The following is a 66,481-nucleotide window of genomic DNA, read 5'->3' as shown; positions in this document are numbered from 1 at the left end:
AAATTAATTAACAGTATATATACAATTCTACTCATGAACATAGAAACTCAATTAAATCCATACAAACAGTGTAGTTATCATCTAGATGACTTTATTCAGGTATAATACTGGATCCTGACTCCTGTCCCTGTTTGCTGTTTCCTGGTTTCTGGTTTGTGTTTTCCAAGCTTTTTTTAACATTAAAACCATGTTTTCTTGTACCAAGCCTGTGATCTCTGCATCTTGGGGTTCGTCACCACCACTTCATGACAGAATACTCCAGCCAAATACGAACCCTGCGGAGATTTCTATGGCGGAGAGGCTTGAAGGAATGCTGGCAACGATGGTCGAATGGAAGAGATTTTATGACTCCTTTCAAGCTCCCTCCCATCCATCCCTGTCGTCTGTGGCCCTCTTTGGGGACGTCTTGGATCTGTCCTTTGAGGGGGGGGGGGGGGGGGGGCTATGAGTAGCTGTGTAGCTGGGGAGGCACAGCTACTTCTAAATCCAGTGGATCTGCCTCAGTCGCCATCATCCACCCCGGTGGGACTACAGACGCCGCCATCCACCCCGGGGGGCCTGTGGACGCCATCAACCCCGGTGAGCCCTCCCACGCCGGCAGACGACCTTCCTGCTCCAAGGCTAGCCCCCCTTCCTGCTCCAAAGCTAGCACCCCTTCCTGCTCCAAAGCTAGCACCCTTTCCTGCACCACGGCTAGCAACCCTTCCTGCACCACGGCTAGCACCAGTTGCTGCACCACGGCTAGCACCACGGCTAGCACCACCTGCTACTCTGACCCCGCCCACGCCGGCAGAAGAGCCGCCTGCTGCTCTGACTCCGCCCACGCTGGCAGCTGAGCCGCCTGCTGCTCTGACTCTGCCCACGCCGGCAGAAGAGCCGCCTGCTGCTCTGACTCCGCCCTCCTCGTCGCTGACTACGCCCACGCCGACGACATCGTCTTACTCGTTGCCAGCGGGCCGCCTCACAGCTTCGCCAGCGGGCCGCCCCACAGCTTCGCCAGCATCTCTAGCATCGTGGCCTCCGCAAGCTCCAGCTGGCATGAAGCACAGTCGGCCTGATGGCCGACCGTGCTTCATGCGGTCCTCTCGTCAGCCACGGACGTGGCCATTCCACGGACGTGGCCATTCCATGGGCGACCGCCTCGCCAATTGCGGCGGCGTTCAACTCGCCGCCGCCACCTGACTCTTCCCTGCTGGTTGCGGGGACACTAGGCCTGGTGCCCCACCGCCTCGTCCTCCCTCCGCCCTCCCTTGACTTTGGACTCTTTTGGTTTTCTAGAATGTCTGGTATCCGTTATTGGAAGGGGGGCTACTGTCAGGCTTGTCACTGACAGTTTTGGTTATGTTTTAGTTTTACCTCTGTTTGTGTTATTTCCTGTCAGCGCTCTTATTTTTGTTCAGTTTCCTGCTTCTTTTTTTTTTAACATTAAAACCATGTTTTCTTGTACCAAGCCTGTCATCTCTGCATCTAGGGGTTCGTCACCACCACTTCATGACATTAATTATATAGCCCACAAGTGTCTCAAAGGGCTGCACAAGTGAATAATGTATGAATTTGCCTCTGGATTTCATTATTATTTATATAAATTGTTTTAAGTAGACTGTCGATTTTACAGTAAAAACTTTACATGTACAAAATTTTACTGTAAAATATGGTGTTTAAAAAAAAAAAAAATTACAACATTTTACGGTAAATGGAAAAAACAGTACCACAGTTTTTTTTTTGGGGGGGGGGGGGGGGGAGTTACGGAAAAAGTTGTCAGCTTAGTTGCCAGAATTTTTGTGTTAAATGGTTTTTACAACATTATGTTGTTCATGGCAACTTAGCTGCCAGTTTTTCTACCGTCTAATCACCTGTCGCCTTTATTAGCAGCAGCCGGACTGAGACAAGGGGTTGGAGTTGGAGTGGGAGCCAGAGAGAGAGTGACGGACTGAGATAAAAGACAATTTGCTGGAAAGCAAAAGCCTAGCACGACTTATGAAAATAAAACAGTGTTGTACCCTAATTCATACATTATTCACTTGTGCAGCTCTTTGAGACACTCGTGATTTAGGGCTATATAAGTAAACATTGATTGATTGATTGATATATTTACAGTAATACACCGTTAAAAACAACAACCGTAGATTTTACAGTCAAAAACCGGCAGCTCAGTCAACATAATTTTTAACGCAAAAAACTAATAGTTTTTTCCAATTTACAGTAAATGCTGTAAAGAACAGCGTAACATTTATTGTAATTGTTATTCATTTGATGGGTAGTTTGCTGTAAAGTTAAGTATTTTTATTTAGACCAAAACATGTTTGGGAAAGTATGTTAATATACTGTAATATTTGTTGCAATATTGGATACTATTAAAGTTTGAAAGGTATGCAATTTCAAGCAGTACATATATTTTTTCTGTCAAAATGAAAACAATTAATTACATTTAGTGAGAAAATATGAAGTACTTTATTGACACATATCATTTCTAGGTGTTTGCGGGCCAGATAAAATGATGTTGAGGGCCAGATCTGGCCCCCAGGCCTTGAGTTTGACACATGTGATGTAAACAAAACATAAAGCAAATACTTTAACTTAGTTCAAACTGTCATGTACATACATGGCGTTAGCTATACCAACCATTGTCCATGTTGTTTTCTTTTGGTTTCCTGAATGTGATAGAAAAAAAAGAATTTTAAGGATGTCAACAAAAATTAAATGTGCACAACATGGTCACTATACTTCTTAAAATCGACCATCCATTGAAGAGAGAACATTTCAGAAATAAAATAGATTTATGAATGAGGGTTGATTAATTTTGAGCGCAACTGTACGTGTTACTGTACTTACTATTTATCAACACCGCCGGCTGAGCTTTTATTTTTAAAATGTTAACCGGAAACGACAAACCGGAAGTTATAAACCAGCCTCGCCGAAAGTAATTCGCGTCAGCGTTTTCGCAAACCGGAAAGACCAGGTTTTGTAGAAAAACCAAAATAAATTAAGAAAAATAAATTAAGAAATTAAAGAAAAAAATACAACTTCATCTGTTTTAATGTGGCAATCTAAGCAAAACAATTCCCCTGTGCGCCAAACACTTATATATGCTGTATCTCGGAATATATACTTTTCTCACATCCTTACTATCTTCTTCCTAATGTATGCAATGTTTGTTTTCTCTTTCTGCGATGTATACGAATAAACGATGTTCGATTTTTGCACAAATAAAGTCTAATTACTTTAATATGTTTATCAACGTGCATTACGATTACTTTTCCTGTTATAATGATAGTATATATGATAGTATATATCTGTATCATGAATCAATTTAAGTGGACCCCGACTTAAACAAGTTGAAAAACTTATTCGGGTGTTACCATTTAGTGGTCAATTGTACGGAATATGTACTTCACTGTGCAACCTACTAATAAAAGTCTCAAACAATCAATCAATCAAAACCCATTCTTCTGGTTTTACGATCGCTTGATCTTGCTATAGTGTGAATATAAAGTTTTTTTTTTTTTTTTTTTTTAGTTTTCTATTTATTTATTTAAGAACAAACATACATTTATAATGCACACAAAAGTCAAAGGCAATTTCAACATCAGCGAAACGTGTCAAGGAAAAAAAAACCCAAAAGCAAATACAGATAGAGAGTATTAAATAATAATAAATAATAATAATCAAAAAATATGGAAAAAAAGGGCTACCAAAATCACTTTAAATGTTTTTTTATATTTTTTTAAACAAATATATCAATTCAAAGGCTTTTGTACTCCTAATCATCGTCCAAGATTTGATTGATAATTGTAAACCATTAAGCCAATTAGAAAATGTAGGCATTACTTTCAATAATAATAATCAAAAAATATGAGAAAAAAAAAAGACAAAAAGGGCTACCTAAATCACTTTAAATGTTTTTTATTAATAAATATATCAATTCAAGGGCTTTTGTACTCTTAATCATCCTCCAAGATTTGATTGATAATTGTAAACCATTAAGCCAATTAGAAAATGTAGGCCTTACTTTCAATAATCTAATTTTGCCTGCAGTTTGTCGACAACACTCATTTTAAATAAATCAATTAATGAATTAATACAAATAATAACGTTTCTCAAACACACATTAGATAACAATATAATGCAATTATTAGTTATACATTTTTACAGTAAAAATATTTATCGCTTTTTTTGTAATTTGTAATTTTTTTAAATTTTGTATACACCTTTATTTATAATATGCAACATTTACATACAAGCAAATAAATAATAATAATCAAAACAAGTACAAAAACAGCGCCAGGGGGTTGTATACTTAAAACTTACTAACTCCTTGTGGCTTGTGCAGCTCTCTGAGACACTCGTGATTTAGGGCTATATAAGTAAACATTGATTGATTGTTTGATTGAATAAAGCAACTAAAATAGAATGCAAAATATATACATTGACGTCCCACTGGGGTGAGTTTTCCTTGCCCGTATGTGGGCTCTGTACCGAAGATGTCGTTGTGGCTTGTACAGCCCTTTGAGACACTTAATTGTGATTTAGGGCTATATAAATAAACATTGATTGATTGATTGATTGATATATGTGAAAAGCCACAGGCTCACATACATTTTGTAAATAGTCAAGTTTTGGAGCACAGCATCATAGTTTTCACAGCTTTTTGGTTGTTAGATGAAAGAAAGCGTTTTAAAGTAAATTTCAAATTCTTTTTTTAAAGGCACGAAAAAACAGGTCGGGTATTGAGAAACTTACATTTATGAATATAAAATGTAGCCAATAGCATAGAGAGGTTGCAAAGGTAAAATTCCTTTTCAAATGTTTTTCTCATACTGTGTAAATCCAAATAGCACATCTTTAAAACAAAGCACACAATTGTCATGAATAATAATAGCCCAGGAATATTTATCGCTTTTTTTTTAAATGTTTTATTTTGTAGAAACCTTTATTTATAATATGCAACATTTACATACAAGCAAATAAATAATAATAATCAAAACAAGTACAAAAACAGTACAAAACAGCGCCAGGGGGTTGTAAACTTAATAAAGCAATTCAAATAGAATGCAAAATATATAAATGTGAAAAGCCATAGGCTCACATGAATTCCGTAAATAGTCAAATTTTAGAGCACAGTATCATAGTTTTCACAGCTTTTTAAAGTAAAGTTCTATTTTTTTTTAAAAGGCACAAAAAACAGGTCGGGTATTACGAAACTTACATTTATGAATATAAAACTTAGCCAATAGCATAAAGAGGTTGCAAAGGTAACATGATCATACTGTGTAAATCCAAATAGCACATATTTAAAACAAAACACACATTTGTCATGAATATTAATAGTCCAGGAATATTTATCGCTTTTTAAAAAAAATGTTTTATTTTGTAGAAATCTTTATTTATAATATGCAACATTAACATACAAGCAAATAAATAATAATAATCAAAACAAGTACAAAAACAGTACAAAACAGCACCAGGGGGTTGTAAACTTAATAAAGCAATTAAAATAGAATGCAAAATATATATATATTTTTTGTGAAAAGCCATAGGCTCACATAAATTCCGTAAATAATCAAATTTTGGAGCACAGCATCATAGTTTTTTTTTTTTTTTTTTATAGTTTTTTGGTTGTTAAAGGTAGAAAGCGTTTTAAAGTAAAGTTCTAATTATTTTTTAAAGGCACAAAAAACAGGTTGGGTATTGACAAACTTACATTTATGAATATAAAACATAGCCAATAGTATAAATATGTTGCAAAGGTCAAATTTATTTTCAATTTTTTTTTCTCAAATAACACATCTTTAAAACAAAGCACACATTTGTCATGAATATTAATAGTCCAGGAATATTTATCGCTTATTTTTCCCCAACGATTACGTCCAGTCCAGACGTATGACGTCAGCTGACGTCATACGGCAACTCCAAAAAACCCCCAAGTACATTTCTACAAGGCGTACACTCCTGTATTCTAATAAACATTTTTTTTCTTTCCATGCATTATTTCACTTTGAGTAACCGGGCCGCCGCTGCCAAGGGAATACATTTCCATGGACACCACGTATCGGATCGAAATCGACGCCTTTCTCAGCTAAGGCAACATTCTTGCATCTGTTAGCAAAAAAAAAAAAAAAAAAAAAAAAAACTTGCTAGCTAAAGGAGGCTAGCGTCGAGCGTTAGCATGTTAGCCTAGCGTGCTAACCAGTGGCAACTGACTAAAAGGTAAACAACACACACTTTTAAGGTCGTGTTCCTGTATGTGTGTGCTCTTGTAACGTTACCGGGCTTTCTACGCATGTTTTTACACGGGATTAAATGGAGCTTCGACGCTGCTCTGAAGTGTTGAGGGCAGCAACAGCGTCAAGGAAAAACAATACAAATCCCGAACCCATCACTAGCAAGGCCGGCTCACTAGCTAGCGCTGCTCAACCTTTACCTAATTACTGCTTTTTGGCGGTTATAAACATCTCCGTCAACTTTGACTAGTATTCATAGGAGCCTGACGCTCCAATTGTGATTTTTATCCCGATAATATCTCCTAATGTATGTTACAGGTGTTACCGTGATGGGAGTTTTCCCACATGCTACATCTACTTGACTATTACTGTCCTATGTTGGTTTCATTGCATAGAGCAGCGTTTTTCAGCCTTTTCTGAGCCAAGACACATTTTCTTCATTGAAAAAATACTGATGCACACCACCAGCAGAAATCATTAAAAACATGAAACTCAGCAGCCGATATTGACAGTAAAAAAGTCGTTGTCTTTAAATCATAACCAAGCATGCATTTTTGATTGATTGATTGAGACTTTTATTAGTAGATTGCACAGTACAGTACATATTCCGTACAATTGACCACTAAATGGTAACACCCAAATAAGTTTTTTCAACTTGTTTAAGTCGGGGTCCACTTAAATTGATTCATGATACAGATATATACTATCATCATAATATAGTCATCACACAAGATAATCATCAGAGTATATACACTACCGTTCAAAAGTTTGGGGTCACATTGAAATGTCCTTATTTTTGAAGGAAAAGCACTGTACTTTTCAATGAAGATAACTTTAAACTAGTCTTAACTTTAAAGAAATACACTCTATACATTACTAATGTGGTAAATGACTATTCTAGCTGCAAATGTCTGGTTTTTGGTGCAATATATACATAGGTGTATAGAGGCCCATTTCCAGCAACTATCACTCCAGTGTTCTAATGGTACAATGTGTTTGCTCATTGGCTCAGAAGGCTAATTGATGATTAGAAAACCCTTGTGCAATCATGTTCACACATCTGAAAACAGTTTAGCTTGTTACAGAAGCTACAAAACTGACCTTCCTTTGAGCAGATTGAGTTTCTGGAGCATCACATTTGTGGGGTCAATTAAACGCTCAAAATGGCCAGAAAAAGAGAACTTTCATCTGAAACTCGACAGTCTATTCTTGTTCTTAGAAATGAAGGCTATTCCACAAAATTGTTTGGGTGACCCCAAACTTTTGAACGGTAGTGTACATTGAATTATTTACATTATTTACAATCCGGGGTGTGGGATGAGGAGGGAGGGGGGGTTAGGTTTGGTTGATATCAACACTTCAGTCATCAACAATTGCATCATCAGAGAAATGGACATTGAAACAGTGTAGGACTGACTTGGTAGGATATGTACAGCAAGTAGTGGACACAGAGAGAGAGATCAGAAAGCATAAGAAAAAGTATCTACAATTGATTATATCAAATTATAACCCCTCTGCACGGTGGAAGAGGGGTTAGTGCATCTGCCTCACAATACGAAGGTCCTGAGTAGTCCTGAGTTCAATCCCGAGCTCAGGATCTTTCTGTGTGGAGTTTGCATGTTCTCCCCGTGACTGCGTGGGTTCCCTCCGGGTACTCCGGCTTCCTCCCACCTCCAAAGACATGCACCTGGGGATAGGTTGATTGGCAACACTAAATTGGCCCTAGTGTGATAATGTGAATGTTGTTTGTCTATCTGTGTTGGCCCTGTGATGAGGTCGCGACTTGTCCAGGGTGTACCCCGCCTTCCGCCCAAATGCAGCTGAGATAGGCTCGAGCGACCCCAAAAAGGGACAAGCGGTAGAAATTGGATGGATGGATGGCATTTGATTATTTACAATCCGGGGAGGGTGTTAGTTTAGGGTTGCAGTTGCTTGGAGGTGTTCTTTTAGTGCAGTTTTGAAGGAGGATAGAGATGCCCTTTCTTTTACACCTGTTGGGAGTGCATTCCATATTGATGTGGCATAGAAAGAGAATGAGTTAAGACCTTTGTTAGATCGGAATCTGGGTTTAACGTGGTTAGTGGAGCTCCCCCTGGTGTTGTGGTAATGGCGGTCATTTACGTTAAGGAAGTAGTTTGACATGTACTTCAGTATCAGGGAGGTGTAGTGGATTTTATAGACTAGGCTCAGTGCAAGTTGTTTTACTCTGTCCTCCACCCTGAGCCAGCCCACTTTGGAGAAGTGGGTAGGAGTGAGGTGTGATCTGGGGTGGAGGTCTAGAAGTAATCTGACTAGCTTGTTCTGGGATGTTTGGAGTCTAGATTTGAGGGTTTTGGAGGTGCTAGGGTACCAGGAGGTGCAAGCGTAATCGAAAAAGGGTTGAACGAGAGTTCCCGCTAGAATCCTCATGGTGCTTTTGTTGACCAGAGAGGAGATTCTATAGAGAAATCTCGTTCGTTGGTTGACCTTTTTGATTACCTTGGTTGCCATTTTATTACAGGAAAGATTAGCCTCTAGAATGGAACCTAGGTAGGTGACCTCATATTTCCTGGTGATAACAATGTCACCCAGTGAAGTCATTGACTTTCTTAAGGTTGATGTGGGACCCAAATAGGATGGATTCCGTTTTACCCAAGTGTATGGATAGCTTGTTGTCAGCGAGCCAGGTGCAAGTTCTACAGAGTTCAGCACTGAGGATTTTCTCCACCTGTGACTTGTCCTTGTCGGATACCAGCAGGGCAGAGTCATCCGCAAACAAGACCAATTCACAGTCGAATGCTGATGACATGTCGTTTAGGTATACTAGGAACAGTAAAGGCCCCAATATACTGCCTTGGGGGACTCCACAGCTTACTGAGAGGGGGGGACACGATGCCGTTCACCTCTACCACCTGTTCCCTCCCCTCCAAGTAAGATTGCATCCAGCTCAATGAGGTTTTAATATAGCTCTTGTCTCAAAGTAGGTGTACTGTCACCACCTGTCACATCACACTGTTATTTATTTTGAGTTTTTTTTTGTGTTTTCCTGTGTGTAGTGTTTTAGTTCTTGTCTCGCGCTCCTATTTTGGTGTTGATTGTCATGTCATGTTCGGATGTACTTTAGTGGACGCTGTCTTTGCTCCACAGTAAGTCTTTGCTGTCGTCCAGCATTCTGTTTTTGCTCACTTTGCATCCAGTTCAGTTTTAGTTTAGTTTTGCATAGCCATCCCTCAGCTTCAAGGCTTTTTGTAGAGATGTCAGATAATGGCTTTTTTGCAGATATTCCGATATTGTTCAACTCTTAATTACCGATTCCGATATCAACCGATACCGATATGTACAGTCGGGGAATAAACACATTATTATGCCTAATGTTGTTGTGATGCCCCGCTGGATGCATTAAACAATGTAACAAGGTTTTCCAAAATAAATCAACTCAAGTTATGGAAAAAAATGCCAACATGGCACTGCCATATTTATTATTAAAGTCACAAAGTGCATTATTTTTTTGAACATGCCTCAAAACAGCAGCTTGGAATTTGCGACATGCTCTCCCTGAGAGAGCACGAGGAGGTTGAGGTGGGCAGGGTTGAGGTGGGGGAGGGGGTAGGGAGTAGCGGGGGGTGTATATTGTAGCATCCCGAAATAGTTAGTGCTGCAAGGTGTTCTGGGTATTTGTCCTGTTGTGTTCATGTTGTGTTGCGGTGTGGATGTTCTCCCGAAATGTGTTTGTCATTCTTGTTTGGTGTGGGTTCACAGTGTGGTGCATATTTGTAACAGTGTTAAAGTTGTTTATACAGTCACCCTCAGTGTGACCTGTATGGCTGTTGACCAAGTATGTCTTGCAGTCACTTACGTGTGTCTGTAGAAGCCGCATACAACATATGACTGGGCCGGCACGCTGTTTGTATGGAGAAAAAGCGGACGCTTGAGGCAGTGCCATCACGGCACGCCCTCAATATTGTTGTCCGGTTGAAAATCGGGAGGAATTCGGGAGAATGGTTGCCCTGGGAGATTTTCAGGAGGGGCACTGAAATTGAAACTGAGAGTTGGCAAGTAGGGTCTTTGCGCCACAGTAAGTCTTTGCTGTCGTCCAGCATTCTGTTTTTGTTCACTTTGCAGCCAGTTCATTTTCAGTTTAGTTTTGCATAGCTATCCCTAAGCTTCAAGGCCTTTTGTAGAGATGTCCGATAATGGCTTTTTTGTCAATATCCGATATTCCGATATTGTCCAACTCTTAATTACCGATTCCGATATCAACTGATACCGATATATACAGTCGTAGAATTAACACATTATTATGCCTAATTTTGTTGTGATGCCCCGCTGGATGCATTAAACAATGTAACAAGGTTTTCCAAAATAAATCAACCCAACTTATGGAAAAAAATGCCAACATGGCACTGCCATATTTATTATTGAAGTCACAAAGTGCATTATTTTTTTTAACATGCCTCAAAACAGCAGCTTGGAATTTGGGACATGCTCTCCCTGAGAGAGCATGAGGAGGTTGCGGGGTGGGGGGCGGGGATAGCGGGGTGTATATTGTAGCGTCCCGGAATAGTTAGTGCCGCAAGGGGTTCTGGGTATTTGTACTGTTGTGTTTATGTTGTTTTACAGTGTGGATGTTTTCCCGAAATGTGTTTGTCATTCTTGTTTGGTGTGGCTTCACAGTGTGGCGCATATTTGTAACAGTGTTAAAGTTGTTTATACGCTCACCCTCAGTGTGACCTATATGGCTGTTGACCAAGTATGCGGTGCATTCACTTGTGAGTGTAAAAAGCCGTAGGTGTTATGTGATTGGGCCGGCACGCAAAGGCAGTGCCTTTAAGGTTTATTGGCGATCTGTACTTCTCCCTACGTCCGTGTACCACTCCGTACAGTCATACATTTTACTTTTTGAAACAGATACCGATAATTTTAAAACCGATACCGATAATTTCGGTATTTCTAAAGCATTTATTGGCCGATAATATCGGCAGTCCGATATTATCGGACATCCCTAGCCTTTTGTTTATTTTTGGTTTAAACGTTAGATACCTTTTGACCTGCACACTACCTCCCGCTGTCGTCTGCATATTGTGATCGCGACACACCATGTTCCCGACGTCTACAATGCAATTAGCTACCTGCTGCCACCTACTGATATGGAAGAATATTACACAGTTACTCTGTCGAGCTCCAGACAGCACAGACACTCAACAACGGCACATTTGCGGATTATAATTACTGATTTGCAAAAAGTATATTGAACCCAAATAGGTGAAATTGCATAATGTCCCACGGCACACCAGACTGTATCTCACAGTACACTAGTGTGCCACAGCACAGTGGTTGAAAAACACTGTCCTAATGTATGTTACAGGTGTTACCGTGATGGGAGTTTTCCCGCATGCTACATCTACATGACTCTTGCAGTCCTATGTTGGGTTTATTGCATAGAACGTACACAAACGCTATGCGGTAACGAGATGAGTTAATTCCTGAAGGAATTGCGTGTGAATGCTCCAATGCTGAAGTTGAACTGAAATCCTGGATTTTTTTTTTTTTTAGAATTGTTGAAGTAGAGCAGTGCTTTTCAACCTTTTCTGAGCTAAGGCACATTTTTTTCATTGAAAAAAATCCCACCAGCAGAAAACATTCAAAAATTAAACTCAGCAGCCTATATTGACAGTAAAAAGTCGTTCTCAAAATTGTTGGATATGAATTCAAACCATGACTAAGCATGCATCACTATAGCTCTTGTCTCAAAGTAGGTGTACTGTCACCACCTGTCACATCACGACATGACTTATTTGGAGTTTTTTTTGGTGTTTTCCTGTGTGTAGTGTTTTAGTTCTTGTCTTGCGCTCCTATTTTGGTGTTGATTGTCATGTCATGTACGGATGTACTTTGTGGACGCCGTCTGCTCCACACGCTGTAAGTCTTTGCTGTCGTCCAGCATTCTGTTTTTGTTTACTTTGCAGCCTGTTCAGTTTCAGTTTAGTTTTGCATAGCCATCCCTAAGCTTCAATGCCTTTTGTTTATTTTTGGTTTAAGCATTAGATACCTTTTTACCTGCACGCTGCCTCCCGCTGTCGTCTGCATATTGTGATCGCGACAAACCATGTTCCCGACATCTACAAAGCAATTAGTTACCTGCTGCCACCTACTGATATGGAAGAATATTACACAGTTACTCTGTCGAGCTCCAGACAGCACAGACACTCAACAACGGCACATTTGCGAATTATAATTACTGGTTTGCAAAAAGTATTTTTAACCCAAATAGGTGAAATTACATAATCTCTCACAGCACACCAGACTGCATCTCACGGTACACTGGTGTGCCGCGGCACAGTGGTTGAAAAACACTGTCCTAATGTATGTTACAGGTGTTACCGTAATGGGAGTTTTCCCGCATGCTACATCTACATGACTCTTATGTTCTATGTTGGTTTGATTGCATAGAACCTACACAAACACTATGTGGTAACTAGATGAGTCAATTCCTGAAGGAATTGTGTGTGAATTGTTGAAGTAGAGCATTGTTTTTCAACCACTGTGCCCCGGCACACTAGTGTACCGTGAGATACAGTCTGGTGTGCCGTGGGAGATTGTCATTTCACCTAATTGGGTTAAAAATATTTTTTGCAAACCAGTAATTATAATGTGCCGTTGTTGAGTGTCTGTGCTGTCTAGCGCTCGGCAGAGTAATTGTGTAATACTCTTCCATATCAGTAGGTGGCAGCAGGTAGCTAATTGCTTTGTAAATGTCGGGAACAACGACGATGGTTTGTTGTGATCACAATATGCAGACGACAGCTGGAGGCAGCGTGCAGGTCAAAAGGTAATGCTTAAACCAAAAATAAACAAAAGCCATTGAAGCTTAGGGATGGCTATGCAGCACAAAACTAAAACTGAACTGCCTGCAAAGTAAACAAAAACAGAATGCTGGACAACAGCAAAGACTTACAGCATGTGGCGCAGAGACGGCGTCCACAAAGTACATTCAAATTTTACATGACAATCAACAATGTCCACACAAAGAAGGATAAAAACAACTTTAATAGTCTTGATTGCTAAAAACAAAGCAGGTGTGGGGAATAGCGGTCAAGGAAGACATGAAACTGCTACAGGAAAATACCAACAAAACAGGAAAAGCCACCAAAATAGGAGTGCAAGGCAAGAACTAAAACACTACACACAGGAAAACACCAATAAACTCAAAATAAGTCACGGCGTGATGTGACAGGTGGTGACAGTACACCTACTTTGAGACAAGAGCTTAAGTGATGCACGGTTGGTGATGGTTTAAAGTCATACCCAGCAATTGTGACAACGACTTTTTACTGTCAATATCGGCTGCTGAATTTAATTTGTTTATGTTTTCTGCTGGTGATGTGCCTCCGGAGTTTTTCAATGAAAAAAATGTGTCTTGGCTCAAAAAAGGTTGAAAAACACTGAAGTAGAGCACACAATGCCTGAACAGGCTGAATATTTTGAAGTTGGAACGGTTTGAATCAAATGAAAAATGTGGAAATTGTGGAACTTTGAAGAATGTCACATTGATTTGAATGGGGATTTCCCAAAAATGTGGACATTTTGGGAAAAGCAGGAATTTAAAAAAAAAACTTGAATGAGTTGAAATGGTTGGTGTTGAAATTTTTCAAATCAGTCGAGAAATGTTGAAGTATTAACATGTTGAATCGAGAAATGTTATTACAGAATTTCGGGAAAACCGGGAATTTTTCCAGTCCAAAAAACGACATAGTTTTTTGTCCTGATTAAGAGGAATTGTTTGACGGTGGAACGGTTGAAGTGGGTTGAAAAATGTGGGAGGAGTAGTCACCAGAAAAAAGGGTGGAAATAAGGCTTTGGAAACCAGGAATTCTGGAAAATCCTGGATTTTTTTGGAACTTGGAAAAAGGGTAGTTTGAATTTCCAGAATGGTGGAATATGTTGAAGGTGGAATCGTTTGAATAGGTTGAAAAATGTGGAAATGGTGGAAGTTTGAAAAATGGCCAATTCATATTGAATGGGAAAAATGTCCTGAAAAACCTGGAATTCTGGGAAATCTGGGAATTTTTTGAATTTGTTAAGGGAAAGGCCGCGATTCCCGAATAGGCCGAACAGTTAGAAGTTAGAATGGTTTGAATCGAATGAAAAATGTGGAAGGTAGAGCGTGCCAAAATCTGAAAAAGAAGAAGATTAGATAGATGATTTTTGTTAGAGAAAACCATATCTGAACTCTTTGGAGCATTCACACAATTAGCAAATTATATTATTTAATTGTTTTGCTGTAAAAAAGTGGTGATACCACTGACACCGCCTTGTTTCGACAAGGGCTTATTTTAGTGCCCTGCCTCGAGCATGACACTCATCTGGTTCAATGCATGACTATTTTATTTACTAAATAGAAATGTTCTTGTGTAAATAGCTTTCTAGTTGATAATCCTCTGTGTACAAACACTCAAATTGTATTATTTGTACACGTTTTTTTCCCTCCAAACCTGTAATTGACACGATATGTGCCCACAACATGTGTCTTGGTCAAATAAAACAGCTGCTTTGTTGTTATTGGTAATAACTAAATCATAAAAAAGAGTCTACCTGTCTACCTTCACTAGCGGTGTTTGGCTTGATAATCACGGCGGACAAGCTACACAGGCTTTGCTGCGGAGATTTCCCCTCGGAGTAAACGGAGCCAAGCGCTTGGTTTGACGTCATTTTCCACTCGCTTCCCGCCGTGCGTTTAAGAGCGCACTGCTGTTTAGATGGAGACAGGTGTGGACAATATTGGAGACAGACGCACTTGTCCCCACACTAAAAGTACACAGTGAAGGAGAAAACTATTTCATATTGCAGGCGATGTGTCGTGAACGTTGTCACAACTTGTTTATAAAGTCTTTAGTTTGTTTACTGGGATGTTTAATCCTCCTTTATTTAACTGCTAACTGTATCAGTGTTGGCAGCACGGTGGAACAGGGGTTAGTGCATGTGCCTCACAATACGAAGGTCCTGAGTAGTCCTGGGTTCGATCCTGCGTTCGGGATCTTTCTGTGTGGGGTTTGCATGTTCTCCCCGTGACTGCGTGGGTCCCCTCCGGGTACTCCGGCTTCCTCCCACCTCCAAAGACATGCACCTGGGGATAGGTTGATTGGCAACACTAAATTGGCCCTAGTGTGTGAATGTGAGTGTGAATGTTTTCTGTCTATCTGTGTTGGCCCTGTGATGAGGTGGCGACTTGTCCAGGGTGTACACCGCCTTCCGCCCGAATGCAGCTGAGATAGGCTCCAGCACCCCCCGCGACCCCAAAAGGGACAAGCGGTAGACAATGGATGGATGGATGTATCAGTGTTCAAATAACATTAATACTAGCTCAAAAGTTTTTTTATCTCATCGAATTGGAACGCAGGCTGTGAAGATTGTGTATTCGATGTGAGAGCTATCACTCCTCTTTATTTTTGTTGGCCAAACTCTTGTACTGAACCAAGAGAAGAACACAACTTGTTTATTAGACTTCATCTTCATTAGCCAAACTGCTTTGTGTTTTATTTTAACATCCAAAAGTAAACACAAGGTTGTTTTTTTTTTACATGTGTTTTTTCATGTCACAAAGGTATTACTTCAAAAAACATTAATGTGGCACATAATTTTGTTAATGTTTATTGTGTATAGTTAATTCCTATACGGCAAATTTCTGCTCAAACTCTTAATGGATCTGTCCCGATACAGCATCTACATGTACATATAAATGTACGTAACTTTAAAAAAATAAAAAAACCTCCCTCTATCTAAATGTAAAAATGGAGATAAAGGCATCATGAAATGACAAAAAGCTGACAAGTTTATATTAATAATGAATACAAAAAACAGTTAATATATATTTATAATGTATGCATGCATGCTTTGGAGCTCCTGCCTCGAAAGAAAAGAATGTTTGCCTTAGTGCCCTAAAATATGAGCCTTCCTTTAAAACCTCTTAAGGCCCAAGCTGTTTGTTTACATGCTTTTTTTTATTTCTCTTTGCTATTTGGGCTTATTGGACCTTAATTAGAATAAAAACCAAGAATCATCTTTTGATATGATGTACTTAGTCCATAAGTAACAAACGTGTACTTCATGTTTAGTGACATGCTAATTCTTATTTTTACACTTTTTTTTTCCAAATTCCATTGTATGTTATACTCTTCTGACACCACCAGATGGCAGTATACGTGTCCACATAAGCGGCCATAAGACCCCAATTCAGTAGCGTACACAATTTTGGAAATAAGAGCTAAAAGGTGCTGTCCACGCATGTGGCCACTAAGCCTTTAGAGGTTTAATTAAGGCAACACTTGCCTTAACCCTAAAAAGTTAAAATTTGAGGCCCGAGCCACCCTTTACTCTGATTAGGCAAAGGGGCCAACAAGTGCTAAACACCTCTGGGAACTCCTTCAAGACTGTTGGAAAACCATTTCAGGTGACTACCTCTTGAAGCTCATCGAGAGAATGCCAAGAGTGTGCAAAGCATTAATCAGAGCAAAGGGTGGCTATTTTGAAGGAACTAGAATATAAAACATGTTTTCAGTTACTTGACTTTTTTTGTTAAGTACATAACTCCACATGTGTTCATTCATAGTTTTGATGCCTTCAGTGACAATCTACAATGTAAATAGTCATGAAAATAAAGAAAACACATTGAATGAGAAGGCGTGTCCAAACTTTTGGCCTGTACTGTACGTAAACCCAAATATTGTGGAAAGTAGTTTATTGCATATTGTTTTAATGTGCGGCAACTCGAGACAATAATATGTTGATACAGTTTAAAAGTAATTTCCTTCCCATAATTCCATCAGTTTTATGCATTTAAGTTAAAAAAATCGAATCCAAAATCGAATTGTGATTGCAATTTTTGGTAGAAAAATCTAAATGAGGTTTTTTCCTCAAAAATAGTGCTGTAATTGACTAGCGACCAGTCCAGGATTTATGCACCCTGCCTCTTACCCAAATCAGCCTGGATCAAGCTCACATGTGACGGATGAATAGTTGGAGTTATAAGGTGCCCTCAAATTTTAAACACTAACATTTTCCATTTGTGTTGATTCATCAGGTAACCATGCAGGAATGAAAAGTGTCCGACCGCTGTGACCCTGCTATCGTTTCGGACCCCATCACTTTTGGCATCCTCCAAATAGCCTGCAAGGTGACCTGTCAGGATTTTCTGTCAGGTTCTATGGAAACCTGAACCATGTGAGGGTCGCTGAGTCGTGTCCGCGGGAATCCCAAGACTGTTGCAGAAACGACCCCGCTGTGCGGGGTTAAAGACTGACCCTGTCTTGTCCCTAAAAAAGTGTGCCTCCGTGGCCCCTTATCCCCAGCCACACATTCCTGTTCTCCTTTTCCTAAAAGGAGGCACGCCATGATGTTCCGAGACCAGGTGGGTGTCCTCACAGACTGGTTTAAGGACTGGAATGAGTGCGAACAGACGGTGGCACTGTTGTCCCTCCTGAAGAGAGTGTCGCGCACCCAGGCGCGCTTCTTACACATATGCCTTGAACACTGGCTGGCAGACTGCACAGAGATCCACATCCTGGAAGCTGAGGCCAACAATGCAGGTCGGTAAACGTAGGCTGGAGCCAATAACACATTTTCCTGGACTATATATTGTCCCACAAATTATTGCCAATAAACGGTATTATTGTAAGCATTTATTTGAGACCAATTCAAGCACAATTTCAAACATAATCATGGCTAAATGAAGTAAAAATGCTAATCTACAGTAGTACCGGCATCTAGGTGAGACCAAACCATTTAGAGCACGCTGTTCAATATTGTGGCCGCTGATTGACTCACCTTTATTTATTCAAAAGGTATTACCGGTAAACAGTTTTTTATACCCTAGCTATGACATTATTTGATTTATAATTCAGGACTCCTACTCTGCGGAAATTCATTTAACGCAGTCATCTCCGGAACCAATTAACGGCAATAAATAAATAATAAACAACGTTTCACTGTATTATCAGGTTTAAGCACCAAACCATATATTAAACAGAACAAGAAGCAAGGAATCAGGCCGAGACAGAGTTCAATTTTGCTCATGGGGAGAACGCATGGACCTGCACACTCCGTTAGTCTCACCCTACGCTCTGAGGAACAACCCACGCGCCCCCCTTTTTATTCAGGAGTTCCCTAGTTACATCGCTGAGGCTGCTTCTAAAGGGAGGGGTCACACATTATGCAAGCAGCTCAATAGGCACAATATGTGATTATTGAGAACGGAAATGTGCTGGGGGCCTTGTGATTGCGCCCTGCCTCTGCTTTGTCTGCCTGCTGTTGCCTTATCTTCGTTGAGGTGCTTGAGGTTCGTCCTTGGCTGTTAGCAGGCTGAAAGACAGACACATCTGCGGCGAGGCAACTTCTAACTTGCAGTACAAGTTGTGTGCCTTTGCACGAAAAGAAAAAGTACAGCTTGAGCACAATAGATAATAACTAGAGCAACGGCCTTTAAGCAGAAGAGTTGTGTGATAACTTATATATTATTATTCTAATAATAATAATAATGTAAGTAACCCTTTCAAACACAATACACTTTTATTTTGAAGTAATATATTTACCATTGCAATTGGAAGGTCAATAACTTAATTATTTTAAATAGGTAAACAAACAATACAAAATAAAATTGACTCTTAATTTCTGGTAGAACTCAGTTGTACTTCAATATTGAACAAATACATTTTGCAGACTGGCTAGTTTTTCCGTGTTGACGGGTTCATTTTGCTCATTCGGTTTAAATAATCCCACAACGGAATATTTGGGTTTGCAATAGTCTTATTTTATTTTTTTCTAGTTTTTGTTACTTTGTGGTGCTTCTCACTAGCGAGTAGCCACTATCAAGGCTCTGTTGTTGTCAGAAGCTAGCAATCCCGCCTCCACTCGCAGAGACAAAGATTGAGGATGACTGATAAGAGAATTCACTCCCTTCAAACGATTGAACTGTTGAACAAGAACGCTCAGCTGGTGAGAGCGATGCACAAAGTGAAACCGCTTAGACCCTGTTTGAAAGCGGGAGACGGAAGAAAATAAACTCTGACATGGCAACTTATCGATGCAGGCAAACTTTATTGAGTTCATTTTCATTTATCTTTGGATTAGTTGATTAATCAGCCCAGGCCTAGATAATCGTGTATTCCACCTAGAACCTTGTACATTCCAGGATGCTGCTCCAGCTCCCATTTCATTCCCAAATAATTTCTTCTGTTTGCTGTTCACCCTCAGCCATTGTCAACCAGTGGCACCAGGAGCCGAAGGAAAAAGTGGTGTCTCTGCTCCTCTCCCATCTGCCTTTGCTGCAGCCGCGCAACAGCGAGGCCAAATGTGAGTACATGAAGCTGCTGCAGGAGGTGTTGAGTCACACCATTGAGAGTAGCTCGTTTGTGGAGGAGAGCAGACAGCTACTCTCCTACGCGCTCATCCACCCCGCCACCACGCTGGAAGACCGCACGTCTTTAGCCATGTGGCTAAACCACCTAGAGGAGCACCTATCCAGTGGGTACATGCCCTCAACGCGGGCGCCCCCCAGCCCCTACCACCCACGCAAAGGCTCGGATGAGTGGCCCAACTCTGCCGAGGCCTTGGAGCCCGGGCACCCCTGGCACGACAAGTCTCCCTCATCCAGCACGTCTCCTGCAGGCCAGAACGGGCACATGGCTTTTCCGGGCGGCTTGTCCTCTCCTGTCAACAGCAATAACACAGGTTGAATTTTCTTTGCTTATCATATTTAACATTAAAATGCAATAGTTTACAAACACATGCATGCCTTGTGTTTTACAGACCTCTCCACATTCCCAGGTCTTGGTGGGCAGATGCAGCCCAGCCCTCTGAAGAAGTCCATGGCCCTCATCCCTTCCAGTCCCCAGGCTTGTGGCTCCGAGTGGGGCAGCCAGGATGACACCGGGAGCCGGCAAAGCTTCCTCCCATCAGATCACGCGCCCTTGTCCCCTCAGAGCAGTGTGGCCTCCTCGGGCAGCGAGCAGACTGAAGAGCAGAGCTCCGCACGCAACACCTTCCAGGAGGAGGGCAGTGGCATGAAAGGTCAGAGTTCTCCACCTGAGCCATGTTTGACACTTTCTGCCGCGCACATTTGACATTTGGATCTTGTTTTGAAGCTGCAGGGATTTTAAACAACTTTCCCATTTGTTTCTCTTTTGTTCTAAGACGTTCCTGCGTGGTTGAAAAGTCTTCGTCTTCACAAATATGCATCGCTTTTCTCCCAAATGGCTTATGACGAGATGATGATTCTTACAGAGCATCACCTGGAATCACAGGTTTGCAAAATTTGTTACAGGATACACAAACATCAAAATTCTAACTGTTATCATCCTTACCGTCACTCTATGATGCAAATCTTGTGACTTAAAGTGGACCCCTGATGATTTTGATCTACCCTATTTTACTATTACTGTTTGACTATAGAGCGCAGTCGCACCCACTAAATTTTAGGGGAACATTTTTTTTTCCGTATATTGTTTGGATTTCAATGACCTCTGGCTCATTGAGTAAGCGTGGTGGTCAAGCAGCGTCTGTTCTCAATGGGAACTAGGCGCCATTTAGCCTCACTCGAAGAAAAATGCCCCTATACTTTCGTTGTTTTCGGCTGTACGACCTATTCCTATCGCGAAAAGAATAGACGTTTCTTCCAAATTCTTTGAGATCTAATCAAAAAGGGCGGAAAAGTGCAAGATTTTACAAAAGACGAGGACAAAAGCAGTACAAGGGAGCAGAGTCGAATAATGCACAAGTTTGCAGTGACCACCTCGTCAAAGGATTGTTTGATATATTTAAAATGTATTTTACTTGTTTAGTATTTACTGTTGAAGTATTTTCCTGATATTATTTGTATTTTATTTTGTAACAAACAGAAACCAGAAAGTCAGAGTCAATGATATTTTGTCAGGAAAGGTATTTCTACGTCTCCCCTCCTGTGTATTTTTTAGACAAATGTTCCAGAGTACATATGATAACACAACAGAAATCAAATAGGGTAGTGATTCAGTTAATGTTATTTTGTTAAATGGATATGCAGTCACGGGCATCGAGCTGTCGGGTGATAGTTTGTTTACATGCAAGACGCATGAAATGCAATGCAAGATTTTGTAAATGTTTATTTACCTTCATTGTTTTCAAACGGTGTCTGTAACATGTCAGTAAAACAGCTGATCAAACAAAACAAAAGTCATCGCCGTGGACCCAAGAGCTAGGGAAGCTCGCTCTCCAATCAGCTAAACAGACTAATTTAATAAGTCCACTGTGATGTTTTGGTGAAGTTACGAAACTGAAACAATACAATAAGAATGCCATTGTAAGTTATTTATACTAACATAGACACTCGTAAACGTGTAGCATATTAGCGAATGCTCACGACGCTAGCTTCATTACATTACGATAGCGTGTACAAATATGCATGAAAACACGCTGCAGACATCACACATGGTACAGTTTAGTAAGTGAGAATTGTTTTTTTTATTATAATGTAAAACGTACAAACGTTGCTTAGAGTGATGAATGAAGAATACGTACAAGTAGGAACGGTATGGACGGCTAGAAGACGGAACTACACTGTTACTTCCGGTCGAAAGCTCAGCAGGGTTTCCCCTTAATGTAATTAAATGTCAGGCACCTCCACGACATTTTTTATTACCGCCACACCTTGAAAATAGGTATAGAATACATTAAAGTAATATAATATATTGTAGCCCCCAGAGTCAGGTGCTATTTTTAACTTTTATTACCAATTTTATGATAACAAACGGCACATTACCCACAAGATTTACCTCCCGTGCAAACAATTTCGCCTCGTGAGTCCATTCTTCCCCGGACAAACAACAACAACCCTTCCTCATTCTCTGCCAATCCCCTTTCCGGCACGGACGGTGTGGTTGCAAACATGGGAAAAACTGACATCAAGTCCAGTGTTTCCCATAAACTGCCAAGATACCTGTGGCGGTGGGGGCGTGGCTATGGGCGTGGTCACCAGGACATCATCGAGTAATTTGCATAATTTACTACAATGATATGATTTTCTCTAAAAAGGCTCAAAAAATGTATACTTACTAATTAATAATAACAGTTTTGTTTTAAACGTCCATCCATCCATCCATTTTACAATATAATTACAACACTTTATGTACATATTTATATACAGATTTGAACAATAAGTTATTCACTGAAATATATTTTTTAGTTGTGGTTCTTACAAAAAAATATATCTTATAAAATATAAAAGCTAAAATGTCTCTTAAAGCTCTGCCCCTTTAATTAGTGCATACTAAATAATTTAACTTTAGCCTACTACTACAACCATATTATTTACCAGCAACATAAAGTGAAACAGAGGCAGAGGTGTCCTGCCACAGTCAGTAACAAATAAACAGAAAACAGTAGTGGTCAAATACAAATAAGGCAACAAGAGAAGTATCCTACACTTCTCTTTTGTAAAGTAAATCTGAACAGCCTATATGGGCATCTACATCAACTATATGAGTTGCCTGAGAAGCTGGACAGGACAAAAACAAAAACAAAAAAAATAAAATAAAATATATATATATATATTTTTTTAAAATTTGTGACGAATGTAATTCTTTCGTGTCGGGCCGCCACAAATAAATGAATGTGTGGGAAACACTGAAGTCCAAACCACAACAACATTAACATTAGCTGGTTGTTACAGTATGAATTTATATATGCATATATATATATATTACAGCCTATTATTTGCGCACTATTGAAAAATTATGTATTGTAAACTTGACCACCGAAAAAAGGCTTTATCACCGAAAACCACGCTCCCGAAACCGGATGTAAACAAAACGCACGCCATTGTTGTCAGCATGTCTGCAATGTGAACGTAATTTTTATATTTATTGCAGATATACCCGCGGACAGCCATCTACACAATGTGCAAATAATAAGAGGACAGCGGCGGCTTTTAAGAAGAGAAAGTACAACTCGAGCAACAGTGCCAAGCAAATGTCACGTCACGTTCGCTGCAGCTAGCTTCTTTAGTCAGGGACATCGAGGGACCGAAGTTAAGAGTCTCTAAACACAGGGACATTTGATAATAACACCAGAAAAAGATGCTAGATTTGTTGATAGTTGTTTTTAATTAAAAAAATAAATAAAAAAAGTAATTCAAAGTCTGGAAAAACACTCAACAAAATTGTACAAAAATCGAAAATATGGAAAAACGATAACAAATATATATTAATACTAATCAATTATTACAGATTTGTTTTTTAATGTATGTAAACAATTTTTGAGCATTTATAAAGAAAAATAGATACACATCATAGCAGATCAGCCTTCCCGGTAAGGTCTATTCAGGTGTACTGGAGAGGAGGCTACGCCGGATAGTCAAACCTCGGATTCAGGAGGAACAGTGTGGTTTTCGTCCTGGTCGTGGAACTGTGGACCAGCTCTAAACTCTCGGCAGGGTCCTTGAGGGTGCATGGGAGTTTGCCCAACCAGTCTACATGTGCTTTGTGGACTTGGAGAAGGCATTCGACCGTGTACCCCGGGAAGTCCTGTGGGGGAGTGCTCAGAGAGTATGGGGTAACGGACTGTCTAATTGTGGCGGTCCGCTCCCTGTATAACCCGTTTCCAGTGAGGGTTGGACTCCACCAAGGCTGCCCTTTGTCACTGATTCTGTTCATAACTTTTATGGACAGAATTTCTAGGCGCAGGGTACCTGGTTTGGTGGCTGCAGGCTTAGGTCTCTGCTTTTTGCAGATGATGTGGTCCTGATGGCTTCATCTGGCCAAGATCTTCAGCTCTCACTGGATCGGTTCGCAGCCGAATGTGAAGCGACTGGGATGGGAATCAGCACCTCCAAGTCCGAGTCCATGGTTCTCGCCCGGAAAAGGGTGGAGTGCCATCTCCGGGTTGGGGCGGAGATCTTGCCCCAAGTGGAGGAGTTCAAGTACCTCGAAATCTTGTTCACGAGTGAGGGAAGAGTAGATGGTGAGATCGACAGGCGGATCGGTGCGGCGTCTTCAGTAATGCGGACGCTGTAACGATCCGTTGTGGTGAAGAAGGAGCTGAGCCGGAAGGCAAAGCTATCAATTTACCGGCCGATCTGCGTTCCCATCTTCACCTATGGTCATGAGCTTTGGGTTATGACCCAAAGGACAAGATCACGGGTACAAGCGGCCGAAATGAGCTTCCTCTGCCGGGTGGCGGGGCTCTCCCTTAGAGATAGGGTGAGAAGCTCTGTCATCCGGGAGGAGCTCAAAGTAAAGCCGCTGCTCCTCCACATGGAGAGGAGCTAGATAAGGTGGTTCGGGCATCTGGTCAGGATGCCACCCGAACGCCTCCCTAGGGAAGTGTTTCGGGCACGGCCGACCGGTAGGAGGCCACGGGGAAGACCCAGGACACGTTGGGAAGACTATCTCTCCCGGCTGGCCTGGGAACGCCTCGGGATCCCCCGGGAGGAGCTAGGCGAAGTACTGTAGCTGGGGAGAGGGAAGTCTGGGCTTCCCTGCTTAAGCTGCTGCCCCCGCGACCCGACCTCGGATAAGCGGAAGTAGATTGATGGATAGATAGCAGATTATGCAAATTACTTGATGTCAGGGTGACCACGCCTATAGCCACGCCTTCACCGCCACAGGTATCTTTGCAGTTTAAGGCAATCCCTGCTCAGTCTAAACAGAGGGTCAATGCAGCACTACAGCAACCGCAACAAACTCGTCCAAAAGATGGCGCCATATCACAAACAATATTAACACACCTATTCAGTGTCTTTGCTTGTTTTTTTTGTTGTTTCTTAACTATTCGCATTATGGCCGTCAGTGAAGAAAAATACATAAATTAGCCGCACATTTTGTAAGGCTCTGAATTCAAAGTGTAAGGAAAAAGTAATGACTTACATTACGTAATTATGGTACATTCAAAACACGCCCTTGTTGTCTATATCAGGTGTCCCCAACCTTTTTTGAACAAGGAACCAGTTTAATATGCGCATTATTTTCACAGACCGGCCTTTCAACATGTGGCAGATAAATACAGCAAAAGTAAGTGCATGAAAAATACAACTTACCATTTTGTGGTATTAGTGGGAGCCCTGGTTTTCTTCCCTTTGCAAAAAACCTCTCCAAAGACTTAAGTTTTTTTAAGTTATTTTTTCTAGCTTGTCGGCTTATTTTTTGGCTGACATATCTGACGCGTTGTACGTGATACATCATCGTCGAGGACAAGAGCACAGATAAATAATACAACTAGATGTACACGCCATTTTTTCCAAGGGATTTCTATAGATTTCTATTTTAAAGGTTATGTGTTTATATTTTGTGCATTATTCATTATTCATTATTCCATACATAGATACAGTTATGTATGTTTTAGGTGCAATTTTCCATTCGTAAACACATCTGTTAATGCTAATTACTTGTGCAATAGGGCTAAGTGCAATAATAGCAGAACTTTTACTTACTAGACCAAGGGAGATGAGTATTTTCTTCCTTCAGCACACTTATTTTATACAACAATTTGCACTTGAGCACTTGTCCTTCCTCATTATGCACTTGAACTTCTGTATTATGGTGGCTTTATTCTTAATCTGTCCTGAGATGAGGTCATGCAGCAACCTGGGTCTCCATTTTTTTATTTTTTATTACTATATCCGAGTATCTTATTGTACTGCGTATGTCTGATGTTGGTGCTGTCTAACTTAAAGCCTATTATGATGTTTTTCTACATTTGTGGTCTACATAACATGCAATGGTGTTTTTGGTCAAGATTTTGCATAGATGATGTTTTACAGACTATCTTCAAACCGCTTTCTGATGCCGTTTTGTGGGTGGTCTTATTTACATGCCTGCATCTTCTCCCCAACAGCCATTTTGTAGTTTACAGCGTTTTGAAATCGAGTCTACTGTCAGATATAAGGTTAGAACTATACGCTACTTTTTATTAGAAATGGTAACAGTGAAGGGTGCATGTTTGGGATGTAACGCTATCAAAATCTCACAGTACGATATTATCACGGTATTAAAGCCACGGTACAATATTATTGCATTATATGCCCCCCCCAAAAAAGCTGGGTAAAAATGCCATAGTGTGTAAAATGAAGTGGCAGGAATGTTTAGGATAAAGACATAATTGAACACACACATAATGCTAAAATGTTGTAATCATATTTTTTTTTTACAACAAACAAGTATTTCTTTTTTTTTTTTCATTTTATTTTTATTGACATCCAGCATCAGACATTCATATCCATTACATCATATTCACATAAATCCAATATCTATTGTCTGCCCTAAATGTCAAAATATTTTTGTGTATATCCCACCCATACCACCCCCCCCCCAAAAAAAAGAAAGAAACAACAACAAAAACAAAGTAATATCTACAAATACATCGATTAAATAAACAGAAGAAAAATAATAATAATAATACATTAATAATAATAATCAGAAATAAAATAAAATATAAACAGATACATACATATATATATATATATATATATACTGTATACACACACATACACATATATAAATATATATATATACATATATATACATACATACTCAAAGAAGTATTTCTAAGTGCAAATAATTGTGCAGGAATATCGCTTGTAGGGGTGTCCAAACTTTTTGAATGGGGGTCCGCTTTGGGCTCCAAAAATTTGGCCGGGGTCCAAAAGCCGACTGCATGTTAAGTACGGTACCGTAACTATGTACAGTTATGGCCAAAATTATTGGCACTGCTGCATTTCTGTCAGATAATGCACAACTTCTCCCAGAAAACTGTTGAAATTACAAATGCTTTGGTAATCTAATGTTTATTTATTTTGTTTGACCAAAATATTGGCACCTTTTCAAAATTGTAAGAAATAGTTGTATTCTACGCATGTTATGCTCCTTGAATTTGTAATTAAACTCACCTGTAGCAGGTGCTGGCAATATAGAAATCACACTTGCAGCCAGTTTAAATGGAGAAAAGTTGACTTGACCTTTGTGTTGTGTGTATCACGCTGAGCATGGAGAAAAGAAAGAAGAGCGAAGAACTCTCAGAAGATTTAAAAACCAAGATCGTGGAAATGCATGGGCAATCTCAAGGCTACAAGTCCATCTCCAGAAATCTAAATGTTCCTGTGTCCACTGTGCGAAATGTCGTCAAGAAGTTTAAAGCCCATGGCACTGTAGCTAACCTCCCTGGACGTGGACAGAAGAGAAAAATTGATTAAAGACTGCAACGAAGGATTGTTAGAATTGTGGATAAAGAACCTCGATCCACTTCCAAACAAATTCAAGCTGACTTGCAGACACAGGGTACAACAGTGTTCAGCTCCCACTATCCGTAGCCATATCAATGAAAAGGGACGCTATGGTAGGAGACCCAGGAGGACCCCGCTGCTGACACAGAGACATAAAAAAGTAAGACTGGAGTTTGCAAAAACTTACCTGAGGAAGCCAAAATCCTTCTGGGAGAACGTCCTGTAGACAAGATTAGACTAAAGTGGAGATTTTTGGTAAAGCACATCATTACCATGAATTGATTAACGTGGACCCCGATTTAAACAAGTTGAAAAACTTATTCGGGTGTTACCATTTCGTGGTCAATTGTACGGAATATGTACTGTACTGTGCAATCCACTAATAAAAGTTTCAAATCAAAATCTAATCACACTGTTTACAGAAAACAAAATGAGGCCTTCAAAGAAAAGAACATCATCCCTACTGTCAAACATGGTGGAGGTCTACTGATGTTTTGGGGTTGCTTTGCTGCTTCTGGTACCGGATGCCTTGACTGTGTGCACGGCATCATGAACTCTGAGGACTACCAAAGAATTTTGGGGCATAATGTAGGGCCCGGTGTCAGAAAGCTGGATCTCCGTCAGAGGTCATGGGTCTTCCAGCAGGACAACGACCCAAAGAGTCCTTCAAAAAGCACACAGAGATGACTTAAGACAAAGCGATGGAGAGTTCTGAAGTGGCCATCAATGAGTCCAGATCTAAACCCTATAGAACATCTTAGACTTCTTTTTTATTGTCATTCAAATTTGAACTTTACAGTACAGATAGAACAAAAGTTTGTTGCATTAGCTCATGGTAGTGCAGGATAGAAGAGCAATAATGTGTAGATATAAATAAATAGATTGCTGTACAGATAAATATATTGCACTTTTTCATATGCATCCACGTTTATGGATGTATGTTACATTGTCTTTATATTCCAGCGAGTTAATCCGTTTTGGGGGGGATTTGAGGGTATTATTTTGATGCGTTCAAGAGTCTAATGGCCTGAGGGAAGAAGCTGTTACAGAACCTAGAGGTCCTGCTACGGAAGCTGCGGAACCTTTTTCTAGAGTCCAGCAGTGAAAACAGTCCTTGGTGGGGGTGGGAGAAGTCTGTGGAGAGATCTAAAAACAGCAGTTGGGAGAAGGCACCCTTCAAATGTGAGAGAACTAATGCAGTTTGCAAAAGAAGAGTGGTCCAAGATTACAGTAGCAAGGTGTAAGAAACTCTTTGATGGTAAAGGAAGCGATTTTATTTCAGTTATTTTTTTCCAAACGGTGTGCTACCACATATTAAGTTGAGGGTGCCAATCATTTTGTCCAGTCCATTTTTGGAGTTCTGTGTAAAATAATATTTGGCTTTTTTTATTTTTTATTTTTTGTGTTGTTCAAAATACAAATTAAATTGTACAAAATAAATTAACATGTGAATACCAAAGCATTTGTAATTTCAACAATTTTCTGGGAGAAGTGGTGCATTATCTGGTTCAGGTGGTAGAGGTGAACGGCACCGTGTCCCCCCCCCCCCCTCTCGGTGAGCTGTGGAGTCCCTCAAGGCAGTATATTGGGACCTTTACTGTTCCTAATATACATAAACGACATGTCATCGGCATGCGACTGTGAATTGTTTTTGTTTGCGGATGACTCTGCCTTGCTGGTATCCGGCAAGGACAAGTCACAGGTGTAGAAAATCCTCAGTGCTGAGCTCTGTAGAACTTGCACCTGGCTCGCTGACAACAAGCTATCCATACACTTGGGTAAAACAGAATCCATCCTGTTTCGGTCCCACATCAACCTCAAGAAAGTCAATGACTTCACCATAAAAGTGGGTGACATTGCTTTCACCAGGAAAGATGAGGTCACCTACCTAGGTTCCATTCTAGAGGCTAACCTTTCCTGTGATAAAATGGCAACCAAGGTAATCAAAAAGGTTAACCAACGAACGAGATTTCTCTACAGAATCTCCTCTCTGGTCAACAAAAGCACCTTGAGGATTCTGGCGGGAACTCTCGTTCAACCCTTTTTCGATTACGCATGCACCTCCTGGTACCCTAGCACCTCCAAAACCCTCAAATCTAAACTCCAATCATCTCAGAACAAGCTAGTCAGGTTACTGCTAGACCTCCACCCCAGATCCCACCTCACTCCTACCCACTTCTCTAAAGTGGGCTGGCTCAAGGTGGAGGACAGAGTTAAACAACTAGCACTGAGCCTAGTCTATAAAATCCGCTACACCTCCCTGATACCGAAGTACATGTCAAACTACTTCCTTAATGTAAATGACCGCCATAACCACAACACCAGGGGGAGCTCCACTAACCACGTTAAACCCAGATTCCGAACTAACAAAGGTCTTAACTCATTCTCTTTCTATGCCACATCAATGTGGAATGCGCTCCCAACAGGTGTAAAAGAAAGGGCATCTCTATCCTCCTTCAAAACCGCAATAAAAGTTCACCTCCAGGCAGCTACAACCCTAAACTAACACCCTCCCCGGATTGCTAACAATCAAATGTAAACAATCAAATGCAGATACTTTTTCTTATGCCTTCTGATCTCTCTCTCTCTCTCTCTCTCTCTCTCTCTCTCTCTCTCTCTCTCTCTCTCTCTCTCTCTCCACTACTTGATGTCCATATCCTAACCCCCCCCCCGCCACACCCCTGATTGTAAATAATGTAAATAATTAATTGTGATTATCTTGTGTGATGACTGTATTATGATGATAGTATATATGATATTATATATCTGTATCATGAATCAATTTAAGTGGACCCCGACTTAAACAAGTTGAAAAACTTATTCGGGTGTTACCATTTAGTGGTCAATTGTACGGAATATGTACTTCACTGTGCAACCTACTAATAAAAGTCTCAATCAATCAATCAATCAATCTGACAGAAATGCAGGGGTGCCAATATATTTGGCCATGACTGTGTATGTATGTATGTGTATGTATATATATATATATATATATGTATATAAATATATATATATAGCCTATACATATTTGAGTTTACATATTGTATTCATTTAGTATATACATATATGATATGTTTAAGTCTACATATTAATTTCATACCAAATTGAAGAGGGAATTTTGCCAAACATGTAAGAATATAGTACAAACTGCGGTGAAGCCATATATTCGAGGGTAATCGCCAATACGCTGTTATATGGTTGTGCGCGCGCGTGCACACACACACAAATACAGACATTACGACCCTTTTTTTGTCAGACAAAAGTCCACATAATTAGTTCAGTAAGAAAAATGTATATATAATCTGTGTTTAGTACTGATGGGTCATTTCAAGGTTTTACAATGGTGACAGTTTGACTCCGAAACCGATTATTTACTATCTCCATTATTTCCTCTTGGCTAACTTGTTTCAAAATTTAAGCAAAATCGTCTCTGAAGGGAATGTGTTTGACCTTTAGGTTCCACTCTATTCCTCTTTTCTCATTTATGGTAAACACCAGCGTCCTTAAACTTGACAATACATCACCTGCAAATAAGGCGTGAAATTAAACAACGCACCCATCAGTCGTAGCGAGCCCGTCACACCCTAAGAGTTGCTTGATTTGGTCGTTGCCCCTTGGATTTAATTAAACTGTTATGTTAAAATTTATAAGTGTTCACACAAGAAACTACATTTGCTTTTTTTATAAACTCTTGGTATCAATTTCCTTTTAGAACGTCACTAAGGGAGCACGCCATAAAATTGCCTTGAGCATCCAAAAACTGCGTGAGAGGCAGAGTGTGCTCAAGTCTCTGGAAAAGGTAAGTCACACTTTCCCTGCTTGAAAACAAAACAAAACAAAACACAAGAACCACACTGTTCACTAAGTAGCAATCATGTGACACCTAATTTGGTGTAAGGAAATCCCTTGCTTGTTGGCAGGGGCTATTGCTGGTTGGGTTGTACATATTTATCTTGGACCGTCATGGCCGACTAATCTCCAGATATTTTGCAGGACATTTTGGAAGGAGGAAACCTGCGTAATGCCCTGCAGGAGTTGCAGCAAATCATCATCACACCCATCAAAGCGTATAGCACACAGAGCGCAACACAGACCCCCCAGGACCCGCTCAGTTCTCCTTCAGAAGCCACAAAGTCGGCGGCGGATAAAGAAGCGGCTCCGGAGGGCTTCCATTCCCAAAACACGCCTCCCTGTGATGGAGACTCATCGGCAACACCCATCCCAGATGGCGACATTGCCGGACAGTTCACCCGGGTCATGGGCAAGGGTAAGGGCCACCTTGTGTTGATTCTCAAATGTATAATGAAACACATTTGGTATAATAATGAATGATGATTAGAGATGTCCGATAATATCGGCCTGACGATATTATCCGCCGATAAACGCTTTAAAATGTAATATCGGAAAATATTGGTATCGTTTTTTTTATTATCTGTATCTTTTTTTTTTACTTATTTTTTTTTTACTTTTTAATTTTTTAATTAAATCAACATAAAAAACACAAGATACACTTACAATTAGTGCACCGACCCAAAAAACCTCTCTCCCCGATTTACACTCATCCACACAAAAGGGTTGTTTCTTTCTGTTATTAATATTCTGGTTCCTACATTACATATCAATACAGTCTGCAAGGGATACAGTCCGTAAGCACACATGATTGTACATGCTGCTGGTCCACTAATAGTACTAACCTTTAACAGTTAATTTTACTAATTTTCATTAATTACTAGTTTCTATGTAACTGTTTTTATTTTGTTTTACCTTATTTTTTATTCAAGAAAATGTTTTTAATTTATCTATCCTATTTTATTTTATAAATTTTTAAAAAAAGGACCTTATCTTCACCATACCTGGTTGTCCAAATTAGGCATAATGATGTGTTAATTCCACGACTGTATATATCGTATCGGTTGATATCGGTATCAGTTGATATCGGTATCGGTAATTAAAGAGTTGGACAATATCGGATATCGGCAAAAAGCCATTATCGGACATCCCTAATGATGATAATAGGTCAAATGGATATAGTGCTTTTTAGACACACAAAGCGCTTTACAAGTGAGCTAAGAACCCATCATTCATTTACTCCACATTCACACATTGAAAGTGGTAAGCTACATTTGTAGCCACAGTTGCCCCCGGGTAGAGCCTATGGCAGGGGTCGGCAACCCGCGGCTCCAGAGCCGCATGCGGCTCTTTGACCACTCTGATGCGGCTCAACTGCATACTTGCCGACCCTCCCGATTTACCCGGGAGACTTCCGGATTTCAGTGCCTCTCCCTGAAATCTCCCGGGGCAATTATTCTTTGGTTTTCACCCTGTATACCATAATAAAGGGATACTGTGATGACACAGCATTTAGTGCCCTCTACAGCCAACAGTACCAACGTTCCAGTCCAGGTGCATGTTGTATGCAGCTTCTGCTTGCACACGTATGTGACAGCAAGACGTACTTGGTCTACAGCCATACAGGTCACACTGACTGTGGCAATATAAACTTTAACACTCTTACTAATATACGCCACACTGTGAACCCACACCAAACAAGAATGACAAACACATTTTGGGAGAACATCCGCACTGTAACACAACATAAACACAACAGAACAAATACCCAGCATCCCATGCATCCCTAACTCTTCCGGGCTACATTATACACCCCCGCTACCACTAAACCCCGCCCACCTCAACCGACGCACAAAGGGAGGGAGAGGGGGGTTGATGTGTGGGGGGGGGCGGTGTTTGGTGGTAGCGGGGGTGTATAATGTAGCCCGGAAGAGTTAGGGATGCATGGGATTCTGGGTATTTGTTCTGTTGTGTTTATGTTGTGTTACAGTGCGGATGTTCTCCCGAAATGTGTTTGTCATTCTTGTTTGGTGTGGGTTCACAGTGTGGCGTATATTAGTAAGAGTGTTAAAGTTGTTTATATCGCCACTGTCAGTGTGACCTGTATGGCTGTGGACCAACTATGCCTTGCTGTCACATACGTGTGCAAGCAGAAGCTGCATACAACATGTACCTGGATTGGCACGTTGTCAATGCTGGTTGTGAGGGCGCTGTAATTGTTCTTAGGGTGAAAATCAGCAGACATTCGAGAGAAAAGTAGACTTACATTTCGGGGATCTCCCGGTAAAATCGGGAGGGTTGGCAAGTATAACGCTGTCAAGCGCCATTCATATAAAACTTGTGGTCCGCACTAACATTAAATTTTCATATTAAGATGCGGGCTGCGTGTTTGAAACCCCTGGTTTATACATAGCACAAAGCAAAAAAAAACTTTGTATGCAGTGTTATTTCATTTTAAATATCAAAAGAGTTTTGTGGCTCCCATTGTTTTCTTTAATATGTGAAACTGGTCAAAATGACTCTTTGAGTGGTAAAGGTTGCCGACCCCTGGCCTATGGCATGGGTGTCAAACTCATTTTAGATGGGGGATTACATGGAGAAAAATGTACTCCCAAGTGGGCCGGACCGGTAAAATCACGGCACGATAACTTAAAAATAAACACAACCTCAGATTGTTTCTTTGTTTAAAAATAGAACAAGCACATTCTGAAATTGTACAAATCATGTGTGTGGCAGCACGGTTATCTTGCGAGTAATGTTGTTACTCTCCTGCTCACTCATCTTGCTGTGCTCTGCGTTATACCTCGCTATGGTAAATGGGTTAACGCTCTGTGCTACAGAGCAAACACTGCCCTGGTCACTCAACATTAGTTACTCACCGGCACTATCACTGGGACTGCAGGTTGAAGCAGAGGAAGAGGGGCGTGCTTCGTCATCTCTGTCGCTGCTTCTCCACGTGTCGAAGACACGACAGGTTTCTCTAACCTTCAGGTTATGTACGGCCTGAACATGTTTCAACATGTTTGTTGTACTACTCCCCTTACAGGAAAGTGAAGCCTGGCAATAATTGCAGATAGCCGTTTCCTCGTCGTATTTCTTAGTAAAAGTGAAGCCAAGCCTTGGAGCGTTTTTTTCCGGTCCATTGTTGTTGCTGCTTCTGTATCTGCCGCCAAATGACTGAGCTACGTCATTTCCTGTGACGTGCCACAGGACATTTCCTGTGACACAGGATTCCTTCCCAGGGACTCGAATAAAGAACCAAATCTTTTTCTTTACTATAGTGGCTTCGATAACGGGAACCGTTTCTCAAAAAGGGATTAGAATCCATGGAATCGGTTCTTTCCTTATCGAACAATCAGGAGAACCGGTTTTAGAACATCATCCCTAAATATCATGTGGTTTATTTTGTACATATGTAGCATCATCTACAAAGATACAAAGAATTGCTATCGCGACATCCAGTGGACACATTTAGAACAGCTGTTTCTTTCATTCCAAATTTTGCAAACTCATCCCGCGGGCCGGATTAAACCTGTTCGCGGGCCTGATCCAGCCCTAGGGCCGTACGTTTGACACACCTGGCCTATGGCCTCTTTGACCACCACCAGGCATTAATTTACATTCATATACCAGTGTGAGCAGCAAGGTTTCTGGACAGCGGCTCTACTATCTGAGCCACGCCGACCCTAATAATACAAATGCGTAATACGTACCAATCACAAAACATTTAGTCTATCCTCCTTTAAACCAGTGTTCTCTACAAATGACAGAAAAAAAGCCCTGTTATGCAAAACACAAATGTCCACTGCAGAGGACGCCGGTTTTCAGGAGAATTATCACAAAAATATATGAACCAAAAAACCTCTTTGAATAAATATCTTGCCTCTTTAAGGGAGCTAAAAATAATGCCAGCGCTAGTCATGATCTCTACTATCCTTGAGGTGTCAGCTCTGTGTCCTTGTCTCACTCAATACAAACTATGCAGTGAGCGTCACCATGGCAACTCCATCTGAGCCTTCGAAATAAGACGCTGATTCGGCCCCCTTTCCTGATCTCTGCGGTGTAGCACATGACTGACAGTTCTGTTAGTCAAATTCCTATCTCCCTCATCTTCTTGATTTAACACTTTGTGTCGCCGTGTGAAATTCCGTTGAGTAATGCGCTGCATCTCATGTTCCTTTCAATAATGGAGCCTCTCCTATTGATAACTATACTTCATAAAAGGTATGTCTATCCAAGTTTTAGGCTGTGATTAATTTATTTCCATCACATTAGTGTAACACAGGAACTGTTTTGCTTTTCCCCCAAGTACATTGTCATTAATTTCCCACGAAGCGATGGCAGGGGTGTGCAGTGTGTCTCGTTCTTCCTTGAGTTGAATACGTTATATAATACATTAGTTATTAAATACCCTTGTCATTGTTCTTTGCTTATTCCACTTGAACTGGCACACCCCAACATCTTTGTTACAGTGTGCACGCAGCTGCTCGTGTCCCGGCCAGATGAGGAGAATATCAGCTGTTACCTCCAGCTCATTGAGAAGTGTCTAACACACGAGGTGAGAAGGAACAAAGTAACTTGCAGTGCAACAAAAAGGTGTTTTAGTTTCCCCAAAATGAATGAAAGAGTGGTATTTTCCTTCCTTCTTGTAAGGCTTTCACAGAAACGCACAAGAAGCGTCTGGTATCCTGGAAACAGCAGGTCCATAAACTGCTCCGCCTAGTCCCCCGGAAAGCCATGCTGGACATGCCCGTGTACCGACAGAAAGGGTGAGCTGAGCATGACACACCCTCAAAAACATCTCCATTTTATGAGAACTACACAATTTCTGCAGTTCAACACTGGTTTATTTTTTTTGGTCTTGTTTGTTCTTACTCCAGCTGGGCCTACGGTTCCAACTCCCTCCCCACAGCAGGCTCTGTGAGTGGAGGTGTGGGCAGACGGGGTCAGAGGCAGTTCCAGATAACCCCTAGGGGACTTCAGGCTGGGCGTATAGGACTGTTGAGTCCTGGTGGGATTGGGGGCGCCTCTCCTCGCCACACACTCACTAACCCTTCGCTGGCAGGCCAGGGTCGACAAGTCAGTATAGCACATCCGGTTTCATTATGATCATGGCTACAACAGGTATTGCTTAGTGTATGACCTGAATTAATAGCGTGCCTTATTTGTGAATGTATCCCCATTTAGAGTCTGTGGTTTGCCAACCCAGGGGGCAGTAACAGCATGCCAAGTCAAAGTCGAAGTTCTGTGCAACGGACCCACTCGCTTCCTGTCCACACCTCCCCGCAAACCATGCTCATGTTCCAGCAGCAAGGTATTATGTAAAGTCTTTCCCACCCATCATTACCACGAGGACGCCTTACTTTTTTCAAAATAACATACTACTGTATTTTTCGGATTATAAATCGCTCCGGAGTATAAATCGCACCGGCCGAAAATGCATAATAAAGAAGGAAAAAAACATATATAAGTCGCACTAGAGTATAAGTCGCATTTTTGGGGGACATTTATTTGATAAAATCCAACACCAAGAATAGACATTTGAAAGGCAATTTAAAGGCCTACTGAAATTAATTTTTTAAATTTAAACGGGGATTGCAGATCTATTCTGTGTCATACTTGATAATTTCGCGATATTGCCATATTTTTGCTGAAAGGATTTAGTATAGAACAACGACGATAAAGATCGCAACTTTTGGTATCTGATAAAAAAAGGCTTGCCCCTACCGGAAGTAGCGTGACGTAGTCAATTGAACATATACGCAAAGTTCCCTATTGTTTACAATGATGGCCGCATGAAGTGAGAGAGATTCGGACCGAGAAAGCGACGATTTCCCCATTAATTTGAGCGAGGATGAAGAAAGATTTGTGGATGAGTAAAGTGCAAGTGAAGGACTAGTGGGGAGTTGAAGCTATTCAGATAGGGAAGATGCTGTGAGAGCCGGGGGTGACCTGATATTCAGCTGGAAATGACTAAAACAGTAAATAAACACAAGACATATATATACTCTATTAGCCACAACATAACCAGGCTTATATTTAATATGCCACAAATTAATCCCACATAAAAACACCTAGGTGTTTGTTATGCTAGCTCCTAGCTACTAGCTACTAGCTCGAGCTAGTTATAGCTCGAGCGGGTAATATGGACGGGATCCCGTATATATAACCCGCCAATACAATTCAAACACCTGCACAACACACACACTCACTCAGCCCAAAGAACCGTTCACCTAACCCAAGGTTCATAAAGCTTATATATTTAACCAAAGTTACGTACATGACACGCACATACGGGCAAGCAATCAAATGTTTGGAAGCGCGCGGGTGGGACCTGATATTCAGCTGGGAATGACTACAACAGTAAATAAACACAAGACATATATATACTCTATTAGCCACAACACAACCAGGCTTATATTTAATATGCCACAAATTAATCCCGCATAACAAACACCTAGGTGTTTGTTATGCTAGCTCCTAGCTACTAGCTCGAGCTAGTTATAGCAAGCGATCAAATGTTTGGAAGCGTACTCACGGTATCGCGTCTGCGTCTGTTAACGAAGTCAAAGTCCTCCTGGTAAGAGTCTCTGTTGTCCGAGTTCTTCGATCTTGACTGCATCTTTCGGGAATGTAAACAATGAAACACCGACTGTGTTGTGTTGCTGACTTCCCTCGCAAAATACTCCGCTTCGCACCGACTTTCTTCTTTGCTTGCTCAGCTTCTTTCTCCATAATGCAATGAACAAATTGCAACAGATTCACCGACACAGATGTCCAGAATACTGTGGAATAATGAGATGAAAACAGCTATTTCGTATTGGCTTCAATGGGGAAGCCATACCTGTGTTCTACTGGCTACGTCACGCGCATACGTCATCCTCAAAGGCGTTTTGAACCGGAAGTTCCCCAGGAAATTTAAAATTGCACTTTATAAGTTAACCCGGCCGTATTGGCATGTGTTGCAATGTTAAGATTTCATCATTGATATATAAACTATCAGACTGCGTGGTCGGTAGTAGTGGGTTTCAGTAGGCCTTTAAAATAAATAAAGAATAGTGAACAACAGGCTGAATAAGTGTATGTTATATGACGCATAAATAACGAACTGAGAATGTGCCTGATATGTTAACGTAACATATTATGGTAAGAGTCATTCAAATAACTATAACATATAGAACATGCTATACGTTTACCAAACAATCTGTCACTCCTAATCGCTAAATCCGACCAAATCTTTTTCCTCTGTGTCGCTTCTAAACAACTCTACCAACTCCAAAGGTAGACAATGCGCCGCTTCCTCTTCTATCGGTACATCGCTTACGTCAGAGTCATCGTCAGTTGCAGTTCCAATTATTCCAGCCTTTCTGAATCCGCACAGGATGGTTTCGGTTGTCACTGAAGCCCATGCTTTGTCGATCCATCCAATGACATCCAGAAAAGTTGGAAGCTGTGCTCTCCATCCATCATCCACTGCTCCCACAGGTTGCGCAGGACTGCCTTAAAGCCCTTCTCAGTTTTTATAAGTTACCGCCAATGTTGAAATGATCAATTTTCATAGATACGGAAGTAGTAGCAGGTAGCATCTTTTTTTTCACAATGCACTTCTGCCATGGCCCGCCCCCGCCAAATTTTTTATTGGTTGACGTGTGTGTGTGACGATTGCTGATATACGCCTAGTCTCTTACGTGAATGAGCTAAATAATATTATTTGATATTTTACGGTAATGTGTTAATAATTTCACACATAAATCGCTCCAGAGTATAAATGGCACCCCCGGCCAAACTATGAAAAAAACTGTGATTTATAATCCGAAACATACAGTACTCCAAATGCTCCAATTTGCATTTCTTCTCAGTTAACAGCCAAGTCTCCTGAAGTTGCCAGATACGTGGTCTACACAAGCAAATATCCGCCGAGATCTCTAATTAGCACTGGGTCAAAAAACATGACTATTAACAGCTAGGTCTGTCAGCAACCTCCTTATGTTGTTTTTTATTAATGCCACAAGATGGCAGCAGCCTCATTTGAAGCATTGAAGTAGTGCTCAGCATCCAGCTACTTTTTCTACCACTGCAAGCACTTTAGAATTATGGTTGCTCTACTTAGCTGTGTGTTGGTGCAAAGTTCATGCTATGTCTGTCCCATTGTTAACAATTACCACATCAGAAGTAATACAAACATTGGCTCTTTTGCTAATTTAGTTAATAAAAGACCATGTGGTCTAAGTGAGCGACACAACATGGTGCAACAAAGGATAGGCTCTCCGGTTGAAAACACACCGTTCCTGGTTATGATGTTAGTTTATTTCAAACATGTATCAAATTAGAATATGACGCATCACATATTTCCAGTTTCTCATTACAACATGTCCAAAAAGCAGTAGGAAGAAGCAGAGTGGAATTAATCCTACTCCTTTTCATTTCATTGCAATTTATAACACATTTGTTGTACTCAATCTGTAACAACAATGAATAAATGTATACATGAGTAAGTAAATGAACGCTGGTCAAACTGTAGATACTTTTTTGTTTATATGATAAAACTTTATGGTAGTTTTTCCCATTGGAAATAATGAAAATAAATAGTCTGTCCCAGGGCCGAATTTTGGCTGTCATAAAATCATAATGAATCGTACAATACTATAATGCCAATGATTTAATTAAAAGATGATTCATGTCGGCGGCGGTCACTCAACGAGTATGACGATCCTCCTGGTAGGGGTGTATCCCTTTATGGAGGATGCCTGTGTGTGACTTAGTTTAACGTGGGGAGACTGGTGCACAGACAAGTCACCACACGATCCTTGACAGAATCGGGTCAGGGTCCAGTGGCATGGAGTCCAAGACGACTAGGGACCCTTTTCTGCTGCAGCCTTCTTCCGCCATCGCAGCCGTTTTGGTAGTTCTTAAATGTACCGTCTTCCGCCTGCTCCGCCGTTGAGGTCTTCACCGTATCCCTGGCTATGGGGCAGTCAGGTACTAGGCCTTTGCCAAGGGCCACCTGGTGTAACAGTAGTAAAGGGGTTAACCTCCTAGTGCCCCAAGACCCCATAGAGGAGCCTCCACTGCCGGATGCACTTTAAAGACCTACTGAAAGCCACTACTACCGACCACGCAGTCGGATAGTTTATATATCAATGATGAAATCTTAACATTGCAACACATGCCAATACGGCCGGGTTAACTTATAAAGTGCGATTTTAAATTTCCCGCGAAACTTCCGGTTGAAAACGTTTTATTATGCTGACGTATGCGTGTGACGTCACGAGGACAAGGGAAGTATTCGGAGCCCAGAGAATCCTATACAACAAGCTCTGTTTTCATTTAATAATTCCACAGTATTCTGGACATCTGTGTTGGTGAATCTTTTGCAATTTGTTTAATGAACAATGGAGGCTGCAAAGAAGAACGTTGTAGGTGGGATCGATCGGTGTATTAGCGGCTGGCTGTAGCAACACAACAAGGACTTAGCAGACGCCTAGCCGATGCTAGCCGGCAAACCCACGGATAAAGTCCTTCGTCGCGCCGTCGATCGCTGGAACGCAGGTGAGCACGGCTGTTGATGGGCAGATGAGGGCTGATGAATGGGCAGATGAGGGCTGGCTGGCGTAGGTGGAGCGTTAATGTTTTTATCATAGCTCTGTGAGGTCCAGTTGCTAAGTTGCTAAATTAGCCTTAGCGTCGTTAGCAACAGCATTGTTAAGCTTTACCAGGCTGAGAATTATTAACCGTGTAGTTACATGTACATGGTTTAATAGTATTGTTGATCTTCTGTCTATCCTTCCAGTCAGGGATTTATGTATTTTGTGTCTATCTGCATTTGAGAACGATGCTATCACGTTAGCTCAGTAGCTAAGTGTGTCACCGATGTATTGTCGTGGAGATAAAAGTCACTGTGAATGTCCATTTCGCGTGCTCGACTCTCATTTTCAAGAGGATATAGTATCCGAGGTGGTTTAAAATACAAATCCGTGATCCACAATAGAAAAAGGAGAGATTGTGGAATCCAATGAGCCAGCTTGTACCTAAGTTACGGTCACAGCGAAAAAAGATACGTCCTGCACTGCCTCTAGTTCTTCACTCTAACGTTCCTCATCCACAAATCTTTCATCGCCGCTCAAATGAATGGGGTAATCGTCGCTTTGTCGCTCCAAATCTCTCTCGCTCCATTGTAAACAAAGGAAAATTGTGAGGAATATTACCTCCTGTGACGTCACGCTACTTCCGGTACAGGCAAGGCTTTTTTTATCAGCGAGCAAAAGTTGCGAACTTTATCGTCGATTTTCTCTACTAAATCCTTTCAGCAAAAATATGGCAATATTGCGAAATAATCAAGTATGACACATAGAATGGATCTGCTATTCCTGTTTAAATTAAAAAAAATCATTTCAGTAGGCCTTTAATGTCATGCCCAGGACATAATTCACGTCGTAGATGCGCCCCGAGCGTCCCATTTTGTAACATTTTTAATTTCCACACAACCATAAAAATAATTTCACTAATGTAAAATCGTATCTGCACAATGTGATGTTGAAGTCTTACTTTTTCGAATTAGAGTTTCCTTTATTCTAATATATTTTTAAATTAATATTGTTTTCTTATCACATTCTTCTCCTTGCAAACTCCCATTGTTGCTGTGACTTGTTCTTTTGGAGTAAGTGTTGCAAAAAAGGCAAAGAAGAAGCAGAAAAGATTACATTAATGCATGTTTTGATGCTGCTGAGGTCCATTTTCCTCCTTACTACTGTCATGTTTAATTGTCTGCTTGTGAAAGACACTTTTTAATGTTCAAGTCTGTTTGTACAGTCGTGTGGTGCATAACAGTCAAGAGCACAGAAAGTAGTTTCATTTTTTTATGCTACACATCAATGCTGCACAACTTTAACAAAATAGAAATGTGGGTTTGATTCTAAAAACGAGCGAGCTGCTCTCCCTCTGTGCTAAAGACACATTAACGAGACAGCTGAGCAGCGTGTTGCATAAACAATCTGTTACATTGTGCTAGACACACACCAGCTTTCGAGGTCTTCGGCTCATTTGCCAGATGCCACATTCAAGCAGCATCGCAGATTTCTCTTTTAATGGTCCTGTCATGTTCCAACAGTCTCCATGTTGACCTCTTTCATTACACAGACTTGCCTGTAGAAGATGCAAATACATGTGGGTGCTTGTCACTTGTATTTGAATATAGAGCTTTTGCATTTTACAAAGTAAACCACTTTTAAAGGCCTACTGAAATGACATTTTCTTATTTAAACGGGGATAGCAGGTCCATTCTATGTGTCATACTTGATCATTTCGCGATTTTGACATATTTTTGCTGAAAGGATTTAGTAGAGAACATCGACGATAAAGTTTGCAACTTTTGGTCGCTGATAAAAAAGCCTTGCCTGTACCGGAAGTAGCGTGACGTCACAGGAGCGCCTCACATCTGCACATTGTTTACAATAATTCCCACCAGCAGCGAGAGCGATTCGGACCGAGAAAGCCACGATTACCCCATTAATTTGAGCAAGGATGAAAGATTCGTGGATGAGGAAAGTTAGAGTGAAGGATTAGAGGGCAGTGCAGGACGCCAGGATGTATCTTTTTTCGCTCTGACCGTAACTTAGGTACAAGGGCTCATTGGATTCCACACTTTCTCCTTTTTCTATTGTGGATCACGGATTTGTATTTTAAACCACCTCGGATACTATATCCTCTTGAAAATGAGAGTCGACAACGCGAAATGGACATTCACAGTGACTTTTATCTCCACGACAATACATCGGCGAAGCACTTTAGCTTCGGAGCTAATGTCAAAACATCGTGCTTAACTGCGGATAGAAACAGAAGAAACATGCCCCTGACTGGAAGGATAGACCAAAGATCAACAATACTACTATTACTTCTACTCTCAGGAGACACTGAACTAAACCCTGGACCTGTAACCACACGGTTAATGCTGTCCCGCCTGGCGAAGCCTAGCAATGCTGTTGCTAACGACGCCGTTGAAGCTAACTTAGCTACGGGATCTCGACAGAGCTATGCTAAAAACATTAGCTCTCCACCTACGCCAGCCCTCATCTGCTCATCAGCACCCGTGCTCACCTGCGTTACAGCGATCGACGGCGCGACGGAGGACTTCACCACGATCATCGGTGCGGTCGGCGGCCCGGAGACGGAGGAAGTCAACCCAGACACCAGTGAGGACAGCGGCGCGGCGGCGGACGGCGTTGTGGCTTTCGTAAAGTTCATACAGCACATATATTTCCCCAAAGTTACGTACGTGACATGCACATAGCGGCACGCACGTACTGGCAAGCGATGAAATGTTTGGAAGCCAAAGCTGTACTCACGGTCGCGCGTCTGCTATCCAACTCAAAGTCCTCCTGGTTGTGTTGCTGTAGCCAGCCGCTAATACACCGATCCCACCTACAGCTTTCTTCTTTGCTGTCTTCATTGGTCATTAAACAAATTGCAAAAGATTCACCAACACAGATGTCCAGAATACTGTGGAATTTTGCGATGAAAACAGACGACTTAAGCTGGCCACCGTGCTGTTCCAAAATGTCTGCTAAAATCCGTGACGTCACGCGCATACGTCATCATACCGAGACGTTTTCAGACGGATATTTCCCGGGAAATTTAAAATTGCACTTTATAAGTTAACCCGGCCGTATTGGCATGTGTTGCAATGTTAAGATTTCATCATTGATATATAAACTATCAGACTGCGTGGTTGGTAGTAGTGGGTTTCAGTAGGCCTTTAAAACTTGCTTGTCAGTTTGTGAAGGTATATCACACTGCTGGCTATCCGTACCTGTAGCATTTACTAATGATTAGTTGTGTAAAGCAAAGCCACCACAAAACCCCTACAATAGGCTCCTGTTCAACATGACATAAAATCATTTCAACCATACCATGGTCAGGTATTAGTCAGCAAACATTTACAGTTCATCTCCTTTTTTTTTTTTAACTAACTGTGCTTTCACCCCAACAGTTTTGTTAGAAAACAATGCCTTTTTTATTTTTATAAAATTTTTGAGATGCAAGTGGAACGGAACAGTAATTTAAAGGTGTCATATTATATATATATTTTTTACATTTAAAACACTTCCTTGTGGTCTACATAACATGTAACGGTGGTTCTTTGGTACAAGTTTTGCATATGGTAGATTAGGTTTTACTGACCATCTTCAATCTGCTTTCTGATCGTCTCTTCAGGATGTGTCGTTTTGTAAGCGGTCCTTTTTACGTGCCTCTACTTCTCCCCGTCAGCCATGTTGAGTTTCCATATTGAGTCTACTGACAGATAAACGTTAGAACTATACGCTACTTTGTGTTAGAAATGGCAACAGCGGAGGATGCATGTGCATGTACGAGCCAGTCTGCCCCACAACAAGTCGATAGAGGAAAAGAAGGAACTTACTGACTACAAAGTCGGACTACAATGGCTGACTCGCGCAAAGATCTTACTGGTAAATCGTTACCCCGTATAGAGATATCTGCTGACATCATCAATTTAAAAAATGTGCCTTGCCTCCATGGTTTGAGTTTAGGGATGTCCGATAATATCGGACTGCCGATTTTATCGGCCGATAAATGCTTTAAAATTTAATATCGGAAATTATCGGTATCGGTTTAAAAATTATGGGTATCACTTTCAAAAAGTAAAATGTATGACTTTTTAAAACGCCGCTGTGTACACGGACGTAGGGAGAAGTACAGAGCACCAATAAACCTTAAAGGCACTTCCTTTGCGTGCCGGCCCAGTCACATAATATCTACGGCTTTTCACACACACAAGTGAATGCAAGGTCAACAGCCATACAGGTTACACCGAGGGTGACCGTATAAACAACTTTAACACTGTTACAAATATGCGCCACACTGTGAACCCACACCAAACAAGAATGACAAACACATTTCGGGAGAACATCCGCACCGTAACACAACATAAACACAACAGAACAACAGAACACTTGTGATTTAAGGCTATGTAAATAAACATTCATTGATTCAATCAATCAATCAATCAATGTTTATTTATATAGCCCTAAATCACAAGTGTCTCAAAGGGCTGATTGATTGATGTCCCAAATTCCAAGCTGCTGTTTTGAGGCATGTTAAAAAAAATAATGCACTTTGTGACTTCAATAATAAATATGGCAGTGCCATGTTGGCATTTTTTTCCATAACTTGAGTTGATTTATTTTGTAAAACCTTCTTACATTGTTTAATGCATCAAGCGGGGCATCACAACACAATTAGGCATAATAATGTGTTGATTCCACCACTGTATATATCGGTATCGGTAATTAAGAGTTGGACAATATCGGAATATCGAAAATCGTCAAAAAAGCCATTATCGGACATCTCTAATTAAAATGGTATGTACCCATTAAAATAGCCCTTTTTTAAAAAATTTGTGAATAGCGTTGCCATGGTAACACAAAATGTTCCCAATTTAGAGTACCCCCATCGGCGCGAATGAGACTTGTCCGACGGTATAACATATGTAGGGGTTCCTTGGCCGGTTCGTCACGTATTAAGCGTAAGAGAAACGTGCGGAACTATAATAATAGTAAAAGTGGAATTATGAGCAATAATAATATGGGCTGCTTGCATTGCAGCAGGCCCCTAATTAAGCTAATTAACTAGAAGTTTGTTATTGTAAGAGATATCCGATAATCTCTTTTTTGCCGATATCCGATATTCCGATATTGTCCAACTCTTAATTACCCGATTCCGATATCAACCGATACCGATATATACAGTCGTGGAATTAACACATTATTATGCCTAATTTTGTTGTGATGCCCCGCTGGATGCATTAAACAATGTAACAAGGTTGGTTTTCTAAAATAAATCAACTGAAGTTATGGAAAAAAATGCCCACATGGCACTGCCATATTTATTATTGAAGTCACAAAGTGCATTATTTTTTTTAACATGCCTCAAAACAGAAGCTTGGAATTTGGGACATGCTCTCTCTGAGAGAGCATGAGGAGGTTGAGGTCGGCGGGGTTGAGGTGGGGGGGAGGGGTAAGAGTTAGAGAGGGGTGTATATTGTAGCGTCCCGGAAGAGTTAGTGCTGCAAGGGGTTCTGGGTATTTGTTCTGTTGTGTTTATGTTGTGTTACGGTGCGGATGTTCTCCCGAAATGTGTTTGTCATTCTTGTTTGGTGTGGTTTTAACAGTGTGGCGCATATTTGTAACAGTGTTAAAGTTGTTTATACGGTCACCCTCAGTGTGACCTGTATGGCTGTTGATCAAGTATGTCTTGCATTCACTTATGTGGTTGCAAAAGCCACATATGTTATTTGATTGGGCCGGCACGCAAATGCCTTTAAGGCACGCCCCCAATATTGTTGTCTGGGTGGAAATCGGGAGAAATTCGGGAGAATGGTTGCCCCGGGAGATTGTCGGGAGTCTCCCGGGAAAATCGGGAAGGTTGGCATGTATGACTGGGAGACGCAACTGCTCTGTACTTCTCCCTACGTCCGTGTACCACTCAGTACAGCGGCATTTTAAAAAGTCATGAATTTTACTTTTTGAAACCGATACCGATAATTTCCAATATTACATTTTAAAGCCTTTATCGGCCGATAATATCGGCAGTCCGATATCATCGGACATATCTAGTTATTGTTGTATTGTAGTATTTTTTCATATTTTTTGCCCCCAATACTTCTTCGTCCATCCCATCGCATGAACAAAAAATATATTCAGTAATCAAAATTGAATGCTCGATTTCTCCTGTGGACTGAAAGTGTGTTTCTTCTCCTTCTGTTAGATTGCCAAGTTCCAGGAGCTGACCTGGAGATCAACCCTACGCTGGAGTCGCTGTGCCTCAGTATGACAGAGCACGCCTTAGGGGGTGTGTGTCTTGCTCCAAACTCTCTCTAAAAAAAAAAAAAGATTCATGCAATTTTAAATGTCTTGACACGTCCGTTTCCTTTCTCACGCCCACGACAGATGGAACCGACCGGACATCGACAATATGAAAGAGAGGAAAAAAAGATACTTGAGGCCTGTTCAGTTCCTCATCACCCAGCACAAAGATTTACGTACGCTCAAGAAAACCAGGCAAAGCAGTCACTACATAATGACAAAAAAACTGTGTATATGTTCTAATATTTTTGTACTTTATTATATACAACTAAGTTTATTAAAAGAAAATAGAATACAGATAATTATTATATTGCAGGGCGGTGAGGAAGGCTAACAGCCGTGTCACTTGCAGGACTGTGACACGGCACAACTTGAGAGAAAAGGATCGGTGCTGTCTTAAAACGGCCCCCTCCCGAGTTTTTCTTCTTTTCCCTTATTCCCGAAACAGAGCGACAAACACGGCCTCTCCCCTACACCGCTTTGTGTGTAGATCATGCAAAATCCCAGCCCGATGTAAGGCACTTTTATACAACTAACGTCGGCACTAGACTGTAATTGGCAAAAAAAAAACAACACACTTCCTGAAGGAGTACCGACAAGGTGTACTCTCTCCTCTCCGGTGTGGACGTTTTGTGGCATCAAAACTGCAAACACGAGAAGAGGAGCACGTAACTTAGCAGGTGTTTTTTTTTTGGACGCCTGGGAGGAAGTCATTCCTCTTCTTAACCTTTACAAAGCCAAAGAGAAGGTTTATTTGGGAGGGATACATGAATGCAACAGAATGGTTTAACTTTAAAACAAAAAAAAAAGCAGTACGTCGGCTGCAATTTGTCTCGTTGTTTTAACTCCCTACCGCGCAAACGATGATGGATCTCGCGCCGTGCCGAGGAGGGTCGTGCTATTATCGCACAAGAGCTGATTCGACTCTAAACTCGATAACATCCGGAGTGTTCATACTTGAACAGGCGGCTCTTTTTTGTCGCGCCCTCGTCCTCAACGCGGCCGACGTGACGATTTGATGAATCGTGCGTTCCAAGGTGCTCGAAGATGTCCATATTTTTTTCCGTTCGTGTCTGTGTTTCAGTAAAAAAAAAAAAAAAAACCTCGACATTATCAAGTGGTATCAGTGTTTAAAAAATAAAATAAAATAAATAACAAAAAAGCGGTCTTCTAACAACCTCTGTCTTGGAATGTGGCAGAGTGGAGGTGCATGTGCGTTGAATGTGGTCGTTTTTGGGTCACTCGTTTGGTTTTTGGTTGCATCATGAGGCAGGAAGGAACCATTGACATTTTATTTCAGCAGATGCTCATATAGACACCTGTGTTTTTTATTCTCCCTTGATATTGATAACTTATGCTTATTTTCTATAATCGCATGTTTTTGCCACACTAAAACAGCACTGTCGTCGATAAGAGGACACGACGAGCGGAAATCTCGCAACTAAAGTTGTGTTTATAACGCCTGTTTACATCTCTAAGATAACGCCCGCTTCATATGTGATGTCCAAATTTGGTAGAAGAAGAAGAAAAAAAACGCTTTACCCCTTTTTCTATGGACTCCGAAGTTGAAATTGGTGACCATCACGTCCCGACGATATGTCCATGGGGTGCCTGAAACCGCACATGTTCATTTCCTTGAGTCATGATTTTTCTTCAGAGCAGGCTCTTAGGATAGATCTGACTTACTGAGGAAAAAAAAAACAGAAAAAGCATCACACTCGTGCCCAGCAAGGACCTCAAAAGAGCTGACTCAGCGTGCGATCCGCTCCGACTCGTGTTGCGTCTGGCTCAGACGGTCCTTTTCATAGCCTAGTCCGTGCGAGCGCTGCACACGAGAGAGGTAGAGAATAGTGCATAGTAAAGACGCAGCAGGGTATGACGATGCTTCTCTGAGCCACAGTCAAAAAGAGTCATCCAAACACTACACAACAACTGGCCAAGGAATATGTTTACTCCATGTTTACATTCCAGTGATGCATAAAAAAAGAAAACAGTGCAAGAGAGTGCACTTTTCTGCACAGTAAACAAACATCCACTCGGATGAACAGTGACATTGAGATCATTGCTGTCCCTGCCAAGCTTTATTAACGACTTAACAGCGACGCACTCGACATTTGCTTTTGTCTTTAAACAGTTTATATTTCATTCTGGTCAATTTGCAGATGTTTTCTAATGTTTTATGAAATCTTGTGCATCCCATCGCTTACTTTTGAGTAAGTCATATTTGTGAATGGTCTGAAGTGCAGCATCTGTCGGATCCTTTTGACAGTCCAAATAAAGAGGTTCAGTTTGTTTGTTTTTTGCAACAGAATTGGTGTTTTGTCTCAATTAGCATTGCACGTGACTGTTTATGACCACCTTTTTTAATATGCATAGCATGTTTGTGTAATAATCAATAGTAAATATAATTATAGTATTTAGTAGGGATGTCCGATAATATCGGACTGCCGATATTATCGGCCGATAAATGCTTTAAAATGTAATATCAGAAATTATCGGTTTCCAAATTATCGGTATCGGTTTCAAAAAGTACAATTTATGACTTTTTAAAACGCTGCTGTGTACACGAACGTAGGGAGAAGTACAGAGCGCCAATAAACCTTAAATGCACTGCCTTTGCGTGCCGGCTCAGTCACATAATATCTATGGCTTTTTTCACACACACAAGTGAATGCAAGCCATACTTGGTCAACAGCCATACAGGTCACACTGAGGGTGTACGTATAAACAACTTTAACACTGTTACAAATATGCGCCACACTGTGAACCCACGCCAAACAAGAATGACAAACACATTTCGGGAGAACTTCCGCACCGTAACACAACAAAAACACAACAGAACAAATACCCAAAACCCCTTGCAGCACTAACTCTTCCGGGATGCTACAATATACACCCCCCACTACCCCTTACCCCCCCGCCCTCCTCAGGCCCACCCCCCCAACCCTGCCCACATCAACCTCCTTATGCTCTCTTAGGGAGAGCATGTCTCAAATTCCAAGCTGCTGTTTTGAGGCATGTTAAAAAAAATTATGCACTTTGTGACTTCAATAATAAATATGGCAGTTGGCATTTTTTTCCATAACTTGAGTTGATTTATTTTGGAAAACCTTGTTACATTGTTTAATGCATCCAGCGGGGCATCACAACAAAATTAGGCATAATCATGTGTTAATTCCACGACTGTATATATCGGTATCGGTTGATATCGGAATCGGTAATTAAGAGTTGGACAATATCGGATATAAGCAAAAAAGCCATTATTAGACATCTCTGGTAAATATAATTATAGTATTTAGTAATATTACAACTTTTTCCCCTCTTTAAATATTATTCTCATATGAAGTTCCTGCAATAGATACAGTTCAGTTCCAGTTTATTTGGAACATGCATACGATACAATGTAATGCATCACACAATTCCAGTTGTTTCATTACAGCACGTCCGAAAAGGAGTAGGAAGAAGCAGAGCTTATTTAATCTAACCCCCTTTTCATACCATAGCAATTATATCCAATTTCCTTGTTCTCTGTAACAGAACAGTGAACAAATAAATAATATACCATAGTAAGCACACAAATATTAAATACATAAATAATCTTTGTCTCGATAAAAAAAAAAAGGGTTCAAGATCTTCATCATAATTATTGTTCTGTGTACTTTGAGAACACTTGTAGTTTGAATAGTCTCTTAAACTGAATCATATTGGTGCTTTGTTTGATTTCTTTGGTTAATCATTAACCTAACATTTTTTCCTAATATTTTGCTTATATACAACTACACATCTGGACATTAAATTATTACTTTTTCATGCAATATTAAGATTTCTACATGAATAGACGCCTCTTTTCAAATAATTGGTCTAAAATTTGGTTAAAATTAACTTGATAACAATTTATTTCTAGTCACATTACACACCATTCCATAAAACAAACTTGTTCTTGTAAAAAGTGGCAAAATTATCATATAAAACAACCAAAAAAAAAAAAAAAAAATCCCCCAGGAAAACGTAGCAATAGAAACATCATTACGTTTTTCCTAATATTTTGCTTATGTAAACTACCCTTCTGGACATTAAATATTTACTTTTTTTTGCAATATTAAGATTTCTACATAAATATACGCCTCTTATCAAATAATTGGTCTAAAATGTGGTTAAATTTCACTCGATAATAACAATTTATTTCTAGTGACATTACACGCCACTCCATAAAAAACAAACTTTGTTCTTGTAAAAAGTTGCAAAAATATCATGTTAAACAACCAAAAGTTATAATTTTTTGGAGGAAAAAAATAAATGAAGCCCCCGGACAACATAGCTCCTAGAATCATTGGGACCCGTAAACCAGTGTTTTTCAACCTTTTCTGAACTGAGGCACATTTTTTTTCATTGAAAAAAATCCGGAGGCACACCACCAGCAAAAAACATTAAACAGTGAAACTCAGCAGCCGATATTGACAGTAAAAAGTTGTTCTCTTGTTGGATATGACTTTAAACCATCACCAAGCATGTATCGCTATAGCTCTTGTCTCAAAGTAGGTGTACTGTCACCACCTGTCACATCACGCCGTGACTTATTTTTAGGTTTTTGGTGTTTTCCTGTGTGTAGTGTTTTAGTTCTTGTCTTGCACTCCTATTTTGCTGTTGATTGTCATGTTATGTACGGATGTACTTTGTGGACGCCGTCTGCTCCACACGCTGTAAGTCTTTGCTGTCGTCCAGCATTCTGTTTTTGTTTACTTTGCAGCCAGTTCAGTTTTAGTTTAGTTTTGCATAGCCATCCCTAAACTTCAATGCCTTGTGTTTATTTTTGGTTTAAGCATTAGATACCTTTTTACCTGCACGCTGTCGTCTGCATATTGTGATCGTGACAAACCATGTTCTCGACATCTACAAAGCAATTAGCTACCGGCTGCCACCTACTGATATGGAAGAGTATTACACGGTTACTCTGCCGAGCTATAACCAGCACAGACACTCAACAATGGCACATTTGCGGATTATAATTACTGGTTTGCAAAAAATATTTTTAACCCAAATTAGGTGAAGTTACATAATCTTCCACGACACACCAGACTGTATTTCACGGCACACTAGGCTCAGGAACACTTCAGAAAACCACTGTGAGTAACTACAGTCAACAAAAAGACTGAGAACGTTGAGGAATGCTCATCAAACACTTATTTGGAAAATCTCACAGGTGAACAGGCTAACTGGGAACAGGTGGGTGCCATGATTGGGTATAAAAGCAGCTTCCATGAAACGCTCAGTCATTCACAAACAAGGATGGGGCGAGAGTCACCACTTTGTGAACAAACGCGTGAGCAAATTGTCGAACAGTTTAAGAACAACATTTCTCAAATTTCACCATCCACGGTCCGTTACATCATCAAAAAGGTTCAGAGGATCTGGAGAAATAACTGCACGTAACATTGAATGCCCATGACCTTGGATCCCTCAGGCAGTACTGCATCAAAAAGCGACATCAGTGTGTAAAGGATATCACCACATGGGCTCAGGAACACTTCAGAAAACCACTGTGAGTGCAAGTTAAAACCCTACTATGCAAAGCGAAAGACTTAACTTTAACTTAACGTTAACTTTTAACTGAATTTATCAACAACACCCAGAAACGCCGCCGACTTTGCTGGGCCCGAGCTCATCTCAGATGGACTGACGCAAAGTGTAAAAGTGTTCCGTGGTCTGACACTGGTGTGTTATGTAAGGGTCATTAGTTTACGTCGTAAATTAATGAACCTTACATTACACACTAGTGTTACTGTTAGAGTACTAACTTAAATTTGACCAAAAATTACAAGCATACATTTATCATATACATTTTTTTAAATCTTACAATTAGATCGTCACTATATTTTTGTAATAGTTACACAACTGAATTTACCACTACTTCTTTACCTCGTAGTACGTTACATATTTTAAACCCTGTTTGATGACGTCATCGACTCATCAACTATTTCCGGGCGGAAGCCGAGATGCATATAACTACTTCCGGGTAGAAGCCTTAGCGGTTCTGTTTGTTATCTTGCTAACAAAAGCTAGCCACCGCCATTAGTTTACCAAAATATGAAGCCAAAGTTTTCTTTGTGAATTGAATGCGGCCAGCGCAAGGTACGTCCACACATTGTGCTTTAGTTGACAACCTGCTCTTACATACGAAGAGCAAAGTAAGTCATATTAGCGTAAATATGTACCAAGTTAGCAAGTAGCTTCCGGTCAGCCTACAACTGACTACTGTGTGCTAGTTTAGCATTTGCGGTGCTAACGTTTGATGTGTTAATAAGACATATTGTCATCTTGTTTAATTACTTCATCACTTAATTCACAAGGTGACAGCGTTGTGCCAGAGGAGCGTCCACGTTTGAGTCAGTGTAACTCAACCAGAATCAGAAATACTTTAATAATCCCCGAGGGGACAGACTGAGGCCAAGGGGAATAAAACCTCATAGCCATAGCACACATAAGCATGTGTGTAAGAGGGAAACATCAAAGAACACAAAGGACGTTAAAGACATTAAAAGAGCAGAGCTGATGCAACCAGCCATGTCTACATACAGCTACAAAAGTAAAACAAAGACAACAACAACAAGAAACATATATACTGTGGTGGCCTCTGCGGTGTTCCACATCATCGTCTGCTGTGAAGTAGGGCCGGGCGATATGGCCTTTTTTTAATATTTCGATATTTGTGGGCCATGTCACGATACACGATATGTATCTCGATATTTTGCCTTAGCCTTGAATGAACACTTGATGCATATAATCACAGAGTATGATGATTCTATGTGTCTACATTAAAACATTCTTGTTCATACTTCATTAATATTTGCTCATTTTAAACTATCATGCAGAGAGGGAAATCACAACTAAGTCAATTGACGAAAACTGTATTTATTAAACAGTTATTAAGCAGTGGCACAAACATGTCATTTCAAAACAGAAAGTGCAAGATTGTCAGAGACATTTGAAAACAAGCTATGAGTGCACTTTTGTGAAGGATGTCACTAAGATGACATATCAAAACAACACTAAATTAAAGTGCACTTTTTGTACAGAACGCCACTACAATAGTTTAAAACAAATAAACTATTAGTAAACTATTATACAAACATGGGGTCTGGTTCAAATATAGAAATGATGGTCTTTAATTTGACCTGCTGCTGTACTCTGTCTCAAAGTGTTAACATGTGCTCAATGTTTCCTTACCATTATTGCTATGTTGTCTATTACTATTATTGCTTTGTTGTCTATTACCATGGTTGGTATATTCATTATTCCTACATTGTTGATACAAATTATTGTTACAGTGTAATAATTATTGTTACCTGTGGTAATGCCACAACATCTGTATTATAATCTTTGAACAAAGTAAGAGTGAAACTCATGTAAATAATCACTGAATGGAGAACTGGGGGTGGGATTAAATAAGTTATCTTCTTCCCACTCCCTTTCAGGCAAAACTGGACAATCATGCATTACATACTATACATTACCTTTTGCACTATATTAATTTATATTATTATGTGTTGTCAATTTTGTACTTTTTTTTTATGTCATTGCCTGAAATAAATAAATAAATGAAAAAAACCCAAAAAATAAGTGCACCTTTGTGCATGATGTCACACAAGATATTTCAATAAGTGTCAAATAAAAATGAGCTGCATAATAGGAAATCAAATAGTGTATGTCCTTCACTATGTGGTAGGTTACTGCGGACGTTATCTCCTTCTGTTGTTGACTAATGTTTTTCATACGGTGTTGATGTGGAAATGGTTGCCTCGCCATTTTGTTGGTGTGGCACCGAACGGAGATGTTGACATGCAGAGTTTCAAGCACTCCTCATTCTCTAGCGGGTGACTTTTCAAATGATGCTGCATATTAGCAGTAATAATACTTTTTGTAGCAACGCTTTTGCCCCACACTTGACATATTACGGTTGTCTGTTCGACATCTTCCCACTAGAAGCCAAACCACCGCCAGACGATGCCCCTGCTGTTTTTCTTGGGAATTAATTATTCCTTCATTTGTTACCAGATTCGCACCTTCTTTCTCTCGTATAACCACTCGCAACACAGCTAACGTTATCCAAGCCGCTACCTCTCTGCTCCGAGAGGGCGTATATGTATGTGACGTATGTAAGAAGGTGCGCTTGTTTTATGTCTCTGTGAGAAGGAGAGACAACAAAGAGTGAGAAGAGCCTGTAGTGTAATGCCCGCAGCTAAAAGCAACTGCGTGAGAACGTATACTCGAATATCACGATATAGTCATTTTCTATATCGCACAGAGACAAACCCGCCATATATCAAGTATATCGATATATCGCCCAGCCCTACTGTGAAGCTTGTCCGTCTCAGTGCAAACTAACATTAGTTGGATCTAATTTGTTTGTGTTAAAATATATTGTTTTTATACAACTCATAATACAACAGAGGTAGGGTACATTTACAAAGGAAAGGGTTGCTTTGTGTAATTGTTTTGGTGTTTGGTGCTATTGTTCAACTTAATGCAGCTGGGATAGGCCCCAGCCGACCCAGAGAAGGACAAGCGGTAGGAAATGGATGATTTCATCAAGTTATTCCATAGATTGAGTGATCAGTAACTGATCATTACCCTTATGACCGTTCAGGGCTGTTGTGTAAGCCTGTATTTGATAAGGAAAGGGCTAAGAAATCTATATTGCCTGTATTTGATAAGGAATGGTATGTAGTGTACATGTTAAAACCATTTCAAAACGGGGTACAAAGGCTCTTAATGTGGCTCCTGACATGTTTGGTAAAATATTGCATCATTTCCAATTGTAATATTTAGTTCAAACTATTAACTAGTTAATAGTCGATCCATCCATTCATTTACTAGCGCTTGTCTCTTTCGATCTACTTTCGAATGTACTGTCAATATCTGGCTGTTTAATTGTTATAAGCACTTATTCTTACATTTTGACACTTTGCTATTAGCGTTGTGCGACACTACAAATTTGAGTATCAATACAATACCTAGTAGTTGCATGGGTAGTATTGGTTGTACCAGTGCTGATACTTAAACGTGTTCAAGATTACTAAAAGATTAAATTTTTGATCACAACTATAATCTGAGAAAAACACAGGACGGTATAACAATATCACTTAAATATTTCCTACTACTGGTTTTGATTTAAATCCTTTGGTTTTTGCTCCCAAAGTCCTCCTATGACCTTATATCCTGGGTTTGTAAACAATAACTAAAACGACAAAATATTTTTTGCTTATCAAAAAGATCAGATCAGATCAAAGTATCAACCATACTCTGATACTATACTTGGTATTGTTAATGCCGATATTTGTATCGATCCGCCTATGTTTACATTCAAGAGCTCTACCTTGCAGTTACCAGTTAGCATATTTTCCTACAGTATGTAGTGTAGAATATTTAGCTATTCCTGGTCCTCCAGTAATGATACTTGTGGAAAAGGTGGATTATTGACACACAGCTAGAATGTGTCATCAACATGCATTATCACGATCGTTGGCTGAATTTATATAATTATATTGTCTAAATGGCGCAACCCCAGATGTGTTTTTATCTGGTTACTTGTTTTATGTCATCAGCAATGTGATATGTTTAATAATGATTCTATTCTTTGCAGGTTGCTACAAGTCCCCATCATAATCCACCATGTCATCACCGAATGAGTCTGGGGCTCGCAGAAAAGAGCGAGAAAGGGGAGCTAGGCCCAAGGTAAGACTGAGTCGCTCAGAAGAGAGACGGGATACTGGTTTCGTGCAGAAAGGCAAGTGGACAGGCTCTGCCGCCCATGAACCGGCTGTTGAACGACCCGTCAGTGATGGCTTTGAGTATGGGGACTTTTTAAATGACCCGGAGAGCAAAGACCAAGCCACTGTCGCTGCCTCCTCTCCGACAGCAAGCTGGAGCTGTCACGGCATTGAGACTGCGGCCTTATTGCAGTCAGAACCAGAGACATCCACTGCGGGCTTGGCAATAGTCAGCTCTTGCGCAGAGTTCTCCGTGCCCAATGAAGGAGACTGCAGAGGATCGAGCAGCAGCACTAGCAGTCGGACACTTCGGCAAAAAATCCAAGATGCAATGGGGCAGTGTTTTCCCATTAAGACGCATAGTGCGGAGAGCACGCCACCACTTCCATTCTCATTGTCAGCAGGCTGCACCTCCTCAAGGCGAAAGATCCATTTAAGTGAGCTGATGTTGGACGACTGCCCCTTTCCCGTCGGGTCAGAGCTGGCTCAAAAATGGTACCTCGTAAAGCAACACACGGCCCCCATCACCCACCTCTCGGCGCTTGACCCCACTGCGGCAAGCGGAGCTTTCGTTCCCCTGGTTGCATTCCCGGTGGAGGATGTAGACGACAGGCTGCGGGAGCGCAGGCGCATTAGCATCGAGCAAGGTGTGAAGCCTCCGCCCGACGCAGAGATCCACACATTGGAGGTGACGCCCCAAATGAGTTCGCTCCTCAGGCACGGTCCAAAAGTCGCTCACAGTATGAACGAGCTGACAGGAGCCGAGCGAGCGCCAGTTGCTCATCAGCAGAAGCAGTTTCTCTTGCAGAGGCAGAAGCAGCATCAGCTTCTCCTACAGAGTTGTTTGGACACGCTAGATGAGGTGGTGGCTTCCTCCTCCTCTTCTTCTTCAGCGGCGTCTGATGGCGGCACCGCACCTGTGGTCTACCCAGAGGCGACCAGCTCGACTCCGCAAGTTCACACTCAGATCGACTACATTCATTGTTTAGTTCCTGATCTGATGCAGATCACCAACCTGCCTTGTTACTGGGGCGTCATGGACCGCTACGAGGCTGAGACGCTCCTAGAGGGGAAACCCGAGGGCACCTTCCTGCTGCGTGACTCCGCCCAGGAGGACTATCTCTTCTCAGTCAGCTTCCGCCGCTACGGCCGCTCGCTGCACGCCCGCGTGGACCAGTGGAATCATAATTTCAGCTTCGACGTGCGGGATCCCGGTGTCTTCCACGCGCCAACGGTCACAGGCCTGGTGGAGCACTACAAGGACCCCAACTCCTGCATGTTTCTTGAGCCGCTGCTGTCCATTCCCATGCCTCGCACGCAGCCCTTCAGCTTGCAGCAAATCTGTCGCGCCGTCATCAGCAGCTGCACCACATACGACGGCATCAACACACTGCCCATCCCAAACACCTTAAAGAACCACCTGAAAGAATACCACTACAAGCAGAGAGTCAATGTTCGCAGATTGGACACATGGTGGCAATGATCATTAACAACGTATTTACTTTTAGCAGCCTGCTTTCCACTGAACTGAACTCTACTTATTTATTGTTCTGTGTATCCTGCTGTGTACAACTTTACCACACTGACAAGACAATATGTAAACTCACTAGTCTCTAACAATCTTTCTGCTTTAATAAACCTATTGAATTTATATGTGTGCTTTTTTCAGGTGAGATTATATAATAGTCTCCGATGACAAGATGGGGTGGACTGGCAGAGTCAAAAAATATACCAATAGGAAACAATGTGATTTTGCAGGGCAATCGGCAGTATAACTTTATTGCTCCAGTTATTAGATGTTATTTTATTTTCTAGTAAAATATTAGTTGTCTTATATTTGGGTACTAGAGCTTTTCTTCCTGTCAAACGCACACCAGAGACCTGGGCGTAACAGAAGCCCTACTGGACAGAGCGTGTCTTAAAGCACACACTAAATGTAATCCTTATCTTACATTCAAGCTCAAGTTAATACAGAATATATCATGCAAGAAAAGTGAATTACTCAAATAAAAAATGCTATTAATGTACTGCAATTGTTTTCTAGAATTAAAATGTTGATCTAGGTAAATAAACAAGGGTTAAAGCCTTGATGGTGGAATTGATGTCTTATCATCCTGTGGAAAAAGGATTGACGCTGTTGCATTAAAATTACCTGCATTAGCATGCAGATATTGCATTGGGTTTTAACTAGTGCTGTTCAACAATTACAATTTAAATTGGATTATCACAGAGGTTCTGTAGATAATTTAGTTTAATAGCAATTAAATATATATATTTTTTGATTTACCGGTACATGAATCTGGTTTTATTTTACATGAGCAAAGACTCAAGAAAGAAATGAATTTACTGTATATGCACATAACGTGTTAAACACCATTTGATATGTTCATGTGAACAAAAACCTTTTTGTTTCTCTAAACAAACATTTATCCACATTAATGTGGACCCGCTACTCCTTTTTAGGTATTAATGTGGTGTTGTAAGATCCAATGGCTTTGCGAAAATATAACTCCTTCCTGGATTTTGCACATTACTTTGTTGGTCGACTGATTTAGTCGTGTTTTTGTTTTTTTGTATTTCAATTTTACATTGTGCTGTTTTGTTTCGGTATTGGATTGTATGTTTTTTCTTTTTTACACATACTTAATTAGTTGACGTACTTATTCAGATTACCTTGAGTTTTGAGTAAAATTGGATTCTTCCTGACCACTGATTGTGATCACAGCTACAAGACAGCTTGCTAACATTCAATTTGAACTCTACCCGGCGGTAAGCACGGATTTGCTATTATAAGCGAAGTTAAGGTGCCGTTAGCAGTGGGCTAACTAGCTAAAGCGCCAGCTCAAAGAGGTTGTCAACCCCAAGCGATACAGCAACCAACCTGTGAAAGATTGGACAGACTTTAATCGTTTCTGATCACACAAAGAGATCTCTAAAATAGGCTAACAAAGCTCTCATCGGCGCAAGAATTGGTATTTGTTAAAATAAACTAGTTGGCTGCTTGGCAACAATGCTTAAACACACTCAAAACAAAACTCCCAGCAGTGAAACCTTTGGGCTCACAGATCGAATTTCAGGAAACCGTAGATCTGAGGAATGATGTCGGACAGTTGGTGAAAAATATGAAAATGATAGGAATAATAGTATACCGTAAATAAAATAATCTTTGAGATTAGATATTAAAGGCATGCAAGCATATACAATCATATTGTAAAGCTCTACAATCAAAGATAGGACAATTACAGAACGACAGCTTGAGAATGGAATTTCTTGATAATATAAAGAAGTTCATGGATGAAATGAAGATTCTCAGAGAGGAAACCACAGCAGTGAGACAAGGGTTGAAGGTCCTCCAAGAGGAACATGCGACATTACGCCAACAGTTGAATGCCAAGCAACAAGATAACACCGAGCTGGAGAATATCAAAGAGGAAATGGATCAGTATACACGACGGAATGATATCATCATTGCAGGGCTGCGCATTACTCCAATATCCTACTCCAGAGCAGTTGACAACCGAGGAGAGCATGGCAAGGCAATTTCATTCATGGAGCACAATTTGTACACAAGACAATTCAAAATGCTTTACAGAAAATTAAAAGAAGACAAAAATAAAGATATAAAATAATAAATCTAAATAAAATCAGAGAATACAATCACCATAAAAACAACCGCAATTGTTTAAAATCAATCAAATACTGTAGACAAAATACTTTCAGTTGTCATATGCACAATTAAGTGTTGTCAGCTTGGATTTGACCATTGCCAACGTTGAGCCCCGTCTCACATCTTCAGGAAAACTATTCCAGATTTTAGGAGCATAAAACTAAAACGCAGTTTCACCATGTTTAAACCAGTACAGTGACCTAAGCACTGGACTAATGTGGTCATGTTTCTTGGTTCTAGTCAGGACTTGAGCAGCAGCATTCTGGATGTACTGCAGCTCGTTTAGAGAGCCCAGTGGGAAGGCCATTACAGTAGTCTAACCTGCTGGAGACAAAGGCATGGATTACTCTTTCTAAATCTGATTTAGACATTATTCCTCTGATGTTGGCAATGTTTTCAGGTGGTAAAAAGCTGCTTATGTTATGGACTTAATGTGGCTGTTAAAGTTCAAGTCGGAGTCCATTAGTACCCCTAGAGTTCTAACATGACTATTAGGTTTCAGGGAGATGGTCTCAAAGTTTTTCTTTGCTTCTGTGGGCCAAAGACAATGATTTCAATTGTGTCTCAGTTGAGCTGAATATTTTTTTTTTGCATCCACACTGGTTTGTTCGATGCAGTGACAAAGTGAATCAACAGGCCAACATTCACCTGCCGTCAGTGGCACTTAGATCTCTGTGTCATCTGCATAGTTGTGGTAGGACACATTAAAACTGCATATTAGCTGACGTAGTAAACAATAGGGGTCTCAGAACCGAGCCCTGAGGAACCCCATAGGTCATAACAATTTGTTCAGAGACACAGTTACTAATTTTAACAAAGTATGTCCTGTGATCGAGATATGACTTGAACCCGTTAAGAACAGAACAAGATATCCCCACCCAGTTTTCTAACCTCTGTTTTAAGATAGTATGGTCAATTGTGTCAAAGGCAGCACCCAGTTCCAGCAGAACCAAGACTGAGACTTTTCCTGCATCTGTGTTCAGGCGGATATCATTTGTCACCTTGATCAGAGTGGTTTCAGTGCAGTGGTGGGGCCTTAAGCCTGATTAGAAAGTATTAAACACAACAGATCTTTGGTCCCCTGCATACAACACTTCGAGCAGTACAAGCCAGTAGACGATGTTCACCTGATATCAAGGTTCAAGGTTCAACTTTATTGTCCCCGCGGGGAAATTTGTCTTGGGCACAGTGCATCATTGCTTTCTTAACATACACAAAAACAACAGAACAAAAACATAAGCACAGACACAACCACAACCAGACAACTAACATTTAAACATCAGAACATGGAGCTTGATAGACATAGGTGGCACTTTGATGTAGGCATAAAATCTACAGTATGGAGATAAAGATAAAGTACCAGTGTGCATTGCACTAGAGCTCATGGATAAAGTGATGTGTGCTAAAGTGCTTAGTTCTAAAGTGCTATGTGCTAAAGTGCTATGCGCTAAAGTGCTATGTGCTAAAAAAGTGCTAACCTATGTATTAACATTCTATTGCACATTGTTGGTCAGCTTAATGGAGGCTGGGACAAATGATAATTTAAGGCGGTTAGATTTGCATAGTGGGACCCGGAGTCTTCTCCCTGATGGCAGGGTTCCATATTCAGGGAAGAGTGGGTATTGTGAGTTGGAAATAATTTTCTTAGCTTTTTTCCTAACTGCCTGCTCATAGCTGCTCTGTATAGGCTCATATTCTTTCCTCCCTACGATTTTCATTGCCGTTTTATGCATGCCGGCCAGTTTGCTTTTTAGCTTAACGGTTAGGTTGCCAAACCATGAGGTGATCCCGTATCTAATGATGCTCTCTACAATGGCACGGTAGAAAATCATCATGATGTGGCTGCTTACGCCGTACAATCTTAATCTTCGCAAAAAATATAGCCTCTGTTGCAGTCTATTGCACAGTTTGTCAATATGTGTCTTCCACCAGAGAAGATTATCAATATGAACCCCTAAATATTTATATGAGGATACCTGGGTGATTTCCTGATTTATGATGACCACTGGCTCATGGTCAGTCACTTTCCTCGGATCCAAAACCATTTCCTGTGTCTTGGTCACATTTAGAATAAGATGGTTGGTATCAGGTCAAAGTTACGAGTGTTATGGGCAGGCTGGGGACGATAGATAGGAACCAAGCTACAGAGCCTGAGATTCAGTCTGTGGATGACTTGATAGGTTAGACAGGCTTTGTGATAAATATTGAACTCTGTCAGTCTTAAGCGATGATAATTATGGAATAGATGACGAGTGGGGGCATTAAACTTAGACCATGACAGGGCCCGTATGATTTTCTTTTGCATGGATTCTAATTTGTGAAGGTAGCTAGGGAAGGTGTTACACCAGATGATATTACAGTAGTTTAGATGAGGTTCAAAGAGAGTTTTGTATAGAGTAAGTAGAGCATAAAGAGGAAGATAATGACAAAGGTGAAAGAACAGGCCAACATATTTGGATAATTTGTTTAACAGATGGCTAATGTGACATTTGAAATTGAGGTATTCGTCAATGATGACCCCCAGGAATTTTGTGGAGTTCACTCTCTGTATTTCCTGCCCATTTTTGATTGATTGATTGAGACTTTTATTTGTAGGTTGCACAGTGAAGTACATATTCCGTACAATTGACCACTAAATGGTAACACCCGAATAAGTTTTTCAACTTGTTTAAGTCGGGGGGGGACGATATGGACAGCAAGTATGGTGGCGAGCTAAGGAAAAGAACCATCTAGTCCAAGGATCGTTCTTGGGAGATTCCAGCCAGGAACCCCACTACCTGTTCTGTCTGGGCTGGTAGGGGGGCTCTCGAGCCCAACCCTCTACACATTTTCACCCTTAACCGCAGCACATGGACTGTACTGCTTTACTCTCCAAAACCTTTCTCCAAGAACTGTATTATCTGAGCTGAGATTTAAACAAGATCCAGAGACACTAAATAATTTAATTGGAACACACACAGAGCTTGTATTTTTGGGCAGAATTATTAGTGTTCCCATTGATAAAGCCATTGTTTACAAATTTGGTAAATAAATAACCAAAAGATTTACATTTTGTTGTTTTCTTACTGTACCGAAAATGAACCGAACCGTGACCTCTAAACCGAGGTACGTACCGAACCGAAATTTTTGTGTACCGTTACACCCTTAGTTAATATGGATAATAGCAAACACTTTTATTGTGCACAAAATACATTAAAATTCCCCAATTTTTTTTTTTGCGTGAGTTTAATTTATTTTCAAAATATAATGTCTGTGCTTTTTTTTTTTTCTGTCCCCAAAATCTGCCTTTGCAACCTCAACATTAAGACACAAATATAACGCCATAGGTTGGTAGATGGTGACATAAAGTATGGAGAATTTTATATCCATCCATCCAATGACACATACTCAAATTATGAAAAAACCCCAAATGACAATTTGTGGGTGCGTATATTTTCCCTGAATATGGCACAAAGACCCCGACACCTCTGGTTTTGTTGTGTCTCAAATATCATAGTTAAAGTGAGGTGGGCTAGTTTCAATCAGAACTGCATTTGCTGTGTTTATGTCGAGCCATGTCTCAGTTAAAAAGATAAAATGGAGGGTTGCAAGAGGAAATAGTTATTTAAAAAAATGATTTATTAACCTAAGGAGTATGGTTGCAAAGCTGAAACTTAAAGGAATTGACGGAAGGGCACCACCAGGAGTGGAGCCTGCGGCTTAATTTGGACATTGAGTGCTGCGTGTTTGAGGTTAGCTAGAGTTGCCCTAAACCAGTGGTGCCCATTGTGTCGGTCATGAGCTACCGGTCGATCGCGGAGCATGTCAGTCATCGCCAGCAAGGCATTAAAAAAAATTGTGCAAAAAATTAGCCATCAATCTTCATTTTCGTCACTTGATTGACATTCCTGGCATCCGAGGATCTTTTCAGATGACGCTGGCTGCTGCAAGCTCAGAATTAGGGAAAAAACACGACCGGCAGGAAGGCGAGAAACACTTTTTATTTCAACAGACTCTCGCGCCGTACCTGGCGTCAAAAGCCTAAAGACCGACCGCACAGTTCCTGTCTTCACAATAAAAGTGCTGCTCCATCCTGCCTGCGCTAACTAAATAAAAGTCTCAGAAAGCTAGCGCACACAAGCTAGCAAGCTAGGGAGTTTGCCGTCAATGTATTGTAAAGTGTATAAAAACGAATATGGAAGATGGACAAATAAGATGCCAAAACAGAAAACACGAACACATTAAGATGGTTTGACAAAAACAGACTATATTTGAATCTCAGTAAAACTAAAATAATGCTACTCGGTAACAGTAGAAGGGAAAGTCAAACACAAATACAAATAGACGGAGGAGATATTGAAAGGGTAAAAAAAACAAATTTTTGGGTGTAATAATAGTTGGTAAAATGAACTGGTAACCTCATGTAAAAATATGTTCTGGACAAAAAATCTCTTCGTATTCTACTGCTCACTAATGTTACCATATACAAGTTATTGTGCTTCATTCACTAATGAAGTAACAAAAAAGATCAATTAGAATAATACATAATGTTGGATATAGAGAACATACAAACCCTGTATTTATTGAATCAAACATATTGGAATTCAATGACTTGGTGCATTTTCAAACAGCTAAAATGATGTACAAAGCAAACTATAACCTGCTACTCAAGAATGTTCAACAATTATTTTCAACAAAAGAGGAGAAATATAACTGTAGAGGAAAATCTAATTCAAAACATTTGTATGCATGTACAACACTTAAAACCTTTAGTATATCAGTATGTGGAATGAAATTATGGAATGGATTAACCAAATAAATGAAACAAAGCACTATTATGATTCAGTTTAAGAGACTGTTCAAACTACAAGTGTTCACAAAGTACAAAGAAGATCTACGATAAACATCTTGACACTTAAATTTTTTAAATAATTATTAATATAATTTAATAGTAGTTTACTTTCTTATGGTAAATGTATTTATTTATTCACTGTTCTTTTACAAATGGAGAACAAGGAAATGAGATAAAACTGATGAGGACATGAAAAAGGGTAAAATTATTAAGCTCTGCTTCTTCCTACTCCTTTTCGGACGTGCTGTAATGAAACAACTGGAAATACTGTATGTGATGCATTACATTGTATTGTATGCATGTTCAAAATAAACTGAAACTGAACTGAATAGTAGTTATTGTTTTAGAAGGGAACACTTACTTTTTGGGCCTCTGGTTGAGAGGTTATTCCCCTGCTGTTGGGAATGATGGCTACTGGCACCACTGGTGGGGGCCAAGCTGGGGCAGCTTTGGTTAATTGAATGGGTTTAGGAGGAAGAAGAGCGCGATATTTTTTGATAACAGAATCCTTGATCTCGCCATGTCCGGAGTAATGGATCATTTTAATCCCTGATTTCACCAAGTTTACAAGATGGTCAGGAAGTTTCGCGGGTGACGGTGGAGAGGAAACAGACAGTGATGCATCTTTGGAGGGTGTAGATCAGGCATGTCCAAAGTGCGGCCCGAGGGCCATTTGTGTCACCCAGCTAATTTGTTAACGGCCCCCGGCACATTCTGCAAATACTACAATAAAAATGTAAAACATGAAAAAGTGTAATAAAAGAGTAAACAGGTGAAATGTAACAAGAAAAAGTGGCAATGTTGACACTAATAACACAAAGCTGCCATGCGGACTGTTGTTGACCTATTGAAGGCTCCAATTACTTCATTGGAACAATTCCACTTTGAAATATTTTGGGTGGAAAATATTGCATATTTTGTGCGAAACAAAGTTTTCTTTCACAAAAAGGGCAACAAACAAACAAACAAAAAAAAATTAAAAAGTTATAAAATCTTATAATCAACAGATCTACAGACTTAAGCGTTAATAGTAAAAAAAAAATAGAAA

General features: G+C 40.5%; 2 protein-coding genes across 5 annotated transcripts; both read left to right on the top strand.

Annotated features, from left to right (window-relative positions):
- The first annotated feature begins 5,898 nt into the window (after nt 1–5,898).
- Nucleotides 5,899–49,479, top strand: LOC133658201 (protein Smaug homolog 2). Of its 2 annotated transcripts, none has more exons than XM_062059941.1 (13): nt 5,899–6,207; nt 17,278–17,782; nt 19,446–19,922; nt 20,019–20,261; nt 20,385–20,494; nt 31,154–31,240; nt 31,435–31,708; nt 35,763–35,848; nt 35,944–36,059; nt 36,171–36,369; nt 36,478–36,604; nt 47,071–47,154; nt 47,253–49,479. In XM_062059941.1, exons 2-13 carry the CDS (start codon nt 17,587–17,589, stop codon nt 47,279–47,281), a joined length of 2,028 nt encoding a protein of 675 aa, XP_061915925.1. In that variant the 5' UTR covers nt 5,899–6,207; nt 17,278–17,586; the 3' UTR covers nt 47,282–49,479. The 2 variants fall into 2 exon arrangements, with proteins under 2 accessions (XP_061915925.1, XP_061915924.1); XM_062059940.1 differs by having other exon boundaries at nt 20,001–20,261.
- Nucleotides 47,253–58,591, top strand: socs9 (suppressor of cytokine signaling 9). Of its 3 annotated transcripts, none has more exons than XM_062059944.1 (2): nt 47,253–47,344; nt 56,809–58,591. In XM_062059944.1, exon 2 carries the CDS (start codon nt 56,838–56,840, stop codon nt 58,416–58,418), a length of 1,581 nt encoding a protein of 526 aa, XP_061915928.1. In that variant the 5' UTR covers nt 47,253–47,344; nt 56,809–56,837; the 3' UTR covers nt 58,419–58,591. The 3 variants fall into 3 exon arrangements, with proteins under 3 accessions (XP_061915928.1, XP_061915929.1, XP_061915927.1); XM_062059945.1 differs by having other exon boundaries at nt 47,265–47,363; XM_062059943.1 differs by lacking the exon at nt 47,253–47,344 and adding an exon at nt 53,160–53,297 and having other exon boundaries at nt 56,809–58,590.
- Nucleotides 58,592–66,481: the final 7,890 nt, after the last annotated feature.

The sequence above is a fragment of the Entelurus aequoreus genome, linkage group LG10, assembly GCF_033978785.1.
Source record: "Entelurus aequoreus isolate RoL-2023_Sb linkage group LG10, RoL_Eaeq_v1.1, whole genome shotgun sequence".
Classification (NCBI taxonomy): Eukaryota; Metazoa; Chordata; class Actinopteri; order Syngnathiformes; family Syngnathidae; genus Entelurus; species Entelurus aequoreus.
Note: the sequence above shows the minus strand (reverse complement) of the source record. Positions and strands in the feature narration are given on the sequence as shown.

Coding starts and splice junctions, on each gene's coding strand:
- LOC133658201 (XM_062059940.1), top strand. CDS start 17,587: ATGATGTTCCGAGACCAGGTGGGTGTCCTCACAGACTGGTTTAAGGAC. Junction 17,783..19,445: donor AGCTGAGGCCAACAATGCAG/GTCGGTAAACGT, acceptor GTTCACCCTCAG/CCATTGTCAACCAGTGGCAC. Junction 36,370..36,477: donor TGGCAGGCCAGGGTCGACAA/GTCAGTATAGCA, acceptor ATCCCCATTTAG/AGTCTGTGGTTTGCCAACCC.
- socs9 (XM_062059944.1), top strand. CDS start 56,838: ATGTCATCACCGAATGAGTCTGGGGCTCGCAGAAAAGAGCGAGAAAGG.